Source organism: Pseudophryne corroboree, chromosome 4, assembly GCF_028390025.1.
Source record: "Pseudophryne corroboree isolate aPseCor3 chromosome 4, aPseCor3.hap2, whole genome shotgun sequence".
Taxonomy (NCBI): domain Eukaryota; kingdom Metazoa; phylum Chordata; class Amphibia; order Anura; family Myobatrachidae; genus Pseudophryne; species Pseudophryne corroboree.
The window spans coordinates 168,123,509-168,195,597 of NC_086447.1; the positions used below are offsets into that span (position 1 = coordinate 168,123,509).

Below are 72,089 nucleotides of genomic sequence, written 5' to 3' on the forward strand. Positions count from 1 at the left end.
AATGTTAAAAACACATATTTTTATTAAAATATAAATGACATATTCAAAAATACGTCTCTACCATAGTTCTGAGGAACGGGCAGCAAGGAAGGACAGCAATGGTCGAATGCAGGAGCGGGGCTTAAGGTGAGTATTGTGTTTAATTTTGTTTGTGTGTGTAAGTAGCGCTACTAGAGGGGGCATATCTACTGGGGGGATATCTACTGGGTGCATATCTACTGGCGGCATAACTACAGGGAACATAACTCCGGGGGCATATCTACAGGGGCATAACTACTTGGGGCATAACTACAGGGGGCATATCTATGGGGGGCATTACTACTGGAGGCAATACTACTCAGGGGCATTACCACTGGGGGCATTACTACTGGGGGCCCTACGAATAAGGACATTGCATAGGGGGAACTTCATAAGGGTCATCACTTCTGGGAACATAGGGGGCACTACTACTGGGGGCACTGCATAAGGGGCACTACCACTACAGTGGGCATTGCATAAGGGGCACTAGTACTGTTAGCATTGTATAAGGGCACTACTGCTGTGGGCATTATGTGTATTTGGGGTGCTACTACTGTGGATTTTGTGTATAGGGGGCACTAATATGTGTGATAACATGAATAAGGGACACTACTATGTGATGTAATGTGAATAAGATTGTGCTACTGTATGGCATAATTTGAATTGGGATTACTACTAGGTGACAACACCCCTTTCTGTTTGAGGCCATGCCCCTTTGTGTGGGGGTGAAGATGAGTTCCACCACTTCTCTAGGACCACTTTAAGCACTGCCTCCCAGCATCCTCTGTGGTGCACACATTATTATTCACATGCGCAGAAAGACTACCCGGTCAAAAACAGGAAGTCTTTGTATCGCAAAGGACAAGTCTTATTGGGAGAGCTGTCCTTTGCAATTTTCTAGGTACATACAGTACTACATTATTAACCTGATAAGTGGTGGGCTCTATCACAGTCACAATGTGATGCATAGTACATCCTGCACTATATGTTTGTAGCAACAGAAAATTGTACCGTGTTGCAGTAGGTACTGTACATAATACACCCACCGTAACATATAAAAAAAAGTCTATTCAGACATTGTCCTTGTCACGGTAGTTTGCAATATCTGGCCATAACAATAATATGCTTGTCTGAAGTTCTTTTCAATTTTAAGCATTTTTATGGTAACGACTTTCATGTTTTCCCCTAATTCTTTAAGGCGGTCATGTAACTGCGTCATTTTCTCCTCAATGCTACTTTCAACGCTGGAACTTTTTGGTGTGTTATTATTTAATGAGGTGTACTATGGCACGTTAGTAGTATCACAGACTGCAGTGGATATTGCTCTATTTATTCATGCTTTATTATTTTTTTTCTATACAGTACATCTCTAATTTGAGATCCACACCTCATAGGCACATGACCCGAGCCAGCATGGTAATGCATTTAATGACTCGGCAGACAATTTCAATGTTGCTAATATACTGCAATCTCATATATTTGATAGTGTTAGGTTTCATTGAAATAAGGGCCCTCATTCCGAGTTGTTCGCTCGTTAATTTTCTTCGCATCGCAGCGATTTTACGCAAACTGCGCATGTGCAATGTTCGCACTGCGGCTGCGCCAAGTAAATTTGCTAAGAAGTTAGGTATTTTACTCACGGCATTACGAGGTTTGTTCTTCGTTCTGGTGATCGTAGTGTGATTGACAGGAAGTGGGTGTTTCTGGGCGGAAACTGACCGTTTTATGGGTGTGTGTGAAAAAACGCAGCCGTTTCTGGGAAAAACGCGGGAGTAGCTGGAGAAACGGGGGAGTGTCTGGGCGAACGCTGGGTGTGTTTGTGACGTCAAACCAGGAACGAAACTGACTGAACTGATCGCAGTGGCAGAGTAAGTGTCGAGCTACTCAGAAACTGCTTAGAAATTTCTATTCGCAATTTTGAGAATCTTTCGTTCGCAATTCTGCTAAGCTAAGATTCACTCCCAGTAGGCGGCGGCTTAGCGTGTGCAATGCTGCTAAAAGCAGCTTGCGAGCGAACAACTCGGAATGAGGGCCAAGGTACATTAAAGTGGCATTGGCCAATATTTTTTTAAGATTGGAAACCTCATAATTTCAACATTTATAATTCCCTAGAACTATAATTCCTTTAATTGTATAAGAACTAAAAACATGATATTTCTTTATCAACATTTAGATTCTATTGCATGTGTGGAATGTAGAATAAATAATGCATTTAATACAGAAGACATTTCTCAAGTGATTGCCTTCCCTGTCTATCACACAAAGACAGCAATGGTGTCTCTGCAATCTGGCTGTTGAACCATTCAAAGTAAAGGGGTTAAATGAGAGATCTGGAGTACATTAACACCCAGAACCAGGTGATTATCTGCGAAACGAGAGAATATACCTTCAGTGTGAAGTGATTTCATTTGTCTGTAACAGGCATATCCTTCTAAAGAATTGGAAAGACAATAGGGAGGTTTATCACACTGAGAGATCACGGGAATCAGGAATATTACATTTACTGAAACAGAATATCCCAATATTGTGATTTCAGCGTTCTCTGAAAATGCAATTAAAATGTTTCTATGGTTTAATATTTTTTTTCCTGTTATTACGGAAAATATAGAACTTTTTTTCTTGTTTCGTGAAAACCAGTTTTCCTTATCTTTGCTTTTGGCAGTATTCATTCTTTGTAAATGCAATAAGTATTCCTATAGAGCATAGCAACCATTCATATTTTAGTTGAAATTACATTGCATGAATTAGACTCCTTAACCACTTAACTGACGATTTATTTTGCCGAAAACCGCTCCAAAATTGTCGGGTTTTTTATGAGTGAATTAGGTGAAAAACATGACTTTAACCCTCTCCCAAATGATTTTAGTTAAAAAAAGGAAAAAAAAATATTTATTTTCATTTTTCCCCCAAACATCGAAACATCGGGACCATCGCGGCTTTCATTTTGAAATCTGGGACAGCCTGCAGGTATACAAGGGGAGTCTGGAGGTGGCTTGGGAGGGTTCATTTACTCTCCCCAGCGGCTGCCATTGTCTGCAGCCGCTGGAGGGGGGGATCCTGCTGTGCTGACAGATCAGCAGTGATCGGCAGCACTGCAGACACAGGGGGAGAGTGCAGGGAGGCAGAGGGACAGCAGCAGCGGAGGGAAGTTTATCTTCCCTGCCGCTGCTAACACTTTCTATCTGACTGGTGGCATCCTGTGCGACCAGGTCAGATAGAGCACTTGCAGGCATGGTCGCATCTGATGCGACCATGCCAGGCAAGAGGTTAAAGCAGGTGTCTAATTGACTTACATTAATTATTGCACAGTATTGCTCATTGGGATTGCTATGTGATCCCAACAGATGGGATGTCAGCTGTCTTAACACCAACACCCGCATCCCAATGTTAACGATCATGACAGGGGTGAGGTAAGGATTCTACCTTCCCCCCTAACCAACAATTACTGCAGCCTAACCCTAACGCCCCACCTTATTGCCTAACCCTAACCTCCCCCTTAGTGCCTAAACTTAACCTCCATTCTGCAGCCTAACCCTAACCCAGTGGTTCCCAAACTGTGTGCCTAGGCTCCCTGGGGTGCTTCGGGACACTTGCAGGGGTGCCTTGGATTGGTGGTCCAGGACGAATTCAAATTATTTATGGTCAATATAATAGGCAAAACTAGTGCTAGTAGATGTCAGTCATAAAATATGGGGACAAACAGAAGCAAATCTTGTCCCTCACCACACAATTGAGCCTAGTAATGACATATAAACACAATCTACTTAATTTAATATTTCTTTCTAAATTTCTCAATAAGAAATTTTTGACCTAGGGGTGCCGTGAAAAAAATTCTGATACTCTAGGGCGCCGTGATTCCAAAAAGTTTGGAAACCACTGCCCTAACCCCTTAACCCCTTAATGGCTAAACCTAACCCACCCACCCCAGTGGTGCCTAACCCTAGCCCCCCTCCTCACAACCTAACCCTAAGCCCCCTGGGAGCCACCTAAACCTAACACCCCTCCCCCTCTGCAACCATATCCCAACCCTCCCGGCTGTACTTACCTTTGGGATCCTGGCTGGTGGGATCCCGGCGTTGGGATGATGACCTGGTTGGTGTTCTGACATCCGGGATCCTGAATGTATACCTGCTCATTACATCATTCTTTTACATAAACCTAATGACTGTGGATAGCAATTAACGTATAAAACAGTTCAAGCATAATGGACAGAAATTGTATTGTGATTAGACATTTGTAAATATAGTTGTATTAATGGTGTTAAGAAGATACATCCAAGTAAGGTTTTTTCATTTACATGTATTGCCAGTTGCCTCCTAATTCACATCTCCTATGTCAGGCATCGAGGCTTACCTCCGGAGCCAGGTTCCGGGGCTTGACCGTTCGGTTGCTGGAGGTGCTGCACGGCCGTGGAGAGGAGCAGCATAGCTGGCAGTGGTGATGGCGCAGCTGCCGGAGTGTGGGAGACGGGGGACATGGTGGGAATGAAGGCATGCTCCTGTGTGTCTGTAGCACTGGGAGCCTCCATGTTGGAGACCAAGGTTCTCTGTGTCCAGTCGCTGGGCTTTGTGGAATGCTCAGTCCAATGGGAGGCAACTTTCTCTTACAAAAGGGGTCAGCCCACTCTTGCATGCTGCCAGTGCTTTATGTTTCTGCCCTGAGCAGAAGTTCCAGCTCTGAGCTCCCTCAGGAAATCCCTGGGGTTTCCCATGATCCAAAGGGTCACCTTCGTCTGCACCTCTACTGGGGGCTTTTCTGTTCCGCAGTCCACAGCTGTGTGACTGTAGAGTGGCTCCCGGGTCATCCGCAGTGCCTCCTAGCCACATCTATTCAGCATCCATTCCTCAGTCTTCAAAGCATCAATAACCAGTGTTCTTCTTCAGTCACGCCTAAGCAGCATTCATTCTACAACAGTTATACCCAGTGTTCTTCAGACACATCTGCAGCATTCATTCTTCAACAGTTATATCCAGTGTTCTTCAGTCACACCTCTGCCGCAATCATTCTTCAAAAGTTAAATTCACTGTTCTTCAGTCACGCCACCAGTCTCAACATTCATTCTTCAACAGTAATATCCAGTGTTTTTCAGTCACACCACCGCATCATTCATTCTTCAACAGTAATATCCAGTGTACTTCATTCAAGCCTCATCAGCATTCAGTCTCCAGCAGCGGTCTTCTGGGTTTTTCAGCCATGTTTCTTCAGTGAACTTTCTTACAGTTCTTTCCAGAGTATTGTAGCCTAGCCCTTAAGTTCTGTTCTCCAGTTACTCATCCTAGAACCTCGAGTTATATAAGAAGGAACTACATCCGGCCTCCCCAGTTTCTCCCTGCTTCCACAGCCACTCCTCTGAGGAACGCCGAGCCTTCGTATTCTCAACTTCCGCCAGTTGTGACATCCTAAAGCTTATTTCTGCATTAATACAACTTGTAATGCCCATGGATAGAGCTCTCAGGCAAATGTGAGACATAATAGGAGTGCCTCATCAGCCAAAGGAGTAAAATATTTAAAACATAATAGTTGTCTTTTATTTGTTGTTGAGAACATTACGCTTGTCTGTTTAAAAATGCAAAACAATCAAACAATTAGCAGAATGTTTGGGCAATATGGATGGTGTAATGGTTAGTTTTACTGCCTCACAGTACTGAGGTTTTGGGTTGATTCCCACCATGGTTCTGAGTCTGTTTATTCTCCCTGTGCTTGTGCGTATTTCTTCCAGGTGCTCCAGTTCCCTCCCACACTCCATTCATTAACTTTCTCTCCTCTCTCTGCCATGAACAGCTTGAGCACAGGGGTGCATGTTATCTCCACGATTTACATCCACAATTGGAGGGAAGCCTGGCTCAGTCGTGAGTAGCTCATCAGGCTGCTGTTGGATAAGGTAGGTGTCTGCCTGTGTGGACTAGCAAACCATGGCCAAACACATGCAGGTCTCCCACAGAGTTTTCCTTAGTAGACTTTATTAGAACTTATATAGTGCTTAGGACATGGGGTGTGACTGCACTCTTAAGACCCTCTGCCTCTCCCTGTAACCCTCTCCTTGTCACTGTCTGCCTTTCCCTGCCCCACTTCACCTCTTCCCACTACCCCCTGCCTCTCCAGTCATGCACTGCCTCCGCCTTTGCCTCTATCTATCACCCTCTACTTCCACAGTTACCCTCGGCCACCCACTGCCTCTCCCTGTCACCCTCTGCCTCCCCTTGCCAATCACTGTCTCCCCAGTGACCCATTGTCTCCCTGGTTACCCACTGCTTCTCACTGTCACATACCCTCCAACGTTTTACACCTAAACATCAGTACAAATTCTGAAAGGGTGTGTGGTCACGGGTAAAGTTGGCGTAGCCACGTCCCCTTTCCTATACTTTCAATGCAAGTTTGGAGAGCCAAAAATCGGTACAGACCATAAAAAAGGTACTGTACCTTCCAAAAAGGTACAGTTGGAGGGTATGCTGTCATCCTCTGCCACTCCCTGCCTCCTTCTGCCATGCCCTGCCACCCTCTGCCTTTCCCTATCACCCTCTGCATCACCCTGCTACCGTCTGCTACTCACTCTTCCTATCAATGTCTGCCTCTGACTAACCCCTATTTCTCCCTTTGCCTCCCACTGGCTCCCTAGTCACCCTCTGACTCCAAATTTCATGATCTGGGGAACCAGCAACTAAGCTAAGGCACCAGCAGCTGGTGAAAGCTTCAAGAAGTGGTAGGTAGGAGACTATCTGCTAACTGTCTGATTAAAGGGAAAAGTGTGAGGTATGTCCTGATTCATGCTGCTCTATTTACCTAAGAGTGAGTGTTGAGCATAACGTTGGCAGTGTGTTTCAATGGGGAGTGGTAGGATGGCCTAACACTTCCAAAGTGATGGCTTGCCTACACCCCTTGGGTGTTGTTTATTCAAACATCTGACTGCATGGTGGTCACACACCAGTGGCCTGAGTCCTGTTTATTTGACCTAGGCTACTGACAGTTTTGGTCACACCTACCACATGTGGCTACCATCAGAATACAGTATTTTCCAGGACCACTGTAAATGCCAATCTATCCCATCTGGAGCATGTGGGTGTGCTTGCTATCTGCAACACATTGTGTTTATGAAGTGCCCCATTAAGATAAAGGTAAATAAGTTATAACTCAGATCTGGTCGGGACCGGATTTAACGTCAGACACCCTTCCTTCAAACGCTTGGTCTCGTCTGAGTTTTCCCGAACACTCCCTGAAAATGGTCAGTTGCCACCCACAAACAGCCTCTTACTGTCAATCTCCTTGTGAATGCCCGATGCCTATTGCAGCCATGCAACACGCCAGCGCAGTGCAGTGCATACGCATGCGCAGTTCAGATCTGATCACACGCTGTGCGAAAATGCACAGCAACGATAAGATCTAATTTACCCCCATAGGTGGTCACTCCAAGTTGTTCGCTAGCTGCATTCGTTAGCTGTGCAGCAATGAGGCAAAAAAGGCACTTCTGCGCATGCGGTGCAATGCGCATGCGTGGCGTACTATTACAATGAACAATGTAGTTTTACACAGGGTCTAGCGATGCTTTTCAGTCGCACAGGCAGCTGCAGAGTGATTGACAGGAAGAGGGCGTTTCTGGGTGTCAACTGACCGTTTTCAGGGAGTGTTAGGAAAAATGCAGGCGTGCCAGAAAAAATGCAGGCGTGGCTGGGCTGGGCAGGGCGTGTTTGTGACGCCAAAACAGGAACTGAATGGTCTGAAGTGATCGCAAGCGCTGAGTAGGTTTGAAGCTACTCTGAAACTGCACCAAAATTTTTTGTAGCCGCTCTGCTATCCCTTCGTTCGCACTTCTGCTAAGCTAAAATACACTCCCAGTGGGCGGCGGCATAGCATTTGCACGGCTGCAAAAAACTGCTAGCGAGCGATCAACTCGGAATGACCACCATAGTGCGTTAATGTGATACTTGACCTACAGTATGGCAGGCCTACAAATATTGCAAGGTAGTATTCCTACTTTGCAGGTGTACAAATAAACACCTGTTCTCACCAAGGCCAAAATTTACTAATATTCGTGTTTGTGTCGGTTTGTGTAGTGTTTAAACTCGTCTTGTATCGGGTGCATTTTCATGCAACTTTTTGAAACTATATATGCCAAGTTACTAAGCATTCGAGTTTATTGTTTTCGTGTTTTCCGATGTCGATGCCAGTCGGGTTTTTTTGGCACATTTACGGCCGTCATTGTCGTTTGCGTACGTGTGTTTGTTGTTTTTGCTGGGTTTTTTTCTAAGTTAAACGCGGCAGGGTTTTTTTTTCCCGCAGCCACATTTTCACTTTTAGTTTCGTTTTTCATCCCCGTTCGTGATTGGTTGTGTTTCAGATGGTAGGAGTGTCTGTGCGTAACCATATAAATACTAGAGATGAGCGGGTTCGGTTTCTCTGAATCCGAACCCGCCCGAACTTCATGTTTTTTTACACGGGTCCGAGCGACTCGGATCTTCCCGCCTTGCTCGGTTAACCCGAGCGCGCCCGAACGTCATCATCCCGCTGTCGGATTCTCGCGAGGCTCGGATTCTATCGCGAGACTCGGATTCTATATAAGGAGCCGCGCGTCGCGGCCATTTTCACACGTGCATTGAGATTGATAGGGAGAGGACGTGGCTGGCGTCCTCTCCGTTTAGAAATTAAAATAGATAGGAGAGTGAGAGTGAGACACTTCATTTACTTACTGGAGCTTAGGAGGAGTTATACTAGTGACTGATGACCAGTGACCTGACCACCAGTGCAGTTTTATAATTTATTATTATTTAATAATCCGTTCTGTTCTTGTTCTCTGCCTGAAAAAAACGATACACAGTGACTCAGTCACACTCACATACCATATCTGTGCTCAGCCCAGTGTGCTGCATCATCTATGTATAATATCTGACTGTGCTCACACAGCTTAATTGTGGGGGAGACTGGGGAGCAGTTATAGGTTATAGCAGGAGCCAGGAGTACATATTAAACAGTGCACACTTTTGCTGCCAGAGTGCCATTGCCAGTGTGACTGACCACTGACCACTGTGACCAGTGACCTGACCACACTGACCACCAGTATAGTATATTGTGATTGAATGTCTGCCTGAAAAAGTACACTCGTCGTGTGACTTGTGTGGTGTTTTTTTATTCTATAAAAATTAAAAAACTCATTCTGCTGACAGACAGTGTCCAGCAGGTCCGTCATTATATAATATATACCTGTCCGGCTGCAGTAGTGATATATATATATTTTTTATATCATTATTTATCATCCAGTCTATGGCCCTCATTCCGAGTCGTTCGCTCTGTATTTTTCATCGCATCGCAGTGAAATTCCGCTTAGTGCGCATGCGCAATATTCGCACTGCGACTGCGCCAAGTATCTTTGCTATGAAGATAGTATTTTTACTCACGGCTTTTTCATCGCTCCGGCGATCGTAATGTGATTGACAGGAAATGGGTGTTACTGGGCGGAAACAGGCCGTTTTATGGGAGTGTGGCTGAAAACGCTACCGTTTCCGGAAAAAATGCAGGAGTGGCCGGAGAAACGGGGGAGTGGTTGGGCGAACGCTGGGTGTGTTTGTGACGTCAAACCAGGAACGACAAGCACTGAACTGATCGCACAGGCAGAGTAAGTCTGGAGCTACTCTAAAACTGCTAAGTAGTTTGTGAGCGCAATATTGCGAATACATCGGTCGCAATTTTAAGATGCTAAGATACACTCCCAGTAGGCGGCGGCTTAGCGTGTGTAACTCTGCTAAATTCGCCTTGCGACCGATCAACTCGGAATGAGGGCCTATACTAGCAGCAGACACAGTACGGTAGTTCACGGCTGTAGCTACCTCTGTGTCGGCACTCGGCAGTCCATCCATAATTGTATACCACCTACCCGTGGTTTTTTTTTTCTTTCTTCTTTATACATACTACATCTCATTATCATCCAGTCTATATTAGCAGCAGACACAGTACAGTACGATAGTCCACGGCTGTAGCTACCTCTGTGTCGGCACTCGGCAGTCCATCCATAATTGTATACCACCTACCCGTGGTTTTTTTTTTCTTTCTTCTTTATACATACTACATCTCATTATCATCCAGTCTATATTAGCAGCAGACACAGTACAGTACGGTAGTCCACGGCTGTAGCTACCTCTGTGTCGGCACTCGGCAGTCCATCCATAATTGTATACCACCTACCCGTGGTTTTTTTTTTCATTCTTCTTTATACATACTACATCTCATTATCATCCAGTCTATATTAGCAGCAGACACAGTACAGTACGGTAGTCCACGGCTGTAGCTATCTCTGTGTCGGCACTCGGCAGTCCATCCATAATTGTATACCACCTACCCGAGGTTTTTTTTTTCTTTCTTCTTTATACATACTACATCTCATTATCAACCAGTCTATATTAGCAGCAGACACAGTACGGTAGTCCACGGCTGTAGCTACCTCTGTGTCGGCACTCGGCAGTCCATCCATAATTGTATACCACCTACCCGTGGTTTTTTTTTTCTTTCTTCTTTATACATACTACATCTCATTATCAACCAGTCTATATTAGCAGCAGACACAGTACGGTAGTCCACGGCTGTAGCTACCTCTGTGTCGGCACTCGGCAGTCCATTCATAATTGTATACCACCTACCCGTGGTTTTTTTTTTTCTTTCTTCTTTATACATACTACATCTCATTATCAACCAGTCTATATTAGCAGCAGACACAGTACAGTACGGTAGTCCACGGCTGTAGCTACCTCTGTGTCGGCACTCGGCAGTCCATCCATAATTGTATACCACCTACCCGTGTTTTTTTTTTTCTTTCTTTTTTATACATACTACATCTCATTATCATCCAGTCTATATTAGCAGCAGACACAGTACAGTACGGTAGTCCACGGCTGTAGCTACCTCTGTGTCGGCACTCGGCAGTCCATCCATAATTGTATACCACCTACCCGTGGTTTTTTTTTCTTTCTTCTTTATACATACTACATCTCATTATCAACCAGTCTATATTAGCAGCAGACACAGTACAGTACGGTAGTCCACGGCTGTAGCTACCTCTGTGTCGGCACTCGGCAGTCCATCCATAATTGTATACCACCTACCCGTGGTTTTTTTTTTCTTTCTTCTTTATACATACTACATCTCATTATCAACCAGTCTATATTAGCAGCAGACACAGTACGGTAGTTCACAGCTGTAGCTACCTCTGTGTCGGCACTCAGCAGTCCATCCATAATTGTATACCACCTACCCGTGGTTTTTTTTTTCTTTCTTCTTTATACATACTACATCTCATTATCAACCAGTCTATATTAGCAGCAGACACAGTACAGTACGGTAGTCCACGGCTGTAGCTACCTCTGTGTCGGCACTCGGCAGTCCATCCATAATTGTATACCACCTACCCGTGGTTTTTTTTTCTTTCTTCTTTATACATACTACATCTCATTATCATCCAGTCTATATTAGCAGCAGACACAGTACAGTACGGTAGTCCACGGCTGTAGCTATCTTTGTGTCGGCACTCGGCAGTCCATCCATAATTGTATACCACCTACCCGTGTTTTTTTTTTTCTTTCTTCTTTATACATACTACATCTCATTATCAACCAGTCTATATTAGCAGCAGACACAGTACAGTACGGTAGTCCATGGCTGTAGCTACCTCTGTGTCGGCACTCGGCAGTCCATCCATAATTGTATACCACCTACCCGTGGTTTTTTTTTTTCTTTCTTCTTTATACATACTACATCTCATTATCAACCAGTCTATATTAGCAGCAGACACAGTACGGTAGTTCACGGCTGTAGCTACCTCTGTGTCGGCACTCGGCAGTCCATCCATAATTGTATACTAGTATCCATCCATCTCCATTGTTTACCTGAGGTGCCTTTTAGTTGTGCCTATTAAAATATGGAGAACAAAAATGTTGAGGTTCCAAAATTAGGGAAAGATCAAGATCCACTTCCACCTCGTGCTGAAGCTGCTGCCACTAGTCATGGCCGAGACGATGAAATGCCAGCAACGTCGTCTGCCAAGGCCGATGCCCAATGTCATAGTACAGAGCATGTCAAATCCAAAACACCAAATATCAGTAAAAAAAGGACTCCAAAACCTAAAATAAAATTGTCGTCGGAGAAGCGTAAACTTGCCAATATGCCATTTACCACACGGAGTGGCAAGGAACGGCTGAGGCCCTGGCCTATGTTCATGGCTAGTGGTTCAGCTTCACATGAGGATGGAAGCACTCAGCCTCTCGCTAGAAAACTGAAAAGACTCAAGCTGGCAAAAGCACCGCAAAGAACTGTGCGTTCTTCGAAATCCCAAATCCACAAGGAGAGTCCAATTGTGTCGGTTGCGATGCCTGACCTTCCCAACGCTGGACGTGAAGAGCATGCGCCTTCCACCATTTGCACGCCCCCTGCAAGTGCTGGAAGGAGCACCCGCAGTCCAGTTCCTGATAGTCAGATTGAAGATGTCAGTGTTGAAGTACACCAGGATGAGGAGGATATGGGTGTTGCTGGCGCTGGGGAGGAAATTGACCAGGAGGATTCTGATGGTGAGGTGGTTTGTTTAAGTCAGGCACCCGGGGAGACACCTGTTGTCCGTGGGAGGAATATGGCCACTGACATGCCTGGTGAAAATACCCAAAAAATCAGCTCTTCGGTGTGGAAGTATTTCAACAGAAATGCGGACAACAGGTGTCAAGCCGTGTGTTGCCTTTGTCAAGCTGTAATAAGTAGGGGTAAGGACGTTAACCACCTCGGAACATCCTCCCTTATACGTCACCTGCAGCGCATTCATAATAAGTCAGTGACAAGTTCAAAAACTTTGGGCGACAGCGGAAGCAGTCCACTGACCAGTAAATCCCTTCCTCTTGTAACCAAGCTCACGCAAACCACCCCACCAACTCCCTCAGTGTCAATTTCCTCCTTCCCCAGGAATGCCAATAGTCCTGCAGGCCATGTCACTGGCAATTCTGACGAGTCCTCTTCTGCCTGGGATTCCTCCGATGCATCCTTGCGTGTAACGCCTACTGCTGCTGGCGCTGCTGTTGTTGCTGCTGGGAGTCGATGGTCATCCCAGAGGGGAAGTCGTAAGCCCACTTGTACTACTTCCAGTAAGCAATTGACTGTTCAACAGTCCTTTGCGAGGAAGATGAAATATCACAGCAGTCATCCTACTGCAAAGCGGATAACTGAGGCCTTGGCATCCTGGGTGGTGAGAAACGTGGTTCCGGTATCCATCATTACTGCAGAGCCAACTAGAGACTTGTTGGAGGTACTGTGTCCCCGGTACCAAATACCATCTAGGTTCCATTTCTCTAGGCAGGCGATACCGAAAATGTACACAGACCTCAGAAAAAGAGTCACCAGTGTCCTAAAAAATGCAGCTGTACCCAATGTCCACTTAACCACGGACATGTGGACAAGTGGAGCAGGGCAGGGTCAGGACTATATGACTGTGACAGCCCACTGGGTAGATGTATGGACTCCCGCCGCAAGAACAGCAGCGGCGGCACCAGTAGCAGCATCTCGCAAACGCCAACTCTTTCCTAGGCAGGCTACGCTTTGTATCACCGGTTTCCAGAATACGCACACAGCTGAAAACCTCTTACGGCAACTGAGGAAGATCATCGCGGAATGGCTTACCCCAATTGGACTCTCCTGTGGATTTGTGGCATCGGACAACGCCAGCAATATTGTGTGTGCATTAAATATGGGCAAATTCCAGCACGTCCCATGTTTTGCACATACCTTGAATTTGGTGGTGCAGAATTTTTTAAAAAACGACAGGGGCGTGCAAGAGATGCTGTCGGTGGCCAGAAGAATTGCGGGACACTTTCGGCGTACAGGCACCACGTACAGAAGACTGGAGCACCACCAAAAACTACTGAACCTGCCCTGCCATCATCTGAAGCAAGAAGTGGTAACGAGGTGGAATTCAACCCTCTATATGCTTCAGAGGTTGGAGGAGCAGCAAAAGGCCATTCAAGCCTATACAATTGAGCACGATATAGGAGGTGGAATGCACCTGTCTCAAGCGCAGTGGAGAATGATTTCAACGTTGTGCAAGGTTCTGATGCCCTTTGAACTTGCCACACGTGAAGTCAGTTCAGACACTGCCAGCCTGAGTCAGGTCATTCCCCTCATCAGGCTTTTGCAGAAGAAGCTGGAGACATTGAAGGAGGAGCTAACACGGAGCGATTCCGCTAGGCATGTGGGACTTGTGGATGGAGCCCTTCATTCGCTTAACAAGGATTCACGGGTGGTCAATCTGTTGAAATCAGAGCACTACATTTTGGCCACCGTGCTCGATCCTAGATTTAAAGCCTACCTTGGATCTCTCTTTCCGGCAGACACAAGTCTGCTGGGGTTGAAAGACCTGCTGGTGAGAAAATTGTCAAGTCAAGCGGAACGCGACCTGTCAACATCTCCTCCTTCACATTCTCCCGCAACTGGGGGTGCGAGGAAAAGGCTCAGAATTCCGAGCCCACCCGCTGGCGGTGATGCAGGGCAGTCTGGAGCGACTGCTGATGCTGACATCTGGTCCGGACTGAAGGACCTGACAACGATTACGGACATGTCGTCTACTGTCACTGCATATGATTCTCTCAACATTGAAAGAATGGTGGAGGATTATATGAGTGACCGCATCCAAGTAGGCACGTCACACAGTCCGTACTTATACTGGCAGGAAAAAGAGGCAATTTGGAGGCCCTTGCACAAACTGGCTTTATTCTACCTAAGTTGCCCTCCCACAAGTGTGTACTCCGAAAGAGTGTTTAGTGCCGCCGCTCACCTTGTCAGCAATCGGCGTACGAGGTTACATCCAGAAAATGTGGAGAAGATGATGTTCATTAAAATGAATTATAATCAATTCCTCCGCGGAGACATTGACCAGCAGCAATTGCCTCCACAAAGTACACAGGGAGCTGAGATGGTGGATTCCAGTGGGGACGAATTAATAATCTGTGAGGAGGGGGATGTACACGGTGATATATCGGAGGATGATGATGAGGTGGACATCTTGCCTCTGTAGAGCCAGTTTGTGCAAGGAGAGATTAATTGCTTCTTTTTTGGTGGGGGTCCAAACCAACCCGTCATATCAGTCACAGTCGTGTGGCAGACCCTGTCACTGAAATGATGGGTTGGTTAAAGTGTGCATGTCCTGTTTATACAACATAAGGGTGTGTGGGAGGGCCCAAGGACAATTCCATCTTGCACCTCTTTTTTCTTTAATTTTTCTTTGCGTCATGTGCTGTTTGGGGAGTGTTTTTTGGAAGGGCCATCCTGCGTGACACTGCAGTGCCACTCCTAGATGGGCCCGGTGTTTGTGTCGGCCACTAGGGTCGCTTATCTTACTCACACAGCTACCTCATTGCGCCTCTTTTTTTCTTTGCGTCATGTGCTGTTTGGGGAGTGTTTTTTGGAAGGGCCATCCTGCGTGACACTGCAGTGCCACCCCTAGATGGGCCCGGTGTTTGTGTCGGCCACTAGGGTCGCTTATCTTACTCACACAGCTACCTCATTGCGCCTCTTTTTTTCTTTGCGTCATGTGCTGTTTGGGGAGGGTTTTTTGGAAGGGACATCCTGCGTGACACTGCAGTGCCACTCCTAGATGGGCCCGGTGTTTGTGTCTGCCACTAGGGTCGCTTATCTTACTCACACAGCTACCTCATTGCGCCTCTTTTTTTCTTTGCGTCATGTGCTGTTTGGGGAGGGTTTTTTGGAAGGGCCATCCTGCGTGACACTGCAGTGCCACTCCTAGATGAGCCCGGTGTTTGTGTCGGCCACTAGGGTCGCTTATCTTACTCACACAGCTACCTCATTGCGCCTCTTTTATTCTTTGCGTCATGTGCTGTTTGGGAAGGGTTTTTTGGAAGGGACATCCTGCGTGACACTGCAGTGCCACTCCTAGATGGGCCCGGTGTTTGTGTCGGCCACTAGGGTCGCTTATCTTACTCACACAGCTACCTCATTGCGCCTCTTTTTTTCTTTGCGTCATGTGCTGTTTGGGGAGGGTTTTTTGGAAGGGCCATCCTGCGTGACACTGCAGTGCCACTCCTAGATGGGCCCGGTGTTTGTGTCGGCCACTAGGGTCGCTTATCTTACTCACACAGCTACCTCATTGCGCCTCTTTTTTTCTTTGCGTCATGTGCTGTTTGGGGAGGGTTTTTTGGAAGGGACATCCTGCGTGACACTGCAGTGCCACTCCTAGATGGGCCCGGTGTTTGTGTCGGCCACTAGGGTCGCTTATCTTACTCACACAGCTACCTCATTGCGCCTCTTTTTTTCTTTGCGTCATGTGCTGTTTGGGGAGGGTTTTTTGGAAGGGCCATCCTGCGTGACACTGCAGTGCCACTCCTAGATGGGCCCGGTGTTTGTGTCGGCCACTAGGGTCGCTTATCTTACTCACACAGCTACCTCATTGCGCCTCTTTTTTTCTTTGCGTCATGTGCTGTTTGGGGAGGGTTTTTTGGAAGGGACATCCTGCGTGACACTGCAGTGACACTCCTAGATGGGCCCGGTGTTTGTGTCGGCCACTAGGGTCGCTTATCTTACTCACACAGCTACCTCATTGCGCCTCTTTTTTTCTTTGCATCATGTGCTGTTTGGGGAGGGTTTTTTGGAAGGGACATCCTGCGTGACACTGCAGTGACACTCCTAGATGGGCCCGGTGTTTGTGTCGGCCACTAGGGTCGCTTATCTTACTCACACAGCTACCTCGTTGCGCCTCTTTTTTTCTTTGCGTCATGTGCTGTTTGGGGAGGGTTTTTTGGAAGGGACATCCTGCGTGACACTGCAGTGACACTCCTAGATGGGCCCGGTGTTTGTGTCAGCCACTAGGGTCGCTTATCTTACTCACACAGCTACCTCATTGCGCCTCTTTTTTTCTTTGCGTCATGTGCTGTTTGGGGAGGGTTTTTTGGAAGGGACATCCTGCGTGACACTGCAGTGACACTCCTAGATGGGCCCGGTGTTTGTGTTGGCCACTAGGGTCGCTTATCTTACTCACACAGCTACCTCATTGCGCCTCTTTTTTTCTTTGCGTCATGTGCTGTTTGGGGAGGGTTTTTTGGAATGGACATCCTGCGTGACACTGCAGTGACACTCCTAGATGGGCCCGGTGTTTGTGTCGGCCACTAGGGTCGCTTATCTTACTCACACATCTACCTCATTGCGCCTCTTTTTTTCTTTGCGTCATGTGCTGTTTGGGGAGGGTTTTTTGGAAGGGACATCCTGCGTGACACTGCAGTGACACTCCTAGATGGGCCCGGTGTTTGTGTCGGCCACTAGGGTCGCTTATCTTACTCACACAGCTACCTCATTGCGCCTCTTTTTTTCTTTGCGTCATGTGCTGTTTGGGGAGGGTTTTTTGGAAGGGACATCCTGTGTGACACTGCAGTGCCACTCCTAGATGGGCCAGGTGTTTGTGTCGGCCACTAGGGTCGCTTAGCTTAGTCATCCAGCGACCTCGGTGCAAATTTTAGGACTAAAAATAATATTGTGAGGTGTGAGGTATTCAGAATAGACTGAAAATGAGTGGAAATGATGGTTTTTGAGGTTAATAATACTTTGGGATCAAAATGACCCCCAAATTCTATGATTTAAGCTGTTTTTTAGGTTTTTTGGAAAAAAACACCCGAATCCAAAACACACCCGAATCCGACAAAAAAAATTCGGTTAGGTTTTGCCAAAACGCGGTCGAACCCAAAACACGGCCGCGGAACCGAACCCAAAACCAAAACACAAAACCCGAAAAATTTCCGGCGCTCATCTCTAATAAATACGCCCCAAACCGTCCGCACCTCGTGGGTTTAGTTAGTGGTGAGGAGGGAGGTTGTGCTGTGGAGGTTGGTGAGTAGTTGGTTTGGTGAGGAGTTTTTTGGGCGATTTCTGAGTGTAGTATTGTGTTTGAAAGTAGTCTTGTCATTCTTGTAGTCTTGTTTTTTGTGGTTTTGTCTCATTTTTGGTCCAAGTATTTTTTATTTATAGTCCCTTGTCAGTGTGTGTGTGTGTGTGTGTGTGTGTGTGTGTGTTTGATTTGTGCAGTGGTAGTGGAGGATTGTGTTGTTTGTCTTTTTATTTTTCTGTGTTAAGTGTTTAGACACACAATTATGTGTTACTCAGAGGTGGGTGAGGTGGAGGGTGTGAGTGAGGGGGAGGAGGTCGGTCAGGTGGAGGAGGTGAGTTTGAGTGAGGTTAGTGAGGTGGAGGAGGTGGGTGAGGTTGCTGCAGCAGCCTCAATTGACAGTGACAGTCAGAGTGCTCCGCAGCCACGCACCACTACTAAGACTGGGCGGAGTATCAAGTTTAGTTATGCAGAAAATGTGGCATTGGTGTGGGAGCTGATGAAGTATCAGCGGCAGCTATTTGGTCCTGAGTCCGCCAAGGTGCCAACATGGAAGAAGACGGTGTTGTGGGCGAAAGTTGTTGCTGCTGTCAATAGTGAGTGGGTGGTCAAGCGGAAGGAGGACATGTGCCGCAAACGGTACTATGACATAAAGCGACGTGTCAAGTCCAAAATGGCCAAGGAGGTGAAGTTGGCTCGAAAAACCGGTGGTGGCCAGCCCTATATTGCAAGATATCTGGAGTATGAGGAGCCCATGCGGAGTGTAATACCTCCTGAAGTAGTCTCTGCAACCCATGTCCAGGATTCAGATAGGCCCAGGAAGAATGGCAAACATGTGTATTTGCATTAACAATCTATGTTTTTTTTATATATTTTTTTCAAATGTGTGTCATGTGACGTTGCATATTACTCCCATCTTCAAGTGTGTGTCAGCAAATACATTTTTTTGGTAATGTTTTCTACAAAAGCCAATGTAACATCTGACTTTATTGTATGTCATGTGTTTTTTTACGCTATATTTTCCATGTGTAGTTTGGACTTGGTGTGTCATTGAATTGTCCAGCAATAATGTGTTCCTTTTGCACATTTTTAAGTTTTTAATTTGGACTATGTTTTAGATTTAGGTTATCCATGTGAAATGTTGCTAAAACAGTGGTTGTCATGTTAGAGGCTGGAGTAGTGGAAAGTGGTTTGGAAACCACTTACATGTGTAATATCATTATTACTGAATGTATTCATTTTTATTTAAAAAAAAACACTATTTGTTTGTTCAGTTTGAGTCTGTATTTGTACCCTGACACAACACTCTAGTCTCATTTTTTATTTTTTATTTTGTGGTTTTATTTTTGGTTGCCTCATATAGTGGTAATGTGTGTTTGGAGTGCCACATCACTGAGCAATTTCTATATTGCATATGTAATATTTTTCCTTTCATTACAAAATTAAGATGTGTGTGTTTTTGGTTGTTAGTGTATGTATTTTGACTTGTGTCCTATGTCTGTGTCCTGTACATGCTTTCCTGTGTTGCACTTTCCATAGTGCATATGGCTATTGGACAATCTTTATTGTTTTATGTAGTGGTTTTTTGGTTTACGATCCTTATGTTTGTTTTAACTAAAAAACAAGCGTTTTTTAATTAATTAATGTTTATAAGCATAATGGGTGGATGTATCAACAATAGCATGATTACATGATTTCTTATTTTGGTTTTACAGTGTTGGAAAAAAGCAGTACTGGTCGTCCTACAGTAACTCCCATGACAACTGATGATGATGACGCTGCGGAAGCAGGTAAAGTGTCCATTGTAGTATAGGGTATGTTTGTAAAGGAATGGCCATAACAAAATTTAACTTTCAATAATAGGTCCATCAAAAGAAGTATGGAGCAGCAGAAGTGGGACTTCTGTAACACACCACCAAAAAAAACATGTGGCAGCAAAGAAAGCAAGGTCTGATGTCCAGGGCCAAACACAGCAGGCTACCCCGCCACGAAGATTATCGACAGTATGTTCGGTCCCCCCGCTCCAAATTTTGGACACACCTCCAAGACGAGAACCACACTCCCCTCATCTTGATTGTGAGTATCAAACAAAAAACAAAAAAAATTCAGATCGTAATAAAATTTTCACTTAAACGCATTAAGTCAAAACACATCAAAATATGATATACTTACCGAAGTCACTAAAACATGAAATTGAGTCCTAGCAAAATGGCCTTGTCCACATCCTGTAAATATATGTATGTCCACTTCAGCCATACAGTAGAACATTGGGGTATATTTACTAAGCTCCCGATTTTGGCCGAGATGGTGTTTTTTCTTCAAAGTGTCATCTCGGTAATTTACTAAACTAAATTCACAGCAGTGATGAGGGCATTCGTATTTTTATTACGGCTGTGTAGTAAAAATACGAATGAATACACCATCGGTCAAATGCGGCTGTTTAGGTATTGAACACGGTCATTTACTAACCATTCGTATTTGAAATCTCTTGCGTGAAAATGCATGTGCGGCCGTGAAAAAATACTAATCGTACAAAAAGCCTAAAAAAAAGTAAACCTGCTTTTGAGAAGCGTGTTTACATGTGTTGCCAATTCTACATTAGTCACACCTGACTTTTTGGACCTTTAAAAGGTCACATTTTTCACCACTCTCAATCTGAAATGGCTGCTACTGTGTGTAGTACTGCTGTCTTGTTTGCTGGGGGATACCTGACACTGCTCCATGAGGCTACAATAAACCCAGGCCAGGAAAATCAACATGGTCAGCAGGTTGTACATGTTCCGCGTAGGCTGGCCATGGCTTGTTGTTTTAGTGGGCGTTTAAACTTTAACAGATTGTCTGATGACCAGGTTATACAGATGGTCCGACTAAATGTAAATAAAATTTTCCCTCTGTATGACCTTGTCAAACTGAACCTAGACCCTGAGACAGCACGTTCTCGCTCTGTTTCAGGCCTGCACATACTCCTGCCTGTGTTGCACTTTATGGCTACTGGCAGCTTCCAGCCTGTGACTAGCGATGTTATTAGTATCTCACAGGCCACCTTTTACAAATATGTAATTCAGGTGAGTTAAAACATACATACACGTCCATGTCTAAGTGGTGCTTCTGTAATGTAATAGAACACAGTATTGTATTGATTACAGGTCATGACACTCACCTTTAATTTTGGAATGTCCACTCAGGTTTTGGATGTCTTGGATGGCCACATAGATGCCTCTCTCTGCTTCCCTACCCTGGAGTCGCAGTGGCATGCAGTCAGGGTAGCTTTTATGTGATCTTGCGGCCATGGGCAATGTGCTGGGTGCCATAGATTAGACACACGTTGAGCTGAGGACACCTAGGGGCAGGCAATATATTTATACCAATACACATCTGGCCCAAGACACTAATGTGGAGGTGGTTTGTGGAGCGAATTAAACAATACACATATTCCGTTCCGTGTTAACAATTTATTTTTTTTAACACACGAATTTATGGGAGAAAAAAAAAAAAATTTAATGGTCACCATATTCTGTGCACGCATTATTATTTGGTTTTTTTTTGTGTGCTGGGTGCCGAGGATTGTGCTGGCTCGTTGGTGCGGGTTCGACTTGAGCGTCGAACTTGGGATTGAACTGGGGTGTGGCTTGGTGTAGTTGTCCCCGAGCTCGATGTCACATGGTGTGATGCCAACACACTTAGGCTTTGACTTAGATTGTTCAAGCTTGCTGTGAGCTGCGTATTAGCGGCAGTGTTGTTTGCTATAATTCGTGATAGGTTCTCATTTATAATTTGGTTATGTTGGATGATCTGTATGAGTGATTGTTGCTGTCGCTGTTGTTCATCCAAGATGCGTTGGAGGTTTGATTGCATTTGGCTGTTGTCTGCCCTCATCTGCTCCATGGAGTTTGCGATTCTGCCCACCTGCACTATAAGTCTGCCTGAGTTGCGACTCAGTCTAGGCAGATGATGGGGCAGACTTGACATGTATTGGCTGTGGGTGTTGAGGCTTGCGCAGTATTGCGCCTGTTGTGTGGACCAACGGGTCCAAAACTCAGGGCCCATTTGTGTGTCCACTTGTGTTGTGGTCAATTGGGGGCTGTGTGATGTTTGGGGTGGTTGGGGTATGTCCTGCGGCGTGGTTGGCTGGGTCGGATCGATGGCCTGCAGGTGGAGTGTGAAGGTCTCCTGGTCACGTTCCTGCTGGGCATCCTCGGTGATGATGGGTGGGTCTGTATGGGGTTGAAGACAGCCACTATTTAGTAAATATGTAGCATTGGTCTTACTATAGCTTTACGTCAACATGCATTACTTCTTAATATTAATGTTGTAATTGCTAAATAGATTGTGGCCTCAACTTAACTATGTTGTTCACCTTTTTTAAAAAATATGTGGCTTCTAACGTTCACTACTCATGTGTTTAAAGTTTGTGGGAATAGTTGAATTCTGAGCCATAATTAATGTTTGAACACGAAGAACTCTAACAAATACAAATTACTACATTTACATATTGGGTATGAAGCTTCCTTTGGAACAACACACACAATACAATAAATGTGTTGACCAATACACTCATACATTGTTCAAGGCAGTCAGTGGTCTGCCCAAAACGTTAACAAATATAGTGGTCTAAAATGTACACATTAACAATGGGTGAAAAAGTGTTAAGGTGCCCTATGTTTAGAACTGGTGATGTTGGCCATGCCAAACAATTGGATGAGACTTACCATTTATGTCGGGTTTTTTCGCAAAAATTTATGTCAAACAAATGTGTTGATATGGTCAACATCACATCTGACAATTAACCATCTAAAAATACCTTAACACCATGTGCTTGCTGTTGTTGATTATTGCAAGGATGACTGGTCATTTGTGTAATATTTTTTGCTCTGCACTAACAGTGGTGCAGATGTATAAACCTGGAGAAGGCATAAGGAAGTGAAAAACCAGTGATATGTGCAAGGTGATAAAGGCACAAGGCAAACAGCTCCAATATGTAAATTAACATTTGTGTTTATGTTGTACTGCTGCCTTTATCACCTTGCACATATCAGTGTTTTTTCACTTCCTTATGCCTTCTCCAGGTTAATAAATCTACCCCACTGTTTTTGAACTTATTTACACGTAATATTTATGTTTACTCACCAGACAACTGAGGGGATTGTGGATCCTCACTTTGTGGGCTGGCCAATAGAGCTAGTGGTGGCAGGGCTGACACTGCGAGATGCGCCGTTGGGGTGGTGATGCTGGTGCTGGAGCTTCTGCCTCAAGACGGAGTCTCTTGGGTGGCCTCGTAGCCACAGTAACCGAGCCCTGTGATGGGTGCCTTAGTGGAGGGGGATTTGCCGAAGAAGAACCTATGTGATAAGATAAACATTAACATTTTGTGTTTCTATGTGTTTACAGTAAAATCTTACCTGTATTGGCACCATCTGCATCTCTTGGCAGTGTGGGATGTGGCCTGGCTGTGCTGCTTCTCTTGCGTACTGTAGAAATATGAAGAATGTACTTATGAACATACTATTTTGTTGATATGTTTATGCAAATTCCTTATTGTGATGTAAACATATGTGGTACCTGATGAGAAGTAAACTAAACGATGCTTATGCTTTTCTGCCTGACTTCATTGGGTGTGTATCATTTAAATTAGAAAAAAATTTGCTAAATAATCCATACACAAACGCAAGTAATTAAAAAAATTTTACTACTTAAAACCAAAACGTCGTAGCTTGACACAACCACAATATTGCACGCTAAGGTCCCCATTTTTGATGCTAACAATAAAACACTAGCCACAAATATCTGCGAAAACTTGGAAACATCACAACCAAATATGCATGAAAAATCACATGAAGCACACAAAGGACAACCCAGAACAACACACAATAAACATAAATGCTATGAAATGTATTAAAAAAATAAAATAAATATTCATCACACTTCTTTAAAATACACCTACAAACCTTTACTTTTGGCATAAAACAACCAGAAAAAGGACAAGGCAACCACAAAAAATCAACTATACAAAGGTTAAAAAAATACATAATTGAGAATAACACTACATCAGGCCTGGCCAACCTGTGGCTCTCCAGATGTAGTGAAACTACACATCCCAGCATGCCCTGCCACAGTTTTAGCATTCCCTAATAGCAAAACTGTGGCAAGGCATGATGTGACTTGTAGTTTTACAACAGCTGGAGAGCCACAGGTTGGCCAGGCCTGCACTGCATTATTAACACATTAGAATAATGAACAAACTGACAACCACAATTAGCTAGAAGACATTTCAGACAACTAAGGACAAAGCACAGATGTTTAAATAAAAAAATAATAATAATAATAATAATAATAACTCACCGTCCTGCCTTGGCTGATCCGAATCCCGGACATAAGTGGCACCAACCACTTCTGGCGGAATGAGTGCACGCACAGGCTCCTCCCAATCACAGTAAGATGCACGGAAGGGGTGTCCACCCCCGGTTTGGCGGGCTGATTTAGCCTCCTTGGCCATCTTCGCCTTGACACGGCGCTTTATGTCGTAGAAACGCTTACGACACGTGTCCTCGGTCCGCCTCACCACACCCTCACTATTAACAGCCGCAACGACCTTCCCCCACAGAACACTCTTTCTGCGTGACGACACCTTTTCAGCATCATGGCCAAACAACTGCTGATGATACCTCATCAGCTCCCGCACCAAAGCCATATTTTCAGCGTAGCTGAATTTTACATTGTGGCCAGCCTTTGTAGTGGTGCGTGGCTGCGGAGCCACAACACCATCACTATCACTGGAGGCCGCAGCAACAACCTCCCCCTCCTCCTCCCTCACCTCCTCCACCTCACTAACCTCCTCCACCTCCCTCACCTCCTCCACCTCACTCCCCTCCTCCCTCTCACTCACCTCCTCCACCTCACTCACCTCCTCAACCTCACTCACCTCCTCCCTCTCACTCACCTCCTCCACCACACTCACCTCCTCCACTACACTCACCTCCTCCACCACACTCACCTCTGACTGGGACATAATCAGGACAAACAACAAATAACACTGAGAAAAAAAAACAGTAAACACACTCCTCCACTACCACTACACACCACACACCAAACACACACACACTCACTCACTCACAAACAATGACAATAGACGTGAAATAAAAAACAATGACAAAAAACTAGACAGACTTTTAAATAACTACACAACAAGTATGACAAGACTACTTACACACACAGTACAGCACTCAACAATCACAAAGAACCTCCTCAAAACTGCCAAAAACTCCAAACAACTCACCAACTCCTAACACACCTTCCTCTCACCTCTCCACTAGCTATACCCACGAGGTTCGGACGGTTTGGGGCGTTTTTATAGTAATGTGCACAGACACTCCTCCATCACGAATCAAACCAATCACGGACGAGTGACAAAAACGAAACTTAGGAAAAAAACGCGTCCGTGAACGGACAAACACTGCCGTAACCAAAATGTGACGCAGTCGTAAAAAACCTCATAACACGGCCGCAAAATCACTAAATCGGCCGCATTCTACCTTACAAAACCACGAATGACATCGACATCGGAAAACACGAAAAATACAAATACGACAGCATAGTAAATGAGGCGTAAAATTTTCAAAAAGTTGCAAATACACACATTCGATGTCATTCGTGATGAATCTCCCTCCAAATCGGTACTATTGCGAATTTTAGTAAATATACCCCATTGTGTGTAAGATGCTGCAACAGAAACTCATGTGTAATTTTGTGAAATAGTAAGGTTGTCTCACAAATTTTAACATGTGTGTTTGATCTAACATTGCCAAATACATATAAACACATTCCTATGTTTGTTTATGAAAAACTATAAGGTAACACATTATGGATTACAATGAGTTTTTATGGTGGAGTATGTCTGATCTACAATAAAAATAATGTGTTTGCTTTCACAATGAAGTAACCAGACACGTTAGCCACAAACAGGCATATGTATGTTTTCACGTTATGAGTGATGATGTTGCTAGGCAGGATATCTGAAAGCAACAGTCAATGACATGTGTTCCATGTTTAGTGATTTTTTCAAATTTTTCAAACATATGGATAACTAACGGATATTTTTTTACAATTACAGCTTCTGGTCCTGGTAACAGCATCCCTCCGCAACAACAGCAACACATTGACATGGATGAGACAATCATGTTAGAAATGCAGCCATTAAGCCAAGGAATCAGCCCCCCAGCACCTGTGAGTACACCACCACAGCAAAGCACACCACCACCACAACACACCCCAACAACACCAGTAACACAAGGCCCTGATCACGTATTTTGGAACATTTGGGCTAGACAGCAGGCCACTAATGAAGATTGCCTGCGTAGGCAGACACAAATGTTTGCAAGCCTACCATGTCACCTCAGAAGATTAAACAGAAATATGAGTAGACAAAATGAACAAACCACGAGAATTGGCAATACCATGGAACTCATGCATGCAGACATTACACAGGTCATGGGCAACTTACAGCGCATAATGGAAGAACAGCACAGACAACAGCAAAGCTATATGAACATTTTTCAAAACAATCAAAAGATAAATTAAACTTTATTCCGAATTGTAGACAATCAAAATGCTGCTACACGTGAACTCAATGCCACCCTCACTAACCTCAATGAAACACTCAGATCCATGCACCAACAGCAAACAAGCAGCAGTTCAGGTACGACTACTCCAAATATCACGCCAGTGTCATCACCACCAAGACGCTCCACCAGAGCATGCCAACATGACAGTGCTAAAGGCAAAGGGCAGGACAAGCAGCCACCCACAAAAAAATAACAAATAAACCTCACATTTTAAATTTCAGAGAAGTAAATCAAAATACTTAGTAAGTGTATGTTTGTAAAAATAGATATAACACTTAGCTCCTTGACAATTTGTACAACATCATTAATTATAAGTGGTACAAACAACAACAGGAAATTTGTACGCACATTTATTCTTTACCATCTTTGAATGTTTTTTGAGGAGGGAAATGTTTGAGCTGCACATAGATGTTAGCAGGAAGTAAACAGACCACTTGATTCTTTTCTAATCATTACTCTTTCTAGATTCCAATCAATCTCAGATCCTGCAGACACAATAATTGGCAGCCAGCCAGAATGTCTTTAGCAGGAAGTAAACGGACCACTTGATTTTTTTCTAATCATTACTCTTTCTAGATTCAAATCACTCTCAGATCCTGCAGACACAATAATTGGCAGCCAGGCATAATCATCCATGACCAATGCAACTTGCAATGTGAATTAAAACTGGTTTACATTTCTTCTGTAGACGACTTTACAAGAAAAAACACAATAGAGTTGTGTAAAAGTGTCCTAATATGTTTGTGTAAATTTTTACATTTTAATGACCAAAATGAATGACATTATTGTTGCGGCATGTTTGTGTGTGTGTAAAAAATGAGTAATCATATTTAAAAACCTGAGGCACAACCCACAAAATGAAAAAATATTTTAACTTTTAACACAAATGTGTGTAATAATGGATATATGTTGAAAAATGTATATTGACTTTTAAAACTCCAAATTTACTCCAAACATAAGCCAATAAATTATTTTGGATGAGACAAGTTTGTGTCCCTTTTATAGGCATGATAAGTCAGGTGTGAATGATTTGTAAGTGTCAACACATGTAAACACGGCTGAAAAAAGCAGGTCTATTTTTTTGCTGATTTTTTTAATGATTCGCAAAAAAATACGACCGCAATTGAGCACTCAGAGACTAACACCCAAATACGAATGAATAGTGAATACCCGTGTTGTAGGAAATAACAGCCGCATTTGACCGATGGTCTATTCATTCATATTTCTGAAGTTTGTCATTCAAACCATTACGAATAGTCCAAACACTGCCGAGATTGGTGCTTAGTGAATTCCCGTGTTGGGACTTAGAAAAAAAAAACACAAATCGGACAAACACGATTTTTTAGTAAATATTGGCCCAAGAATCAGAAAGCCCAAAGGTCTTTCTACTCGTGCACAATTCTAATTTTAGTTCCCGCTTCCTCCTTTCTATTAATGTATACAGTGCAATAGATTAATCTTTCATTTGTTTTATATTTAAATAAAAAAAAACAGAAAAAAATTAGCCTTTTGCAGCCTACCATCTACTATTTAGCTCTTGCAGCTATGGAAATTGTATGTAAAACTCTGCTTTGATTTGCTTTTTTGAAAGATTAAAGTCAGCTCACAGTTCACACAATGAATTCCTTTTTGTGCTTTTTGTCAGTCTGCTCAGCTACAGTTAAACCAATTTCTACCTCACAAAGGGAGAGATATTAAAAAAAAATGACATCCGCGTCAAGTTTTCATTACACTTCTACTTGACTTTCACCTTCTGAAAGAAAAGAGCATTTTAAATCATAATTCAGTCGGGGCTATGAAACTTTACAAAGGTATGAGAAACTAAGAGGAACATGGACTTCACATAAGCACTTCAGGGCATATGTACTAAGGGAAAAGCGCACAGCAAAAAAACAGCAACTGTAATACAGAAAGTATGATAGTGTAAAAGTATATTTAATATCGACCATTTTAGATATACATATTTGTCACAGACTTCATAGTTGTACAATATGGTCAAGCAAGTTCATTCATTGAATATGTTAAATGAATAGAAAATTAAGTGAACCAGTCTGTATATGTATGAATATATTGTAGATGAATATGTGTTTAGGATGTGTCTGTTTAGCTCTGATAAACAGATTGTCTATGAATACACTAGCAGGTATGCACATGTAGAGTAGGAATGCAAGGTAGAATAATTACTGTATTTTAATCAGAACTAGAGATGAGCGGGTTCAGATCTCAGAGATCCGAACCCCCTTGAACTTCACAATCCAAGCCAGGAACCGAGTCCGGCTCGGGACTTCCCCCCAGACTCGGATCCCAGAACTAGGCAAAATGTCATCATCCTGCTGTCAGATTTTTGTGGGTTTTGGATTCCATATAAGGAGCCGCACTTCACAGCCTTTTCACTCCAGACTTTGAGAGTGAGGGAGACAGACCTCTGTCTTTCTGTGGGTGGTGGCGTCGGGTGGGGGGGTCAGTGTGTACTCTGTAGGGGTGCTGTTCTGTGTGTTGTTAGGGGTGCTGTCCTGTCATTGTGGTGTCCTGTGCTGTGAGGGGTGCTGTAAAGGGGCACTGTCCTGTATGCTGTAAAAAATACAAGGGTGGTGTAAAGGTACACTGGCCCAGTCTTCTATGCTGTAAAATTGCATGGGTGTTGTGAAAATAAATGTACACTGGCCCTGTCTTGTATGCTGTAAAAATACAGGGGTGCTGTGAAAAAAATGTACACTGGCCCAGTCCTCTATGCTGTAAAAATACAGGGGTGCTGTTGTTAAAAAAAGGTACACTGACTCTGTCTTGTATGCTGCAAAAATACAGGGGTGCTGTAAAAATACAGCGGTGCTGTGAAAATAAATGTACACTGGCCCTGTCTTGTATGCTGTAAAAATACAGGGGTGCTGTGAAAATAAATCTACACTGGCCTTGTCCTGTATACTGTAAAAATACAGGTGTGCTTTCAAAATTAAAGGTGTATGGTGGACACTTTTTGTGTTTTAGTTTTGGATCTGGATCTCCGCTCGTGTTTTTGATCTGGTTTTGGATCTGGGTGTTTTTTGAAAAAAAAACATAAAGACAGCTAAAATCACAAAATTTGGGGGGAAATTTGGATCCTACGATATTATTAACCTCAATAACATTCATTTCCACTCATTTCCAGTCTATTCTGAACACCTAACACTTCACAATTTTGTTTTTAGGCCAAAAGGTTGCACCAAGGTAGCTGGATGACTAAGCTACACAAGTGGGCGGCACAAGCACCTGGCCCATCTAGGAGTGGCAGACAGGATGGCAGTTTTAAAAAATAGACCCCAAAGAACACATCATGCAAAGAAAAAAAATAGGCGCAAGATGGAATTGTCCTTGGGACTTCCCTCCCACCCTTATGTTGTTTAAATAGGACATGCACAGTTTAATAAACCCATCATTTCAGCGACAGTTGGTCCCCTGGAAAAAACTGTCATCCTGTCTGCCACTGCAGTGCTACTCCTAGATGGGCCACGTGTTTGTGCCGCCCACTTGTGTCGCTTAGCTTAGTCATCCAGTGCCTCGGTGCAACCTTTTGGCCTAAAAACAATATTGTGAGTTGTGTGGTGTTCAGAATAGACTGGCAATGAGTGGAAATGAATGTTGTTGGGGTTAATAATACTGTAGGATCAAAAATTACCCCCAGGTTTTGTGATTTTAGCTGTTTTTATGTTTTTAAAAAAAAATTCTAGATCCAAAACCAAAACCCGAAAGGGTGGTTTTGGCAAAACCAATCCAGATCCAAAACACGAATGGAGATCCAGATCCAAAACCAAAACACAAAACTTTGAAAGTGTCTGGCGCACATCTCTAATCAGAACTGGTTGACATTTGTTCTACACTGAGGGTCAGACAATGGACCATTTGTTGACAACAAGATGCTAACTTTGATTGTTATCTAGATTTGTGGAAGTGAAATAAGTTCAAAAGACATCTGGAAAGACCTCATTGCACTACAAAGATATGAGGACTATAATCATAGAGCCTTGATCCAATCTACATTAGGGTTCCCTGTAGCCAGGATTGGACTGTCCCACAGGGGATACAGGGGAAACCCCCGGTGGGCCCCAGAGCCCGAGGGCCCACCACCTTTTCTAAGTATCAGGTTCCAGCCTGTGCACTTGAATGATACATTATACATATGTTACATTATACTACACAGGACTATGGTGTACTTTCTACAGTGCTTTGCTGTTATTAATCTGGTACATTATCACAAATGCACAAGCAGTGTTTACTATATACTGTATATGTTTTTATATATATATATATATATATATATATACAGTATATATATCAAAGGGCCAAGACAATGCCCTCTCTAATGGTTATCCAAACCTCTAAGCATGGGCCCCTACCTCAGCATTTCCCCCCGGTGGATCCTTCATACCCCAGTCCGACACTGCCTGTAGTAATGACCAGATGCCAGTTTGGGTATTTTACAAGACTCTCAATAGCCAGAGTATCCTGGTTATAGTATTTCTGGATCTCAACACACTAAGAAAAAGCCAGCTAGTTATATATGCTAGGAGATATTAATATGAGGCTGTTCTATGCAGTTTTGTTAGGTGAGTAGTAATGAATGCAGGGTGAAGATGGAGGAGGCTCAAAAGGCAGTGGAGATGGCAGTGAGAGGGACTCGCAGGATGGAAAATATGTATCATATGTATCCATTATATTAGTGATTTTAAACCTTTCCAACCTTTCGCGGCACACCAAATAAGATTTTAAAATTCCCAAGGCACACCATCCGTCACCAATGGGGGAAAAACACATACATTTTCCCCCACAGGAAAAAAAAAACAATCAAACTGTCCCCCATAGAAAACAATAAAACAATTGACCCCCAGATTAAAAATTACTAAAACACATTTTACCCTACCTGTCAGTAGCTCAGTCGTCCCTGAACCCTTTTCAACTTCTCTTCAGCTGCGGGAGTTGCTGCAGCCAATGGAGTAGCACTTCCAACAGCCAGGACTTGGAGCCTTAGGGGAGAGGAGTACTATGCATTTAAAAGAGTGAAGAAGTGAACCAGTGGAGAAGTTGCCTATGGCAACTAATCAGCTGCTCCTTATAATTTTATAGTATTCAAATTATAAATGTTAATTCAATGCTGATTGGTTGCCATAGGCAACTTCTCCACTGGCTCACTTCTCTACTCTTTTTACTGCTTAGTACATCTCCCACTAAGTCACGGCACTGTGCAGGCTGATAACGTGGCGTGTGACCTATAGTATGATATCAGGCACCCACATCTGCATAGGTCAGGGCTACCAGAAAGAGACCGGTGCTACCCAAAATGAATAGTTGAACTGGTGGCAGTGGCTGTACACTGGCACAGGCATCTCTGGCTCCGGCGGCACACTTGAGAACCACTCACTGCACACTAGTGTGCCACCGCACAGTGGTTGAAAAAGGCTGCTTTATATAGTGTTTAATCCTTACTGTAGTAGTTATGTAAATGCATGTAATAAGTATCTACTCTCTCTGTTTTCTCTCTCTCTCTTTCTCTTCTCTCTCTCTTTTCGCGCACACACACACACACACACACACACACACACAAATATACATAATCCAAAATCTATATTCCCCTTAGATGTTAGCTGTTGTGCAAATGGAATAGACAACAGGTGGACATTATAGGCAATTAGCAAGACACCCCCAATAAAGGAGTTGTTCTGCAGGTGGTGACCACAGACCACTTTTCAGCTCCTATGCTTTCTGGCTGATGTTTTGGTCACTTTTGAAAGCTGGCGGTGCTTTCACTCTAGTGGTAGCATGAGACGGAGTCTACAACCCACACAAGTGGCTCAGGTAGTGCAGCTCATCCAAGATGGCACATCAATGCGAGCTGTGGCAAGAAGGTTTGCTGTGTCTGTCAGCGTAGTGTCCAGAGCATTGAGGCGCTACCAGGAGACAGGCCAGTACATCAGGAGATGTGGAGGAGGCCGTAGGAGGGCAACAACCCAGCAGCAGGACCGCTACCTCCTCCTTTGTGCAAGGAGGAACAGGAGGAGCACTGCCAGAGCCCTGCAAAATGACCTCCAGCAAGCCACAAATGTGCATGTGTCTACTCAAATGATCAGAAACAGACTCCATGAGGGTGGTATGAGGGCCCGACGTCCACAGGTAGGGGTTGTGCTTACAGCCCAACACCATGCAGGACGTTTGGCATTTGCCAGAGAACACCACGATTGGCAAATTCGCCACTGGCACCCTGTGCTCTTCACAGATGAAAGCAGGTTCTCACTGAGCACATGTTACAAATGTGACGGAGTCTGGAGTCGCCAAGGAGAACGTTCTGCTGCCTGCAACATCCCCCAGCATGACCGGTGTGGCAGTGGGTCAGTAATGGTGTGGGGTGCTCGCCAGAGGTAGCCTGACTGCCATTAGGTACCGAGATGAGATCCTCAGACCCCTTGTGAGACCATATGCTGGTGCAGTTGGCCCTGGGTTCCTCCTAATGCAAGACAATGCTAGACCTCATGTGGCTGGAGTGTGTCAGCAGTTCCTGCAAGACGAAGGCATTGATGCTATGGACTGGCCCGCCCGTTCCCCAGATCTGATTCCAATTGAGCACATCTGGGACATCATGTCTCGCTCCATCCACCAACGCCACGTTGCACCACAGACTGTCCAGGAGTTGGCGGATGCTTTAGTCCAGGTCTGGGAGGAGATCCCTCAGGAGACCATCTGCCACCTCATCAGGAGCATGCCCAAGCATTGAAGGGAGGTAATACAGGCACGTGGAGGCCACACACACTACTGAGCCTCATTTTGACTTGTTTTAAGGATATTACATCAAAGTTGGATCAGCCTGTAGTGTGTTTTTCCACTTTCATTTTGAGTGTGACTCCAAATCCAGACCTCCATGGGTTAATAAATTTGATTTCCATTGATAATTTTTGTGTGATTTTGTTGTCAGCACATTCAACTATGTAAAGAACAAAGCATTTAATACGAATATTTCATTCATTCAGATCTAGGATGTGTTAATTTAGTGTTCCCTTTATTTTTTTGAGCAGTGTATATATATATATATATATATATATATATATATATATACACACACGCACATACATACACTTCTCACACTCATCTTTCATACTTTCATGCATTGCTTTCTTATATAGTTTAAACTTATAAAAATATTGTATGATGATTTACAATGTGCAAACACTGTTTTTATGATATATGTGAACTTTATGAGTATCAATTGTAATGAAAATACATTCTTTCTAAATCATGTGTCCAAATCTTTCTTTAATAGAATTATTCTGATGATAAATTATAGGTAACCTTACAAATACATTATTAAAAGTTATATAAGTAGTGATTCATTATTATACAGTAAGTCAATAAATGGTATAAAAGAGTATATTTGCTTTAGGAGTATGAGGTTAATATGAGGAGGAAAAATAAACTCTCCTTTTTCAGATAGCTTAGTAAAGGGATTCCAAAATTATGCTGGGAGAAGTTTTGTATTCACTGAGCACCACCATGCATACAGGGCTGAATTCTTATTTGTTCCCTACGGCCAATGTTTACTCATGTAAGCAATTATTGGTAGACTGCACATGTGCATCAAAGTGTCATTGCAATCCTGCTTGCAATAAAGATTTCATGAGAAAGAAGGGTGGGAGTGCCTTACATATTAGATATGGCAACTTACACTCAGGGCCGGACTTCTGGGAATGGTCTGGTGGGCCGGTCCGGTCACATAGAGAGCCAGGAAGGTAGCAAACAGCGCATCTTCCAGCTCTCTGTTTGGCTCTGTTCCCTGCCTGAAGTGCCTGTTTCAAAGATATATGGGGTGTGCCACTAGTCCACACCCCCTGTCTCGCGACATGCCCATGTGAGCAATCTTTCACATTCGTGCATGCACAAAATGCCAGGGCCGAAAAGTGCTCCAAATCTGTCCCTGCTTGCAACAGTGCCTTATTAGGGCCCCATCTGTGCCCAGTACTATTTTTCTGGAAAAATAGGTTCAGGACCTATGGGTCTGGGGGAAGAGCTATTAAAAAAACTTTATATATTGTAACATGGATATTGTAAATAAGAACTCACAGGCAGGATTTCCAGTTATATCCACAGTGTCTTTACTGGCATCAGACAATGTAACACAGCATACACAGACTTGGGCCTGGTCACACAGGTACATGCAGAAAAATTAAACAAACAAATATAAAAGGTCCTAGTACTTCCCGTGCTCACAAGTCATTCTGCTGCAGTGGCTTGCAGCTATACATGCCATGCTCTCCTGGCACGGCCGATGTCCACAGTCCCTGACGCTATAAACTCAGCCCTGCTCACTGGCCTCTAACAGGCATCAGTGCCATGCATTGTGGGTAAATGGGATTTTTAAACCCCTCTCCTGCATCTGACTTCCTGCTGTCTCTGGGTGAGTTGGAAGACCTAGGCCTCTGTGTCTCCAGCAACAGCTGTGCAGAATGTGCAGACCTTGTTTTCTTCTCCCTTGGAGGGAGGTGATTCTACCAGAATGTGGGCAATTGTGGTGAAACACAAGCCTGCTCACCACAATATATACTGAATATATAGGTAGGTAAGTAATCCATAGGCAAATATCAAGAATAGATTTTATATATATATATATATATATATATATATATATATGTGTAATTTGCAAAACAGTCGGCACTCTCAGACTCTTAGAAACACCTTGCTCCGTGCCAGTTCAAAAGATCATTGTAGAAGTCCAGGAAAGAACGGCACTGGAGACAGTCACATGCGGTGAAAAAAATGTATTAACAGGCTACAGCTGTTTCAGGGCTACTGCCCTTTCCTCAGGCCATATACATAGAAAGACAAACATACATAGAACACTTACCCAGCTAAATACCCCCTGGAGCACACACGCCGCCGCATCTCGTCCACGTCGTCCTGCTTCCGGGTATGAAGCCGCCAAGTCATTTCCGCCCCGCACGTAGCCTGTCGCCATGGTAACCCGGCGCTTGCTGGTCACTCAGGCGCAGCTACTCAGACACGGACAACCACAGAACGCCCCCCCTCGTAGTCAGGTGCTGGATAGTAGCGGACTGCACGGGTGCCCCCTAAGTTAAAAAGTACATACAGAAACAATTAAACCAAAGTGAAAAAAATCAGAAAAAAAATACATTATATACGTGGCACTTTCTAAGATTTAAAAATCCAATAATACAAAAATCACATTGATGTTGGCTGATCCACATAAAACACAAGAACACCAATCACACCCATCACCCAGGGAACACTCTGGGTGGTGGTGAGAAATAATGCAATGACTCAGGGACACCCCCGGGTCGTGAAAGGATTAAAAAATCAAAGGGTTAATGCATCACAGAAGGTATGGGGAACACTAAAGGACCCCCCCCATAGAGACGTATTTTAAATAAATACGTTCCAATTGACTTTTTCATTGAGGCCCCGTGGCCAAAAGGTATCCAACCTCATGATCCAACGGGTCTCTTTCTCCAACAGGATTTTGGCCCTATCTCCACCTCTCAGTGTCGGAGGAACATGTTCTCTGCCAAAATATTTTAAAGAATTGATGGTATGCTGAGCTGATAGAAAATGTCGGGCCACCGGTTGGTCTACCGGTTTGCCCTCTAGAATCAGTTTAATTGCTGAACGATGAGCCGCCATACGTTCACTGAGTTTCCTTATGGTCTGCCCAATGTAGAACATGCCACATGGCCAGACAATGGCATAGACAACATATGATGTGCTACATGTAATCACCTGTCTGATGTTGAACGTTACGTTACGCGTTGGATGTTTGAATTCCTTACAAGCAATCATGTGTTTACATGTAGCACATTTGGGACACCGATAGCAGCCAGGAGTTTTTTTTTGTGGATGACTACTTCATCCACCCTCTTCATACCTGAAATGTCTGTTCTTACAACAAGATCACGGAGGTTAGCCCCCCTCATAAAGGCTGTCGTGGGTTTTAGCCCTTTGAACGATGGCAAATCCGGGTCTGACGCCACAATTGGCCAGAGGGCATGTGTAGCACTGCGGACAATTGGGCTGGCAGTTGAAAAATCACACGGCCACGGCAACAGGTTTCTAGATGCTTTTGGTTTTGGATGTAACAAATCATTCCTGGACATTTGGAGTACCCTATCCTTCTGTTCCTTTAACAAAGACCCATTGTAACCCCTGGCAAGAAATTTCAAAATCATGTTATCTAATAATTCCGGGACTTTGTCCCTGTCACTCGTGATGCATGCCGCCCGCATCATTTGCGACAGTGGGAGCCCCTTCTTCAGGGATTCTGGGTGATTACTGGAGGCCATCAGCAATGTGTTCCGGTCCGTGGGTTTGGAAAAGATCTCCGTGGAAATCACCCCATCATTCACCATGATTTTCACATCAAGGAACGTAACCTCCTTTTCACTACATGTGTAGGTGAATTTGATCGGTGATGGCAAGGCGTTAATCTCCGCCATTAATTCCAGGAAGGCTTCTCGCCCACCACCCCACATCAGGAAAACATTGTCGATGTACCTACAGTACATTAGGATATTTGAGGATACCCCCTGGTCCAGGAAGAACATTTTATGTTCTTCCGCAAACATAAACACATTAGCATACAAGGGTGCTACTGATGATCCCATCGCGCACCCTCGTAGCTGTAAATAGAATTCCCTGTCGAACAGGAAATAATTCCTGTACAATGTGAGTTCCAAAAGAGTCAAAAACAAACTGTGATCAAATATAGTTGTGACTAAGTGTTTCTCAAGAAAACCCTGCATGGCCCTCATCCCCTCAGCATGGGGAATAGAGGTGTAAAGGCTGCGGACATCTAGACAGCACAAAAGGGTGCCTGGGGCCACATTCCGTATTTCTAGTAATTTGAGAATGAACGAGTTGGTTTCCTTAAGGAATGTTCTCTGTGCAGGTAACAACGGCTGAAGAATACTGTCCAAAAGTTGTGACACTGGCTGATACAAAGAGTCTCTAGCCGAAATAATCGGCCTCCCTGGGGGGCTGGTTTGACTTTTATGGAGCTTAGGTATTGTGTATAACAACGGGCTTTTTGGGTGCATCACACAAAGGGCCTTATGGACTTTAGTTGGTAGTAGTCCCTCATCTCTAGCTTTGTCCAGAATGGAAAAAAGTTCCTGTTGCTATTCCAACACTGGATTGCCCCGTAGTTTACAATAAACTCCTTCCTCCCCCAGTTGTGTCAGAGCCTCTTGTCGATAATATTCAATATCTAAGATAACGATGGCCCTGCCCTTATCGTTCAACTTGAGCATATCAAAATGATTATTATTCTCTGGATTTATTCCTTGAAATGATCTATTATGAAGTTTGTATCTGTTGCCAGTCACTGTTTCATTTACTCTCTTTCAGGTTGTATTGCGCTAATATGTGATATCTGGAGTACCCATACTTGTTGTGTCTTTTTAAATTCCTTTTTTAAATTCGTTATTATATGATAGCTACCAGGTAGAGATATGATGTTGATATATAGTAGCGGTTTATAAATAATGGTATATGAATAGATATTTGTAAAAGTTTTTTGGAGAAATTGCACTGTATATAAATCTCTTAAAAGCATGTGATCTTGATATCTATATATGTGTATAGAATGTGTCAGCTCAAATGCTTCCAATCCTTGTAGATTGCACAGGTTCATAGGATAATGATGTACAGGTGTTTTTTGTGGTATAAATGAAGTGTGAGATAGTTCATAGCCACACCCCCTGACGAAGTCCATTGACGAAATGCGTTGGGAGTGGCCTGTGGAGCTGGTGACAGACTGTCATACCCTGGTCTTGTTCTCGGTGAAAGAAGGATTAACTGCCCGTGATTCCTAACAGAGAGACGGAGGATCGGTTGTGGGAGAGAGCGGCTCCGGGGCTTGATTGCTATGAAGGACGGAACGCACCATTTTTAAACTGAGATGTATGTGAGCATTTGCTTTTAATAAATGGAATTGTAAACCTTTTACTTACACCTGCGCCCTCCACTCTTCTTTCGTTACATGTGCATTGGAATTAGTGGCTCTAATTCCTAAACGGAGGAAGCGGCAGCATACATCGTATATAAAAAACGGGACACAGGACTTTCTAAAAATCTACTGGATACGTGAAAAAGGAAAGTGTGTCTGATGCGCAGCTTTTTTATTGACATATATATATATATATATATATATATATATAGATACCCACAGCGCCGGCACTCGGACTGCCCCTTGGGCTAGCTTGCTCGGGTGCCCTCCACTGGGTTGTTACCCCAATATCCAGAAGTCAAAAATAGAGGTGGCACTCAGAGTCTTTGCAATCATCCAAAGGTGACTTTAGTGCATAAAAGTGCTACATCAACGTTTCGGGGTACTGGATGAAGGGGTCCAGTACCCCGAAACATTGATGTAGCACTTTTATGCACTAAAGTCACCTTTGGATGATTGCAAAGACTCTGAGTGCCGCCTCTTTTTTTGACTTTATATATATATATATATATATATATATATATAGAACAACAACACCGAGTGTGTTTAATGATTACAACTGGTTAAAAATTGATCAATTCCAGATTCAAGGCGGGGCTTCTCTTGAGTTCTTTTTCCCTTAGGGAATTCCTGATTGAGGCCTATAGAGAAACCCTCTCACCAAAGAAATCACCCGACAAAAAATTCACAGTTTAATTACAGGAGTTATTTATATAAAATAGACTTTAGTCCATAATCATAAAATTAACATGATACAAAACATCATTAGACCACAATTATTTGGACATGCACAAAAATGCTTTTAGATGTTACAAGGTAAACCTCCTCACCTTAACGGTGTGAGCTCTTGGAGGAATACTTAGAGCAAAGGGATAGTGTACAATAATTGATAAACCCTACGCGTTTCCTCCACTCAGACTTCTTCAGGGGTAAAATATGTCCAAAATAATGATGTATTGAAATCTGCACAGAATGATTAGTGATGCAGATTTGATCTACTGGAATCCAGTGTGTCACATATGGAATTGAACCCAAGAGTGTAGAATATAATAAATTCCACTAGAGGTGTAATACAGACATAGTCTGCTGGAGTTCCATGTGTGTCACAGAAATATTTTTGATCCGAAAAGTGAATAAAATTCACATTTGAGACACTGGCAACATTGGCTGATTGCAACCCTGGGGTTAAAAAAATGGACCATGCGCCACCATTCAAATGCATAGAAGATCCATAATGGCTGGCAGCAACCAGGACCAAAGGATTAAAACCGAAGAAATAAAGTCTGGAGCCTCTTCCTGACATGTCTTGATAAGCTGAATTATATATAGGACCAGTGGTATATAATAACAATCCAGCGATTAACACTTGGATATAGTATATAATTCAGCACACCGACTGAGTCTGTGTTCACAGCATCCATATATATATATATATATATATATGACAAAAACAAAAATACCCTTCCTGCGCTGAGGCTGAGCAGCACCCCTGAAAGGTCCCCTGTTAGTGGGATCTTGGAAATAGATACAAACAATAAATACAGAGTGCGCTGAGGCAGTGCGACTGGCCGATAATTAATCACTTCCAGATTCAAGGAATAAACTTCTCTTGAGTTCTTTATTCTCTTAAACAGCTCCTGATTGAAGCCTAAAGAGAAACCCTCTCACCAGGGAAAATCACCCGACAAAAATATACAGTTTAATAAAAGAAAATACTTTGTGTAAAATATTCTTTAATCAATACTCAAAAATATTTTTTTGACAATATAAAACATTAAAATACAATGTTTGGTACACACACCAAAATTGCTTATGATGTTATAATGACAGTCCTCCTCACCTTACGGTGTGAGCTCTTGGAGGTTTAGTCACAGCAAAGGGATAGTGTACAATAATTAATAAACCCTACGCGTTTCATCCAATCGGACTTCTTCAGGGGTATAATTTGTCTGGGTGAAAAATGAGAATGACTTAGGAAATGACGAGAATATAAAAGTACCAAAGAGGGAAATATAACCTATAGTGGGTACCTACCTAAAAATATATGATGTATTCCATTCCACTAGAATTATCTCTATCTTGGAAACTTTCTTTTTCAAGGTGACTTAGAATCCAATATATCACCAGCAGAATGGAAACTAATTAAGAAATAGTGCATTTAGAAACTTGATTTGTGAAGGACCGTTACTGGAAACCTATATTAACTGATACTGACCTGAAAACCAGCCTAAAGGCAATTTGAAGGTTGATTTAACTGAAAGCCTTAAAGAGTAGTCGAAACCATAAAGGACGGTGAAAACGATTTGCCACCTATAATAGGTTAAAAAAGGGGGAAAATGCTCCTTAATTGTGGAACATCTATGTAAGGAAAGAAAGGAGAAATTAAAATGTAATCCTACCGTTTATGGAAATCTTTAATGATTGACGACTACCTTATTTTGATCTTTCTCTGTTACAAGATGATTTGATTGAATTTCAATATATTGCAGGTAGAATAGGCTCTAATTAGGAAATTGTGCATTAGATACTTAATTTATAAAGAAAATAGTGCATTAGGCACTTAATTCATAAAGGATCGTATCTATAAAACTTTTTATTAATACTGACCTAAAAAGCAGCATTAGAGTAATATGAAGATACCATCAAGATGGAAACCATAAAGGGCGATGAATACGGGTTGCCACCTGTAATAGGTTACAAAAAGGAAAATGTTCCTTAAATTATAGGATATGTATGTATAAAAGGGGGGGGGGGGAATTGGAATTAGCCATACCATTTATGGATTTATGGAAATGGATCTCTAATGATTGGTGACAACCAAACGGTAAAATCTAGGGCCTCTTCCTGACTGTAACAAAGGAATGGTTGCGTAAGGTTTATCAATATATTATAAACCAATGTAAATATAACACAAAAATATGTACATACCACGGTTTAATAAGCCAATTTGCACACAGGATCAGTGGTATAAGGTATAATGCAAACAGGACCAGTGGTATATAGTGACGCTCCAATGGTTAGCACCTTAAATAAAGAGATTGTTCATATATCTATCAAATACACCATATTGACAAAAAGTACCAAAACATAATATCAATATGACTTAAAGAACAATCATAATAAAATCATATGAAAATACTGCTTGCTGTCAGCTCATGAGACTGCACATTAATAAGTATATATAACATAAAACTGTATACATGCCGCGGTCTGATAAATTGATTTGCATACAAGGTTAATAGTGCATGCAAGACCAATGGTGTATAGTAACAATCCAGTGGTAAGCACCTTAATTGTGTCTATCAGATACATCATAATGACAAAAAATTACCAAATGCAATATACATATGAATAGTATTAGGATACATTCATATAATAAAATCATATGTGATCACTGTTCATTAACAGTTCATGAAATAACACATTAGTTATTGTCCAAATGGACTAACTCTATGTAATTATATGGTTTAACCAAATTGGTTTGTACATATATAAACATAACTGAGTATGAGATACAAAGTAATAAATTTAACCATAAACGAGATTGAACAGGTCTCAAGATATACAAGGAACTTACTTAAATGGGTTCCAACACACCAGCTGAATATGTGTTCACAGCAATCAGGAAGGGAGATAAGGTCTGGGAATACAGGTTGCTCCTTATATCAGTCCCAGGCCATTACATCACTTCCTGTTTAATTAGAAAGATTTCCTTCCATTTATGGAAGAAATAAAAGTTTCTAATGTACTCCAATTAGTATATAAGAAAGAGGAGCATCTATTACCTCTTGGTAGTGGGGAGTGAGGGAGAAAAAATGCATGCAATCACTGATTATGCAATTACCCATAATGCCCTTCTTTTAGTATAAGCTCTTAATAGTATATGTCCAGCCTTTATAAATCCTAATGATTAATTAAACACTGCCTCCCAATTCCTCTATAAATATACCTGTCATGGTGGATCTGTGACAAGTGGACCATTATCATTTTAAACTAGAGTGGACAACTGGAGCACGGACTTGTGCTTCCTGTTTGCGTTCCAACAGTAACCAGTGGAACGCTCACGTCATAAAGGGGAACTGTCCCTATCGCCCTCATTGAGAAGATCTATTGGTTCCAACTCCCAGACCAAAAAAAGAGTTTGGGAGCAGACCTTTCATTACACAGTACAACAAGAAAAATATGAAGATAAAAAGAGCCATCGAGCGACATTGGAACATCTTACTGAAGGATCCAGTTTTGGGCCCTAATTTACCCAAAAAACCTCAGATAGTTTTCAAAAAGGCTAACAATTTTAAGAGCATACTGGCTCCCAGTAGATTGAAGCCAAAACAGGAAAAAAGGGATTCTACTACAGTTGAAACCTTTTTGCCTCCCAGAATTGGCTGCCGCCCATGTAACAAATGTGTTTGTTGTAAGCATCTAGAGAAAACCCCGTTTGTGTGCACTCTCGATAATGGCTATACCTATCGATTAAAAGATAGTGTAAACTGCAATTCAACCTTTGTAATTTATAGAATTACTTGTGTTTGTAAACTTTCATACGTCGGAAAAACAAAAAGGGTTATTAAGTTGCGCATACAGGAGCATTTACGTAATATTAAAAATAAGATTAAAACCCACAGTCTGCCCAGACACTTTGCGGAGTGCCATAATTCAGAAACAAAAGACTCAATTCACTATTGTTGAACATATCAAACCGAATTATAGGGGAGAAGACAGAGAATTAGCACTTTCAATGAGGGAATCCTTTTGGATTTTTACCCTTGATACCCTTTCACCTAAAGGTCTAAATGAGAGTATCGATATTGTTTCTTTTCTTTGAACATCAAATACTTTTTCTGTAAAATGTATGTTTATGAGTATTGTGTATATTAATTTCACCTGCACTCGATTTGTTCAATGTTACTTTTATCTGTGAAATTATAAACGAGATTGAATGTTTCTGCTAAATTCTTTTATTCCATTTTTTCACACATAAGGGGTAAACTTAATGACCCCTCTGTGAGATAAATATCTTTTGCAACACTTTCTAATATGGATAGGTACACTTTATAAAGTATAGAAGGATATATTTAATAAAGTCAAATATAAGATTAATTAAAACAACTAATAAAGCAGATTATATGATTAAAATAAAACAAATCACATTAAAATGGTTTTTGTTTTTTCTTCCTCATTAAAAATATTTTTTTAGGGTGAAGGTCATCCCTAATCACTTAGTTCACGAGCCAGTGGTTGTTTAGCAACTGAGCAGTTGCTTACACTCACTTCTACAGTGCCAATATAAAGTTAATATGCACTTCAGTATATTTGCAGTATTTAAATCTATGAGCTAGGCCAATAGTAAATTAATACATTCACCTTTTATTTTTTAATAATGCACATGGTATTATCCATTAGGGAGTATATATATTGTATTTCATAATTTTATTTAATTTGTGAGTCACGTTAGTAATAAGCTAGTAACACAATCACTTATTTCCCGTTGAGATACAAGGGTGATGCGACAGTGAAGGCGGGGCTAACAGTTGCTTGGCAATGCGACATGCTCGCTTCCCTCACCGATACTCGTAGGGACAGAAATGGTGCGCACACACATTACGCACTCATGCTGTATGGAGTTGCCTAGCAACATGGCACTCCTGTTTCCCTCATCAATGCATAATGCAGGGACAATGAGGGCGCGCATACACCCGGTCACGTGTGCGCTCCATCAAGGCGCGCATGCGTAGATGGCCGGTGAGACCGAAGGGATAGTTCCCCTTTATGACGTGAGCGTTCCACTGGTTACTGTTGGAACTCAAACAGGAAGCACAAGTCCGTGCTCGAGTTGTCCACTCTAGTTTAAAATGCTAATGGGCCACTTGTCACAGATCCACCATGACAGGCATATTTATAGAGGAATTGGGAGGCAGTGTTTAATTAATCATTAGGATTTATAAAGGCTGGGCATATACTATTAAGAGCTTAAACTAAAAGAAGGGCATTATGGGTAATTGCATAATCAGTGACTGCGTGCATTTTTTCTCCTTCATTCCCCGCTGCCAAGAGGTAATAGATGCTCCTCTTTCTTATATACTAATTGAAGTACATTAGAAACTTTTATTTATTCCATAAATGGAAGGAAATCTTTCTAATTAAACAGGAAGTGATGTAATGGCCTGGGACTGATATAAGGAGCAACCTGTATTCCAAGATCTTTTCTCCCTTCCTGATTGCTGTGAACACATATTCAGCTGGCGTGTTGGAACCCATTTAAGTAAGTTCCTTGTATATCTTGAGACCTGTTCAATCTCGTTTATGGTTAAATTTATTACTTTGTATCTCATACTCAGTTATGTTTATATATGTACAAACCAATTTGGTTAAACCATATAATTACATAGAGTTAGTCCATTTGGACAATAACTAAAGTATTGTTTCATGAACTGTTAATGAACAGTGATCACATATGATTTTATTATATGATTGTATCCTAATACTATTCATATGTATATTGCATTTGGTAATTTTTTGTCATTATGATGTATCTGATAGACACAATTAAGGTGCTTACCACTGGATTGTTACTATACACCATTGGTCTTGTATGCACTATTAACCTTGTATGCAAATAAATTTGAAAAGGGGGGGGTTTTGGGTTTGGGAATGCCGCACAGGATCAAAAAGAGAGATTATGATGAAAACAATAAATGAAATATTCGCTCCGAGGAAAACTGACAAATTAGACGATAGTCTAAGATAGATCACCTTCTACCATCACAATAAATATCTATGGGCAGAAAAAATGGTGATTGTCAGCGGTGCTCCCAAAGGTCCAACCGTATTTGAAATTAAAAAGAGAAGAAAAAATGACCTTGGTTGGGAGCACTCATTCCCGGAGAGTTACTTGCAGATATGATGTCTGTGTGAATAATAATGTGATAATGAAGTAATTAAAACATAACTTTTAATAGTTTATATGTAATAAAAGGCTAGGTACACTAATTGAAATTACTAAGAAAAAATAATAAATAAAAAAACCACAAGATACCCAATTTAATGATGAGATGGCTTTAAACTTTCTAAGCCATACATAAAGTAAAATCTGCGAATATATTTGATGGATTATTACTGTGATAATTCACTGTCTAGCAAGCAAATGCCCATCCCTCCGTGGGTTCAAATGCAATCACCAATTAAATAACACTGTAGACCTACAACACCTGGTATTCCTAAGTGGTCTCCCACTAAAGTACTGACCAGGCCCAACACTGTATTGCCTCCAAGATCAAAACGGGGTTGGGCATACCCAGTGTGGTATGGTAGTAGGTAACGTGTGGAAAAGGGCAGTGAGTGTAGCTTTTATATATGGGATGTGTGTTGTTGTGCCTGTTTAGCCACATGCATTTCTCCTTATTAGATAATTTTGTTGACCGTCATTGCACCAGTTTAGCGACCCAGACACATGGGTATGCAGAGGTTAAATCATATGGTCAACAAAGGTTGATAACATAAGCCTCTGTTATTCCTGTTCGTGGCGTGAGGCAGAGCAAAAAGAATAGCCTATTATAATTTAAGGCATGTGTGAAGAGCAAACACAAAATTCTAATGAACCAAGTGTCTGTTAATGCAGATTGAATCTGCCCGTCAGGAAAACATTATTGAATGATATTTTCTGATACACCAACATTAATAAAGAAATCATCCATACTTAATTGTTGGGTATGATACTTAATTTGTATCGAAGGTGGAAAGATTGGCTAAAAATGGCACACAGATAAATAAATAAATGTGGTTCAAGGAGATATATATTTGCTGCAATTAGTTAGACAATGCAACCAAAAACACTCACATACCAGCAGCTGATATAACAGAATACAATTGTTGCCATGGATTTGACATAAGCTGATACTTAGAAGCCAAAGGTAATTTTTGAAGAAGAAAAAACACACATCGTTGCAACTACCTCTGCCCTGCACTGTGTTATAAGTATATACTTAACTTACATCTTTTGAGCATACAAAACAGCCTAAATAATTTACAGGCAAAAATTGATGGCTAAATGCCACAGATAATAGTGCAGTTAGTCATAGATAGCACCTATGGTGAATTATTATGTGCTTCACAAAGCAAATTGCTGCTAACTTACGTGTATAAAACATGAAAAGCAGCTTAGGTGATTATCAAACAAAAAATTAGCGGCTAAATACCACGGGTGGCGGTGTGAATGGAAATACACAACACCTGCAGTTGATAATTCTAGGCATATACTTGCTCCTCAAAACCAGCGAGACGACATTTGCCCAAATGAGCGTATGACTTTACAGTAATGATGGGGACAGTGAGCAGGGGTGAAGGGGGAGAAAGGATACTTATTTGGCTGTGTGCCTCCCCGTCCCATCAATTGCCGCCGAGCCGCCTAAGTCTGTGCGGTATGCAGACTGGCCGTCTCGCCCGATCTCCTGTCCACCATCGCTGATCTGAGACCGGTCACGTGAGAGCGCTCTCTGTGACCCTCAAACACGTACCCAATGTACGTTTCGCAGACTGCCAAACGTACGTTGGGTACGTGTTTGAGGGTCACGGAGAGCGCTCTCACGTGACCGGTCTCAGACCAGCGACGGTGGACAGGAGATAGGGCGACACGGCCAGTCTGCATACCGCACGGACTTAGGCGGCTCTCTGGCAATTGATGGGACGGGGAGGCGCACAGCCAAATAAGTATCCTTTCTCCCCCTTCCCCCCTGCTCACTGTCCCCATCATTACTGTAAAGTCAAACGCTCATTTGGGCAAATGTCGTCTCGCTGGTTTTGAGGAGCAAGTATATGCCTAGAATTATCAACTGCAGGTGTTGTGTATTTCCATTCACACCGCCACCCGTGGTATTTAGCTGCTATTTTTTTGTTTGATAATCACCTAAGCTGCTTTTAATGTTTTATACACGTAAGTTAGCAGCAATTTGCTTTGTGAAGCACATAATAATTCACCATTGGTGCTATCTATGACTAACTGCACTATTATCTGTGGCATTTAGCCATCAATTTTTGCCTGTAAATTATTTAGGCTGTTTTGTATGCTCAAAAGATGTAAGTTAAGTATATACTTATAACACCGTGCAGGGCAGAGGTAGTTGCAACGATGTGTGTTTTTTCTTCTTCAAAAATTACCTTTGGCTTCTAAGTATCAGCTTATGTCAAATCCATGGCAACAATTGTATTCTGTTATATCAGCTGCTGGTATGTGAGTGTTTTTGGTTGCATTGTCTAACTAATTGCAGCAAATATATATCTCCTTGAAGCACATTTATTTATTTGTGTGCCATTTTTAGCCAATCTTTCCACCATCGATACAAATGAAGTATCATACCCAACAATTAAGTATGGATGATTTCTTTATTAATGTTGGTGTATCAGAAAATATCATTCAATAATGTTTTCCTGACGGGCAGATTCAATCTGCATTAACAGACACTTGGTTCATTAGAATTTTGTGTATGCTCTTCACACATGCCTTAAATTATAATAGGCTATTCTTTTTGCTCTGCCTCACGCCACGAACAGGAATAACAGAGGCTTATGTTATCAACCTTTGTTGACCATATGATTTAACCTCTGCATACCCATGTGTCTGGGTCGCTAAACTGGTGCAATGACGGTCAACAAAATTATCTAATAAGGAGAAATGCATGTGGCTAAACAGGCACAACAACACACATCCCATATATAAAAGCTACACTCACTGCCCTTTTCCACACGTTACCTACTACCATACCACACTGGGTATGCCCAACCCCGTTTTGATCTTGGAGGCAATACAGTGTTGGGCCTGGTCAGTACTTTAGTGGGAGACCACTTAGGAATACCATGTGTTGTAGGTCTACAGTGGTATTTAATTGGTGATTGCATTTGAACCCACGGAGGGATGGGCATTTGCTTGCTAGACACTGAATTATCACAGTAATAATCCATCAAATATATTCGCAGATTTTACTTTATGTATGGCTTAGAAAGTTTAAAGCCATCTCATCATTAAATTGGGTATCTTGTGGTTTTTTTATTTATTATTTTTTCTTAGTAATTTCAATTAGTGTACCTAGCCTTTTATTACATATAAACTATTAATAGTTATGTTTTAATTACTTCATTATCACATTATTATTCACACAGACATCATATCTACATGCAAATCAATTTATCAGACCGCGGCATGTATATAGTTTTATGTTATATATACTTATTAATGTGCAGTCTCATGAGCTGACAACAAGCAGTATTTCCATATGATTTTATTATGATTGTTCTTTAAGTCATATTAATAAAAAGTTTTATAGATACGATCCTTTATGAATTAAGTGCCTAATGCACTATTTTCTTTATAAATTAAGTATCTAATGCACAATTTCCTAATTAGTGCCCCTTCTACCTGCGATATATTGAAATTCAATCAAATCTTGTAACAGAGAAAGTTCAAAATAGGGTAGTCGTCAACCATTAAAGATTTCCATAAACGGTAGGATTAAATTTTAATTTCTCCTTTCTTTCCTTACATAGATGTTCCACAATTAAGGAGCATTTTCCCCCTTTTTTAACCTATTATAGGTGGCAAATCGTTTTCACCGTCCTTTATGGTTTCGACTACTCTTTAAGGCTTTCAGTTAAATCAACCTTCATATTGCCTTTAGGCTGGTTTTCGGGTCAGTATCAGTTAATATAGGTTTCCAGTAACAGTCCTTCACAAATCAAGTGTCTAAATGCACTATTTCTTAATTAGTTTCCATTCTGCTGGTGATATATTGGATTCTAAGTCATCTTGAAAAAGAAAGTTTCCAAGATAGAGATATTTCTAGTGGAATGGAATACATCATATATTTTTATGTAGGTACCCACTATAGGTTATATTTCCCTCTTTGGTACTTTTATATTTGCGTCATTTTCTAAGTCATTCTCATTTTTCACCCAGACAAATTATACCTCTGAAGAAGTCCGATTGGATGAAACGCGTAGGGTTTATTAATTATTGTACACTATCCCTTTGCTGTGACTATTCCTCCAAGAGCTCACACTGTAAGGTGAGGAGGACTGTCATTATAACATCATAAGCAATTTTGGTGTGTGTACCAAACATTGTATTTTAATATGTTTTATATTGTCAAAAAAAATATTTTTGAGTATTGATTAAAGAATATTTTACACAAAGTATTTTCTTTTATTAAACTGTATATTTTTGCCGGGTGATTTTCTCTGGTGAGAGGGTTTCTCTTTAGGCTTCAATCAGGAGCTGTTTAAGAGAATAAGTAACTCAAGAGAAGTTTATTCCTTGAATCTGGAAGTGATTAATTATCGGCCAGTCGCACTGCCTCAGCGCACTCTGTATTTATTGTTTATATATATATACATATATATATATATATATATATAGGTAAACCCAAGAACGGCACTCACTGGTCTTGTAAAGAAGTTACTGGACACGGTCCTCTTATCAACGTTTCGGGTTTATTTCAACCCGTCATCAGGATACACAACAACATTATTTGAAAATAATCATACCTTATCCAGCCTCAGGTATATTATCATTGACCATGTGCCGGAGAGCCCGAGAGGTGGAGATCGGCACAAGAGGCTTTTGCAGATTGAGACAAAATGGATTCAACTGTTGGATACTGTTAAACCAAGAGGCCTTAATGATCATCTCACTTACAATATGTATTGGTAATCATGGGGTTGTTTCAAAAGTCTTGACTGATGTATGAGGTTTACCTGCATGCTTTTTTCTGACGTAGCACCGTGGCAAGCTATACATATGGGACAGAAGTGAGTGCCAACCTTTGGAAATTATATATATATATATGGGTATTAATTTATAAATTAATAAATATAATACATTATATAATAAATATTTAGAAAAATAAAATATTCATGTAAGTAATTAATGTGAGATTTCGCATACTAAAATACGTATATATATATATATATATTTATATAAATAAAACCAAAGAAATCAGGTGGCACTCACAGACTTGTAGCTTGTAGTGAAAACAACCTTCACTCCGTGAAGAAATTTATTGTGAAACAGGTAACGTTTCGGGGACGTATCCCCTTCCTCAGACAATTCAACAATGCAAAATACAGTGTATAAATACCATAAAATGTCCCCACTTACCCCCACCGTCACGACTCCCAGCTGCGTGGACCACGGCGTGTCTCGGCGTCTCCCGGCCCGCACTTCCGGCTTCGACGTCACCGCCCGACCGGAAGTGACACGTTCAGGCTTCACCGGTCACCATGGCAACGCACTGGGAGCCCTGTGGATACAAACAAAGCATGGCACAAATTCATAAATATACAAACACTAAACATGTGTAAACAAATGACACACTTCTCAACGGCGCTCACTTGGAGCTAGAGTGTCAATAAAAACGTGCATCACATAGTTAAACATAATACAAAAAGACATAGACATATAAAATCCTACATAATCATTTAAAACCCACTTAATAGAACCAGTCTGGTGCAGATGGACCAGGTATATAAACTATGCTCGCATGTGACAAATGTCACTGGGTAACACGGGACATGGATGGCTCAATTAATGGGGGAACCATAATATCTATCAATAGGCTGTTCTCTTGAACATTACCCCACCGAGTGTGATAACTGTACAAAAACCATGTACTAAGACTGTGCAAAACATGCTCACTCTAAGACATTGCTAATTAGCAGGGACTGATTTCTTGTAAAGAACATTTTACTAAGAAGATGTAAACATAAGTATATGGACTCACATGGATCTAAATGACCTAGAGGAAATTAATTAGTCCTAAGGACTCATTTAGTCCTCTGGGGGCTAGACAATCCAGGCGAAAAATCCACCTGGATTCTAGCTGTAACAATTTTTTCCCCCGGTCACCACCCCTTATGGACGCTGGAACGTGATCTATGGCCCTATATCTTAAACTTGCCAACGTGTGGTGCTGTATGGCAAAATGCCTAGCCACAGGTTGGTCACTAGTCCCTGATACTAGGGCTGCCCGTATAGCGGACCTATGTTGGGTTAGTCTAATCTTCAATTGGCATTCCGTTTTGCCCACATAATAGAGCCCACACGGGCACACTGTTATGTAGATCACGAATCGGGAAGTGCAGGTAAGTGGCCACCTAATTTTCAGTCGTTGGCCCGTATGGGGATGAGGAAAGGATTCGCCCACTAAGAAAAATGAGCATGTCGTACACCCCAGACATTTAAAGCATCCGTTTTCCTTACTTAAAAAATGCTTGGGTGCACTCTTGGCGTCAAAGCCCGTAATGTCGGTCTTGACAACCAAGTCCTTCAAATTTTTCCCTCTCGCAAAGCTCGCCATGAGTCTGCTGTTTTGAAAACATTTTAAATCAGGGTCTGTGGTGACCATTTGCCACATGCACCTGACTTGCTTAACCAGAGCGGGACTGTTGGCGTTATACTCAGTCACCCATGGAATGGTCTCCCTGGGCAGTGTTTTGTGGCGCTGTTTGGTGCGTTTCTGAAAATTATTCAGAGCTCTAACTCGTGCTTTTTTGAGTTCTGATAATGCATATCCTCTCTCACTGAATTTCGTTATCATCTCTTCTAGCTGCACCTCACGTGTGGTGGAATTGGTATTATTTCTGCAAACCCTAAGGAGTTGAGAATAGGGCAAACTGCGGATCATTGCTGTGGGGTGGGAGCTCTCTGCCCGGAGAACGGTGTTGTGATCCGTGGGTTTTTTATAAAGGGCTGTCTCAACTCGCCCCTCTACCAGCTGAATCCGAACATCCAGATAACAGATATCTGTTTTGCTCAATGTCCAAGTCAATTTAATAGGACCATTGGTGTTGTTGTGTTTCAAAATGATCGATATTAATTTTTGTATGTCATCATTCCACAGGATCAGGAGGTCGTCGATGTAGCGGAAATAAAGTAAAATTTTACTTGAAATATTCGCGTCTACAAAGAACAAATCCCGCTCCACCTCCCACATAAAACAATTGGCAAACGATGGGGCCACCGGGGACCCCATCGAGCAGCCCGTTAGTTGTCTGTAAAACTTCCCATTAAATAGAAAGAAATTATGCGTCAATGTGAAAGTAAGCAGTTCAATAAACAAATCAATATCAGGACCCACATAGTGGCCATTGCCCGTGATCAGCCGTCTAACCACCTCCAACCCAGCCTCATGGGGGATACATGTATAGAGGCTGGTCACGTCCAAAATTAATATCGATCATTTTGAAACACAACAACACCAATGGTCCTATTAAATTGACTTGGACATTGAGCAAAACAGATATCTGTTATCTGGATGTTCGGATTCAGCTGGTAGAGGGGCGAGTTGAGACAGCCCTTTATAAAAAACCCACGGATCACAACACCGTTCTCCGGGCAGAGAGCTCCCACCCCAAAGCAATGATCCGCAGTTTGCCCTATTCTCAACTCCTTAGGGTTTGCAGAAATAATACTAATTCCACCACACATGAGGTGCAGCTAGAAGAGATGATAACGAAATTCAGTGAGAGAGGATATGCATTATCAGAACTCAAAAAAGCACGAGTTAAAGCTCTGAATAATTTTCAGAAACGCACCAAACAGCGCCACAAAACACTGCCCAGGGAGACCATTCCATGGGTGACTGAGTATAACGCCAACAGTCCCGCTCTGGTTAAGCAAGTCAGGTGCATGTGGCAAATGGTCACCACAGACCCTGATTTAAAATGTTTTCAAAACAGCAGACTCATGGCGAGCTTTGAGAGAGGGAAAAATTTGAAGGACTTGGTTGTCAAGACCGACATTACGGGCTTTGACGCCAAGAGTGCACCCAAGCATTTTTTAAGTAAGAAAAACGGATGCTTTAAATGTCTGGGGTGTACGACATGCTCATTTTTCTTAGTGGGCGAAACCTTTCCTCATCCCCATACGGGCCAACGACTGAAAATTAGGTGGCCACTTACCTGCACTTCCCGATTCGTGATCTACATAATAGTGTGCCCGTGTGGGCTCTATTATGTGGGCAAAACGGAATGCCAATTTAAGGTTAGACTTACCCAACATAGGTCCGCTATACGGGCAGCCCTAGTATCAGGGACTAGTGACCAACCTGTGGCCAGGCATTTTGCCATACAGCACCACACGTTGGCAAGTTTAAGATATAGGGCCATAGATCACGTTCCAGCGTCCATAAGTGGTGGTGACCGGGGGAAAAAATTGTTACAGCTAGAATCCAGGTGGATTTTTCGCCTGGATTGTCTAGCCCCCAGAGGACTAAATGAGTCCTTAGGACTAATTAATTTCCTCTAGGTCATTTAGATCCATGTGAGTCCATATACTTATGTTTACATCTTCTTAGTAAAATGTTCTTTACAAGACATCAGTCCCTGCTAATTAACAATGTCTTAGAGTGAGCATGTTTTGCACAGTCTTAGTACATGGTTTTTGTACAGTTATCACACTCGGTGGGGTAATGTTCAAGAGAACAGCCTATTGATAGATATTATGGTTCCCCCATTAATTGAGCCATCCATGTCCCGTGTTACCCAGTGACATTTGTCACATGCGAGCATAGTTTATATACCAGGTCCATCTGCACCAGACTGGTTCTATTAAGTGGGTTTTAAATGATTATGTAGGATTTTATATGTCTATGTCTTTTTGTGTTATGTTTAACTATGTGATGCACGTTTTTATTGACACTCTAGCTCCAAGTGAGCGCCGTTGAGAAGTGTGTCATTTGTTTACACGTTTAGTGTTTGTATATTTATGAATTTGTGCCATGCTTTGTTTGTATCCACAGGGCTCCCAGCGCGTTGCCATGGTGACCGGCGAAGCCTGAACGTGTCACTTCCGGTCTGGCAGTGACGTCGAAGCCGGAAGTGCGGGCCGGGAGACACCGAGACACGCCGTGGTCCACGCAGCTGGGAGTCGTGACGGTGGGGGTAAGTGGGGTCATTTTATGGTATTTATACACTGTATTTTGCATTGTTGAATTGTCTGAGGAAGGGGATACGTCCCCGAAATGTTACCTGTTTCACAATAAATTTCTTCACGGAGTGAAGGTTGTTTTCACTACAAGCTACTAGTCTGTGAGTGCCACCTGATTTCTTTGGTTTTACATTGGTGGGCCTGCCGGTCCTCAAGGAAGGGCACCACAGCCAGCTGCTTTGGAGGAGTGATGGGGCAATTCTTGGATATATATATATATATATATATATATATAGTACATTAGGTACAATAATAAAATGCACGAGATAAGTACTCAGCTGACATAACAGACTTATAGTTGAAGTCTGTCAGAGGTCCCCGCACGCCGCTTCAAAGCCCAGTGAGATAGCCTGCAGGGCGGCAAAAAGGGTGTCCTCGAGCGGCATTAGCATCCTCGCGCCGCAGAAGAGACGGTCTGCCGGGCGGGAATAGCGGCTCCCTCGCACCGCTGATCATGCCACCCGCGAGCCGCTGGAGTAAGGCTAAGTGATTGGCGGTGGGGACGGCAAGGACCCAGTGAGAGGCTGCTGATCAGCGTGAGCATATATGTTTAGACATATAAAAAGGGCTGCTTTGCGCTGATCGGCAGCCTGGAGATACCCTGGTGAGAGCGCAGTCCTCGAATGACTCCCCGCCACTTAAGAGCTGTAAAGGTCAGAGGATAATTCTGGGGCTGTTGCTGGCGCCAAGCAACAGCAGCTTATAGTGCAGTGGCGCATAGCAAGCATTGCCTCCAAAGTCCCTTCTGCTGTCGCTCACCCGCTGTAAACATTAGGTGAGCAGATAGGTGACTGGCGGTGTAGTCATCTATGCATGCCAAGGGAATAAGTGCTTCACTCGCTTCACCTGCTGCCGCTCACATCTGGCTTTAAACAGTGAGCAGGTAGTGGGAGGCTGAGGACGCTACCCTGATGCATTTAATATAGCTGGGCACATTTAGGATGCTCTGAGACCTCCTGCAGATGCAAGCTATACATATAGGGCAGGAAAACAGGGCACCATAGGGTGTTAATGCCACTATAACTGAAGGTTTATCGCAGAGTCTGACGCAGTGTAAGAGGACATCAGGAGCTCAAGTCAGTCTTCCCTACAGAGTCTGAGTGTAGTCAGACGAGGTGCCAATAGGGAGCAGGAGGTCGAGGGAGAGAATGATCCAGCACTACCCAGAGCAGCATATGGAGAGCCAGTCTGAGAGAGAGTGCAGCTGAACGTGGATTGGTGAGAGCTGAAGCTGCACTCACCTACATCATCTATAGACATTTTACTTTATACAGCTAACTAGACTCCAAGGGACATCATTGACATTGACACCTATTAGCTGCAGCTTAATATATACCTTGGAATCTGGACAATTAAATTTAGTACACTACCAGGGAGATATCAGTAAATGCTGCCAGACAAGTAACATAGACTTTGAGACTTTGGCAACATACAGTATTTGGATACAAAATATACAGTCTGGTTAGACAAAGTACCTATTAGACAACCTAGCGGCATTGGATACAACAGGAAAGACACAAAATTGTAACAAGTTCTGTCTACTGAAGCAAAGTACTGTGTCTTGAGGAGACTCCTAAATTGCAGGTTGCACAATTCAACACATAAAATAAGTTTGATGCAAATATACAGGATATACGGATTCATGAGTTAACATACAGTTCAGCAAATGTAGACAAACATTTAAAGAGGACATTTACTGGGTGTCTACAGCGTCCACAATCAGAATGATATATATAGTAAGGTGTATACTTACCTACCTTTTGAGTCCAGATTTTACATAATGTATGTTATTAAAGGTGGTCATGCATGACATTTAATTTGCAGCCCAGGTGTACACCTAGGAATATATTTTTTATTTGCCTATGCAAATTCTGGTAGCTACCAAAAGGTAATTTTTGTATTGCATTAGTGATGAGCGGGTTCGGTTTCCGAGAAACCGAACCCACCCGAGCTTTACCTTTTTTTGCACGGGTCCGAGCAGACTCGGATCCTCCCGCCTTGCTCGGCTAACCAGAGCGATCCCGAACGTCATCATCCCGCTGTCGGATTCTCGCGAGATTCGGATTCTATAAGCAGACACGCGTCGCCGCCATTTTCACACGTACATTGAGATTGATAGGGAGAGGACGTGGCTGGCGTCCTCTCCGTTTATACGAGACACTACAGTTGATCTGATTGCTTTGCTTGTTTATTTTACTATTGTGGGGAGGATTGGGGAGCAGCTGTTAGGAGGAGCACAGTGCAGAGTTTTGCTGATAGTGACCACCAGTTTTTTATCCGTTCTCTTCTCTGCCTGAAAAAAACGCTCCATACCATATCTGTGCTCAGTGTGCTGCATGATATATCTGTGCTGAGTGCTCACACTGCTTAATTGTGGGGACTGGGGAGCAGCTATAGCAGGAGTACAGTGCAGAGTTTTGCTGACAGTGACCACCAGTATACGTTTGTCTGCCTGAAAAACACTCCTGTGGCTTTTTTTTTATACTAGTAGTTTAGCAGTTTGCTGACAGTGTCCACCAGGTCCATTATACTGTATATAGCAGTACGGTAGGCCACTGCTGTACCTACCTCTGTGTCGTCACTCGTCATCCATAAAGTATACTATCCATCCATCTACATTGTATACCTGTGGTGGCTTTTTTTTTATACTAGTAGTTTAGCAGTCTGCTGACACTGTGTCCACCAGGTCCATTATACTGTATATAGCAGTACGGTAGGCCACTGCTGTACCTACCTCTGTGTCGTCACTCGTCATCCATAAAGTAATAGTATACTATCCATCCATCTACATTGTATATCTGTGGTGGCTTTTTTTTTATACTAGTAGTTTAGCAGTCTGCTGACAGTGTCCACCAGGTACATTATACTGTATATAGCAGTACGGTAGTCCACTGCTGTACCTACCTCTGTGTCGTCACTCATCATCCATAAAGTATACTATCCATCCATCTACATTGTATGCCTGTGGTGGCTTTTTTTTTTTAGACTAGTAGTTTAGCAGTCTGCTGACAGTGTCCACCAGGTCCATTATACTGTATATAGCAGTACGGTAGGCCACTGCTGTACCTACCTCTGTGTCGTCACTCGTCATCCATTAAGTATACTATCCATCCATCTACATTGTATACCTGTGGTGGCTTTTTTTTTATACTAGTAGTTTAGCAGTCTGCTGACAGTATCCACCAGGTCCATTATACTGTATATAGCAATACGGTAGGCCACTGCTGTACCTACCTCTGTGTCGTCACTCGTCATCCATAAAGTATACTATCCATCCATCTACATTGTATACCTGTGGTGGCTTTTTTTTTATACTAGTAGTTTAGCAGTCTGCTGACAGTGTCCACCAGGTCCATTATACTGTATATAGCAGTACGGTAGGCCACTGCTGTACCTACCTCTGTGTCGTCACTCGTCATCCATAAAGTAAATGTATACTATCCATCCATCTACATTGTATACCTGTGGTGGCTTTTTTTTTATACTAGTAGTTTAGCAGTCTGCTGACAGTGTCCATCAGGTCCATCATACTGTATATAGCAGTACGGTAGGCCACTGCTGTACCTACCTCTGTGTCATCACTCGTCATCCATAAAGTATACTATCCATCCATCTACATTGTATACCTGTGGTGGCTTTGTTTTTTTATACTAGTAGTTTAGCAGTCTGCTGACAGTGTCCACCAGGTCCATTATACTGTATATAGCAGTACGGTAGGCCACTGCTGTACCTACCTCTGTGTCGTCACTCGTCATCCATAAAGTATACTATCCATCCATCTACATTGTATACCTGTGGTGTCTTTTTTTTTATACTAGTTTAGCAGTTTGCTGACAGTGTCCACCAGGTCCATTATACTGTATATAGCAGTACGGTAGGCCACTGCTGTACCTACCTCTGTGTCATCACTCGTCATCCATTAAGTATACTATCCATCCATCCACATTGTATACCTGTGGTGGCTTTTTTTTTTATTCTAGTAGTTTAGCAGTCTGCTGACAGTGTCCACCAGGTCCATTATACTGTATATAGCAGTACGGTAGGCCACTGCTGTACCTACCTCTGTGTCGTCACTCGTCATCCATAAAGTATACTATCCATCCATCTACATTGTATACCTGTGGTGGCTTTTTTTTTATACTAGTAGTTTAGCAGTCTGCTGACAGTGTCCACCAGGTCCATTATACTGTATATAGCAGTACGGTAGGCCACTGCTGTACCTACCTCTGTGTCGTCACTCATCATCCATAAAGTAATAGTATACTATCCATCCATCTACATTGTATACCTGTGGTTGCTTTTTTTTTATACTAGTAGTTTAGCAGTCTGCTGACAGTGTCCATCAGGTCCATTATACTGTATATAGCAGTACGGTAGGCCACTGCTGTACCTACCTCTGTGTCGTCACTCGTCATCCATAAAGTATACTATCCATCCATCTACATTGTATACCTGTGGTGGCTTTTTTTTATTTACTAGTAGTTTAGCAGTCTGCTGACAGTGTCCACCAGGTCCATTATACTGTATATAGCAGTACGGTAGGCCACTGCTGTACCTACCTCGGTGTCGTCACTCGTCATCCATAAAGTATACTATCCATCCATCTACATTGTATACCTATGGTGGCTTTTAGTTGTGCGCATTAAAATATGGAGAACAAAAATGTGGAGGTTAAAAAAATAGGAAAAGATCAAGATCCACTTCCACCTCGTGCTGAAGCTGCTGCCACTAGTCATGGCCGAGACGATGAAATGCCATCAACGTCGTCTGCCAAGGCCGATGCCTAATGTCATAGTACAGAGCATGTAAAATCCAAAACACAAAAGATCAGTAAAATGCCTCAAAAATCAAAATTAAATGCGTCTGAGGAGAAGCGTAAACTTGCCAATATGCCATTTACGACACGGAGTGGCAAGGAACGGCTGAGGCCCTGGCCTATGTTCATGGCTAGTGGTTCAGCTTCACATGAGGAAGGAAGCACTCATCCTCTCGCTAGAAAAAAGAAAAGACTTAAGCTGGCAAAAGCACAGCAAAGAACTGTGCGTTCTTCAAAATCACAAATCCACAAGGAGAGTCCAATTGTGTCGGTTGCGATGCCTGACCTTCCCGACACTGGATGGGAAGAGCTTGCGCCTTCCACCAATTGCACGCACCCTGCAAGTGCTGGAAGGAGCACCCGCAGTCCAGTTCCTGATAGTCAAATTGACGATGTCACTGTTGAAGTACACCAGGATGAGGATATGGGTGTTGCTGGCGCTGGGGAGGAAATTGACAAGGAGGATTCTGATGGTGAGGTGGTTTGTTTAAGTCAGGCACCCGGGGAGACACCTGTTGTCCGTGGGAGGAATATGGCCCTTGACATGCCTGGTCAAAATACAAAAAAATCAGCTCTTCGGTGTGGAATTATTTCAACACAAATGCGGACAACAGGTGTCAAGCCGTGTGTTGCCTTTGTCAAGCTGTAATAAGTAGGGGTAAGGACGTTAACCACCTCGGAACATCCTCCCTTATACGTCACCTGCAGCGCATTCATCATAAGTCAGTGACAAGTTCAAAAACTTTGGGTGACAGCGGAAGCAGTCCACTGACCACTAAATCCCTTCCTCTTGTAACCAAGCTCCTACAAACCACACCACCAACTCCCTCAGTGTCAATTTCCTCCTTACCCAGGAAAGCCAATAGTCCTGCAGGCTATGTCACTGACAAGTCTGACGAGTCCTCTCCTGCCTGGGATTCCTCCGATGTATCCTTGAGTGTAACGCCTACTGCTGCTGGCGCTGCTGTTGTTGCTGCTGGGAGTCGATCGTCATCCCAGAGGGGAAGTCGGAAGACCTCTTGTACTACTTCCAGTAAGCAATTGACTGTCCAACAGTCCTTTGCGAGGAAGATGAAATATCACAGCAGTCATCCTGCTGCAAAGCAGATAACTGAGGCCTTGGCAGCCTGGGCACTGAGAAATGTGGTTCCGGTATCCATCGTTAATTCAGAGCCAACTAGAGACTTGATTGAGGTACTGTGTCCCCGGTACCAAATACCATCTAGGTTCCATTTCTCTAGGCAGGCGATACCGAAAATGTACACAGACCTCAGAAAAAGACTCACCAGTGTCCTAAAAAATGCAGTTGTACCCAATGTCCACTTAACCACGGACATGTGGACAAGTGGAGCAGGGCAGACTCAGGACTATATGACTGTGACAGCCCACTGGGTAGATGTATTGCCTCCCGCAGCAAGAACAGCAGCGGTGGCACCAGTAGCAGCATCTCGCAAACGCCAACTCGTTCCTAGGCAGGCTACGCTTTGTATCACTGCTTTCCAGAATACGCACACAGCTGAAAACCTCTTACGGCAACTGAGGAAGATCATCGCAGAATGGCTTACCCTAATTGGACTCTCCTGGGGATTTGTGACATCGGACAACGCCAGCAATATTGTGCGTGCATTACATCTGGGCAAATTCCAGCACGTCCCATGTTTTGCACATACCTTGAATTTGGTGGTGCAGAAGTATTTAAAAAACGACAGGGGCGTGCAAGAGATGCTGTCGGTGGCCCCGAAGAATTGCGGGCCACTTTCAGCGTTCAGGCACCGCGTACAGAAGACTGGAGCACCACCAAAAATACCTGAACCTGCCCTGCCATCATCTGAAGCAAGAGGTGGTAACGAGGTGGAATTCAACCCTCTATATGCTTCAGAGGATGGAGGAGCAGCAAAAGGCCATTCAAGCCTATACATCTGGCCATGATATAGGCAAAGGAGGTGGAATGCACCTGTCTCAAGCGCAGTGGAGAATGATTTCAACGTTGTGCAAGGTTCTGCAACCCTTTGAACTTGCCACACATGAAGTCAGTTCAGACACTGCCAGCCTGAGTCAGGTCATTCCCCTCATCAGGCTTTTGCAGAAGAAGCTGGAGACATTGAAGGAGGAGCTAAAACAAAACGATTCCGCTAGGCATGTGGGACTTGTGGATGGAGCCCTTCATTCGCTTAACCAGGATTCACGGGTGGTCAATCTGTTGAAATCAGAGCACTACATTTTGGCCACCGTGCTCGATCCTAGATTTAAAACCTACATTGTATCTCTCTTTCCGGCAGACACAAGTCTGCAGATGTTCAAAGACCTGCTGGCCAGACACTTGTCAAGTCAAGCGGAACGTGACCCGCCAACAGCTCGTCCTTCATTTTCTCCTACCACTGGAGCTGCCAGGAAAAGGATCAGATTTTCAAAACCACCCGCTCGCGGTGATGCAGGGCAGTCAGGAGCAAGTGCTGACATCTGGTCCGGACTGAAGGACCTGCCAACGATTACTGACATGTCGTCTGCTGTCACTGCATATGATTCTCTCACCATTGAAAGAATGGTGGAGGATTATATGAGTGACCGCATCCAAGTAGGCATGTCAGACAGTCCGTACGTACAGTATACTGGCAGGAAAAAGAGGCAATTTGGAGGCCCTTGCAGAAACTGGCTTTATTCTACCTAAGTTGCCCTCCCTCCAGTATGTACGTCGAAAGAGTGTTTAGTGCAGCCGCTCACTTTGTCAGCAATCGGCGTACGAGGTTACTACCAGAAAATGTGGAGAAGATGATGTTCATTAAAATTAATTATAATCAATTCCTCCGTGGAGACATTCACCAGCAGCAATTGCCTCCAGAAAGTACATGGGCACCTGAGATGGTGGATTCCAGTGGGGACGAATTAATAATCTGTGAGGAGGGGGATGTACACAGTGAAAGGGGTGATGAATCGGACGATGATGATGAGGTGGACATCTTGCCTCTGTAGAGCCAGTTTGTGCAAGTAGAGATTGATTGCTTCTTTTTTGGTGGGGGCCCAAACCAACCAGTCATTTCAGTCACAGTCGTGTGGCAGACCCTGTCGCTGAAATGATGGGTTCGTTAAAGTGTGCATGTCCTGTTTATACAACATAAGGGTGGGTGGGAGGGCCCAAGGACAATTCCATCTTGCACCTCTTTTTTCTTTCATTTTTCTTTGCATCATGTGCTGTTTGGGGAGTATTTTTTTTAAATTCAATAAATTTTTATTGGTTTTTACATTGATTTAACATTTAAGTATTGCCAAAGGCAATACAAAACAAACATAAAATACACACTAAAACAAATAAAACAAATATAAAGCAATAAATCAACAACAGGCTTACAGTTGTATATAAAGAGCATAGCGGGACGTGTGGATACTTATCCCAATCAAAGTCATATTTCAACAGAGCAGTGGTGATCTAGTGGCATTATACATTTTACTCATAGCGCACTTCACGTTGCCACGGCATTATCACTCATTTGAACCCGGCTGGCCACGAGCCGCACACCCCAGATAACTCCCACAGAAGCACTCGTAACAAGTATCTAAATACTTCTAGGACTCAGCAACACTCATCCGTGAAGTGAAATGGCGAGAGCTCATCCACTTCCCCCAAATAGCAATAAACTTTTTTTCCGCATTCCTGGCCAGGTATACAAATTTTTCACGTGTAACAGAGGTGTTAACTAGAGAAATCCAGGATTGTGGGGCTGGGGCTTCATTAGCCAACCACAGTCTGGCTATGCAAACCTTGGCCAAAGCACAAAGGTTCACAATGTAGCGTCGACTGGGTGGATCCAGAACCTCCTCATCCATAGCCGCTAATATACAAGAGATGGGTGTAAGTACGGAAGAGGGGATACCTGTATCAACTATAGCACGTATAACCTCCTCCCAAAAGACCGACACCAAGGGACATAGCCAGATCATATGCCAAAAGTCTGCTCCCAGATTACCGCATTTGGGACATTTTGAGCTATGGGATCCCCCTATATGTGACAGCCTCATTGGGGTCATATATACCCTATGTATCACGAACAACTGAATTTGCTGATATCGGACAGATGATGTTGAAAGCCGGCTCGATCCCAGAGCACCCTCCCATATGTCATCCGATAATGGACCTAGATCAGACTCCCACTTAGTCCTGAGGGAGATAAGAGGGTCTATATGATGTATTTGAAGTAATCGGCCGTATATTTTCGAGACTATATGTCCAGATCCCACCATCTGCAACAGCAATTTGACTGGGGAATCAGTAAGCGCCGGCGGGCCATCAGGAAATTGGGCAAACATAGCGTGCCTCAATTGGAGGAAGCGAAAAAAATATGCAGAGGGGACATTAAATTCATGTTGAAGCTGCTGAAAGGATCTAAAAATCCCGTCAGTGTATAGTTGTCCCAATGAAATCACTCCCCATGGTTCCCATACTTCCCTGATTTGAAGCTGACACAACTCCGGCAATCCATATTTATTGTCCAGGGGAGTGTCAGGGTCAATGCCCTGTCCTTGCAATATAAGGTGCACCAGCCTCCAAACAGTAATATATTGTTTTATGAGTGGTAGTGCCGACATTTTGACGCTTCCACAAAGAAGCAGTCTCAATGGGGAACCACCTGGGTATTCTTGCATTACCACCTGTGAGTGCAGACTCGAAATGTCAGAATCATTAACCCATTCCCAGAGATGTGCTAATTGTGCTGCAAAGTAATAAAGACGAAAGTTGGGAAGAGCCAAACCCCCTGATGTTTTTGACCGGGTCAGAGTATTAAGTTTCAACCGTGCCCGTTTATTAGCCCAAACCAAAGAAGATAGCAAACCATCAATTTGTTTAAAAATCTTCTGAGGGATGTATACTGGGGACTGTTGTAGAATATACAGGAGTTTGGGTTGAAAGACCATTTTCACCATATTAACCCTCCCTGTAACTGTCAGGGGCAATTTCCCCCAAACCTTGACTTTATTGCGAAGATAAGATATCTGTGGTGTGACATTGAGGGAGGTAAATTTGTGAGGGTCGTTGGATACCCAAATGCCCAGATATTTAAAGGAATTCACCCATCTTAATGGGAGAGCAACCAATGGGGAGGCAGGGACCTCACCCTGAAGCGGGATAATGGAGGATTTCTCCCAATTAATCAGGAGCCCAGAATAACACCCAAATTCATTGATAATTTCTAAAATCTTAGGCATAGACTCAGCATAGCGATCCACAAATAGCAGAATATCATCGGCATACAAAGCTATTTTCTCCTCCCTGGTGCCCACTTTATAACCAAAAATCTCAGAGTTCGCCCGCAAAAGACATGCAAGGGGTTCAATGGCCATAGCAAACAGGGTAGGGGACAATGGGCACCCCTGACGTGTACCTCTAGACAAAGGGAAGGAATGTGATACAAAACCATTCACCGCCACTCTGGCCAGGGGAGAGGAATACATCAACCGAACAAATTTAATAAAGTTAGGGCCTATACCAAATTTGCGCATGATGCTCCACAAATACTCCCACTCTACGGAATCAAAGGCCTTGGCGGCATCCAATGATACAACTATGGATGAGGGTGACTCACGGGGGACCTGGAGATGGGTAAATAAACGTCTGAGATTAATGGATGTTGATTTATGGGGCATAAACCCCGTCTGATCGGGGTGTATAAGCTGCGTAATGACTTGATTCAGTCTACATGCCAGGACCTTGGCCAGGATTTTAACGTCGGTCGGCAGAAGGGAGATAGGTCTATAAGAATCAACCTTCCTATGATCCTTGTCAGGCTTTGGAAGGACTACAATTAATGCCTCCGCCATAGATATTGGGAGGGATTCCTGTGTAAATATCTGATTATATAACTCAAGTAATTGGGGGACTAAAAAATCTAAATGACGTTTATAGAGCTCAGACGGTATGCCGTCTAGCCCCGAAGCCTTCCCATTGGGAGCAGCATTGATAGCAGCCACGATCTCCTCTGGCGAAATAGGTGCCTCGAGGAAATCCTGCGCCTCACAAGTCAGCAAAGGGACCTGTATAGTCTGTAAATATTCATCCAATTGCCCAGAGGTACAGTTTAATTTAGAGCTATATAATCGCCTATAATAGGCCACAAATTCCGATGTAATCTGTGGGGTTTGCAATAAAGTGGTACCATCTGAGGCCTCAATTTCAACCACGGTGTTAGAGGATCTCTCACCCAGTGCCAGGGAGGCTAAATACGATCCCGGCCTATCCCCAGATGCATAAAAGGCATGAGAGGAGAAGAGGAGTCTATGCTGAGTCTTTTCCATGAGATATTCCCTCCACTCCCCCTGAGCCGACAACCATGTAGATTTGGAGATATCTAAACAATCCTGTAAATATTGTGCTTCTGCAGTAACACTTAGGGTCTCCAGTTCGGACTTCCGGTGCCTAAAAAAGGATTTTAAATTAGCCACTCGTTTAATTAAGGTTCCCCGCAAAAAGGCCTTAAACGCATCCCATAAATTAGAGATAGACTGCCCAGCCTTGTTTATCTCAAAAAATTCCCGCCATGCAGCCACCAAATCGGAGCCAGCGCCCATATGTACAAGCCAGAATGGATTAAACTTCCACACAGCCTGGCCTCTAGAGCAATTAAAATCCAAGACCAATGTTAAAGGGGAGTGGTCTGATATACCTCTAGTCTCATATTTGCTATCCCGAACCCTAGGAACCAGATCGCTCGAGAGAAGGGCCAGGTCAATCCTAGAGAACGAGGAGTGGGAATGTGAGAAACATGAATATTGTTTAATTGATGGATGTCTCAGTCTCCAGGGATCGACCAGACCCAACCCCGACACACATCAGCAAAACCATTCCGTCCAGAATGTGGACCAGAGGGAGTAGTAGAGAATCTATCCATCGCTATATCTAGCACATTGTTGAAATCCCCCAGACAAACCACAGGTGTTCCCGGTGACAAGGCCATAAACCCTGCAGCTTTTTTCAGGACATCGGAGGAGTACGGGGGAGGCACATATATGGACAATAAAAGTAGAGGGTTACAATGAATTTCACACTTTAAAAATACATATCTCCCCCATGGGTCCGACTGTACTGAGTCCAGCACAAAGGGAACAGTCCTCTTTACCAGGACAGAGACCCCCCGAGAGGCAGAAGTGTGTGTAGAATGGAATGCCCAACCTACCCAAGGTCTCTTAATGGCGAGGGTCCTACTGCCCACCAGGTAAGTCTCCATAAGACATACCACATCAGCGGCATACTGTTTGATTTGTCTAAGCACCAGAGATCGCTTAATCTTATCGTTAAGCCCCCGCACATTCCATGATAACATCTTAAGTCCAACCATGGGGAGTCATTAAAATAATAATAGGGGCCACAGCCCGCAGCCAGCCAGATCCACCCTCGCGGCACGCAATTGCAAGGCACCACTGCTCAATAAATAGAATCGTAAACCATACATACCCAACCTCTAGACATACATACAAAAAATAACCATAGCCTTTAACTTCCCCTCTCCCCCCGCCCTGTACACTACTCCCAACCTGCAGCATACTTAGATCCCCAAACAGAACACTGACTCAAACCCAAAGCACACAACGAGCTATATTCTGGGTGGAGCCAAGAATATAATGGCCCTGAGAAAAGAGAAAACTAAACACAAACAAAACACTCCCAGCCATTAAACTAGATCACCCCTAAAAGGTAGAAAAAAGGGGGGCGAAACATAAAAAAGTTTCCCCCCGGGACTTAGGAACAAAATATTATCGGATATAATTGGACCACAAATATACCCTCCCCCCCCCCCCCCCCCAGCCCCCTCAACCCCCACAACCCGGCAACAGAAATATGATTGGCTAATATGAAATAAAAAAAAAATTCAGGCAACAGTTATCCCTCCCTCCACCCCCACATCCTCAAGGAGCACCACATAGATAATTAAGCATTTCCCTTATCTTGCAGCCCCCCTGTAGATATACATATAATCATATCCTGCACAGGAAATCTCTTGCAACTAGAGTCACAGGAATTAATCAAGGATCAGCAAGAGCCCGTCCCGCTGGGAAGCGTCTATCCAGTCAGATCATCGCCTCTCGAGGAGTTGCAAAAATTTTTGTTTCCAATGGAAAGAGCATAGCGTATGGCAGGTCGAGTTCCCGGAGTCTTCTCTTAACGGGTAGGAATTGAGCCCTATCTTTCTGCACCTCCACCGCGAAATCTGGGAAGACCGATATTGGCGCCCCGTTCCATTTTAGAGGGCCTTTCGTGCGAGCAAGTCTCAGGACAGTGTCACGGTCACGGAAGTGGAGGAACTTGGCGATGAAGGTACGGGGCGGAGCCCCCGGAGGTAATGGGCGCATCGGAACTCTATGAGCTCGTTCAATTGTGAAATGAGGCGAGAATTCTTCGGACCCAAATGCATTCAGAAGCCATTTTTCTAGAAATTCTTCAGGTGATGAGCCTTCCTCCTTCTCAGGCAAACCGAGGAAACGGACATTATTGCGACGTAGGCGTCCCTCCATATCCGTTAGTTTTTTGCGCACGTCAGTCATCTGGGACTCCAAAGTATCAGTACGCCGTCCCAGCGGGGTGATAGTATCCTCGACATTGGAGATACGGGTTTCGGCCTCTCCCACCCTCTCTCTCACCCGTTGAAGGTCTTGATGGATAATGGAGAGGTCAGACTGCACCTGCCCAATTTTATCAGCCAAACGGGCCTCACTAGCAGTCACGGCATCCAACACTCTCTGTAATGCAGCATCGGGCGGTTCAGACGAAGCAGAGCTGTTTGCAGGGGATGGGGGCGACGTCTCGGACTATGTAGTCTCCCTCCTCTGCTGTTGAGGACCGGGATTGCGGACAAATCTCTCCATTGCGCCCGCCGCCGCGTTCTGTTGGCAGCCTTTAACCATTTTGGACAACACAATGCCGCAGCACTCACCCAGTTATATATCAAAGCAATACAGGCAGAGAGAGGAGGCGTAGGCACCAGCACACTGTGAGAGGGCCAAGAGGTGTAGGAAGAATATATATATATATATATAGAAGGATCAGTGGTCTTGGTTGTATTGCGGAGTGTCGGCACAGTGGATTTGAGAGCTGTGGGCTGAAGCAGGGAGTTAGGCAGTTTCCCACCTGCACAGACGCTATCTCTTTAAGGCACAGCAGAGGAAGTCCTTCAATAATCCTGGGCCTGGCAGGAGAGCTCAGATCCTGTATTTATATTAATATACAGAGTATATATTTACAGCATCCAGGATAGAAGAGGGGGGAGAGAGGGTGACAGTCCCAGCAGCAGCTCCCAGCAAAGGCACCCTCCACAGCAGGACAAGCTCTGTGGCGTGGGCAGCTTCTATACATACAGCAGCAGAGGCCGGGGAGCGGTCCGCGTGTCAGTGAGGTCGGGCACCGCAGGCTGGGCAGAGCACCGTTCAGAGGATGCTCCAGGCGCCCTCACAGCTGAACGGAGCGGTGTGCTGTGTGTCCGCGCTCCGTACACCCGCCCGCAGCGGCCGAGGCAGGCGGCGGTCAAAGGGAAAGGAGCCGAACTTCCGGGTGGGGAGGGAGCGCGAGTCCGCGGTGTCACATGCGGCTCCAGCGCTCACCAGGCCTCACACCGGATGGCTTCCAAACGGGCAGGAAGGCAGCAGCAGTCGGTCTTGGACACTCCAGGGGGGGCACCAGACATTCACCCAGCCGTAGTCCGCAGGCCAGTCCCAGGGGGAATCACAGGATGGGATTATAGGATTTATTGGCTGGAGAGTTGCACAATGTGTGTGCTACTCCATGCCCGTCCTGGCCACGCCCCCCCGGGGAGTATTTTTTTGAAGGGCCATCCTGCCTGACACTGCAGTTTCACTCCTAGATGGGCCAGGTGTTTGTGTCGGCCACTTGGGTCGCTTAGCTTAGTCACACAGCTACCTCATTGCGCCTCTTTTTTTCTTTGCATCATGTGCTGTTTGGGGAGTGTTTTTTTGAAGGGCCATCCTGCCTGACACTGCTTTGCCACTCCTAGATGGGCCAGGTCTTTGTGTCGGCCACTTGTGTCGCTTAGCTTAGTCACACAGCCACCTTGGTGCGCCTCTTTTTTTCTTTGCATCATGTGCTGTTTGGGGACGATTTTTTTCAAGTGCCATCCTGCCTGACACTGCAGTGCCACTCCTAGATGGGCCAGGTGTTTGTGTCGGCCACTTGTGTCGCTTAGCTTAGCCATCCAGCGACCTCGGTGCAAATTTTAGGACTAAAAATAATATTGTGAGGTGTGAGGTGTTCAGAATAGACTGAAAATGAGTGGAAATTATGGTTATTGAGGTTAATAATACTATGGGATCAAAATGACCCCCAAATTCTATGATTTAAGCTGTTTTTTAGTGTTTTTTGAAAAAAACACCCAAATCCAAAACACACCCGAATCCGACAAATAATTTGCGGTGAGGTTTTGCCAAAACGCGTCCGAACCCAAAACACGGCCGCGGAACCGAACCCAAAACCAAAACACAAAACCCGAAAAATTTCCGGTGCACATCACTATATTGCATGCAGGTTAACTGTATAGGCCTTGAGGGTAAGATTAGAAGGGGAGGTGTAACCTACAACTTATATTCTACTATTATTTAACTATCCATGTGGTAATATATTACTATATTCTAATTAAACACTATCACATTTAATCAAAGCACTAGTAAATGGAGTGAGAATATTTTATTTAGCATAAGGAATAAATAGAATCCTTTGGCTGTCCCAAGCCAGCTCTGTAAAGTATAGAAAACTAGGATATTATATTGAGCCTGGGTGGAGGCACAGTGTACTGGAAGTATAGTAGTGCATAGCACACCTTAATATACGTAACCGTAGGTTACATAGATATATAGTATTTAGAAAAGGAGACACTCAAAAGGGACTTTAAAATCAAACTTATCTTATGGAAAGTACATTTTGGCCCAGGACAGGTTCAGAAACCCAGTTTCTGATTATGTCATATTTAATTAGGGGTTCTGGAACTGAGTTTGTGCTTGTTCCTGCTGAAAAATAGCACTGTCTATGCCATGTGCCAAATCCTGCCCCCAGCGCATGACATCACAGAAGAGGGAAGCAGGAACAGGAAGCTGGATGTGACATAAGAGTGCACTGGCTCTAATTCAGGTATTAAAGTGCATATATGCTATGCACCCTGGGTAGATACAAATGTTGCACCACCACCTAAATTACCCTGGCTCATAGTAAAACAAACAATAAAAAAAATCTATGTAGGCAATTATTTATTTTAGCTTAATTGCTGTGTAATAAAGGAACTTATGGGCATTATTTGGGTATGGATGATATCTCAGTGGGTGATGTTGCTTTAGCAATTGACAAGAAGCAGCTTATGAGTCCTCCATAAAGATTGTATGCAGTCCACTAAAGTCTTGTAGCAGCACTTTCAAGCAGGGGAAATAAATAAAAATAATTTTACATGTTTGGTCAAACTAAAATTGTGCTCAGACGTGTCAAACAAAAAGAACTCACTTCAGAAAGTAATTGTTAACAAAATGTCAGGTTCAAGCTGAAGAGAGGGTCATTAGTTCATTTAATTGGTTGTCCCCTTTTTACGGGTTTCTCCCTGTAATCAGAAAACAATTCATAACCTAACTCACATACGGCAAATACATTTCCACTTATTCCTTTTCAGTAGAGCTCTGTAAAAGAATGAACCACTTGTAGCTCTTGTTCATTCGCTACTGTGTCTGTATAGTGAAAATGAGTAGGCTGCCGCAGTGATATACCACAGGGACGGATTAAAGCAGGGGCAAAAGGGGCGATCGTCCCTGGGTCTCCTCATATTTAGGGCCCCCACACACAATGGATTGAATCAGAGGATTCTCCGGCAGCTCAGCTGTCCAGTAACAGCAGCCACCAGGAGCTCCTCCACATATGGTGTATCGTGTGTGTTTCCGTACATCTCTGTGAGGCTCAGTACCGCGTATGGGGGAGGAAGGAGGTCACTTGCTGTTGTCATCGGGGGGAGAATATGGGGGCAGCGTCGACAAAGCACCAGCAGCATCAGAGGCACCAGGGAAGGAGACAGAGCTGCAGGTCAGGACACTGGTGGGAGGTGTATGGAGGAAGGGGGAGATGATAGAGGTAGATAGAGGAGACTGGGGTAAAGTACAGGAGGGGGAAAAGAGAGGACTGTGGGAGTAAGTACAGAAGGGGGTAGAGAGGATTGTGGCGGTATGTGCAGACAGGAAGGAGTAAATAGAGTATTGTAGGGGTAAATAGAAGATGGTAGGGGGTAGACAGAAGTAGTTCAGGCTAGATGGAGTTGGTAGGGTATAGATGGAAGGAGGAGGGGTGTGTGTGTGGATGGGGTGGGGTGTGTGTGAGGGGTGCACTCAGACATAGTAGTGGGGGCCCCCACAGCTTTTTTGCCCCTGGGCCCCCACAACCCTTAGTCTGGCCCTGTCACTGCTGTTTGGTCCTGACGACGGGTTTTGGAACCCCGAAACGTTGACCGATGGCATTATACTTTTTTTTTTACTATATTGCTGTCTCTGGGTGCCATTTTCTTTATGGACATTCATTATCCATTTATTCTGGCACCTGATCAAGTTGTTTGTGTAATGTGAGTGCGGCTGCTGCTGGATGTATATATATATATATATATATATATATATACAATGTGCTGCCAGCCAACCCTCCAGATTGCCTTATAGTCACCGTGCTCCAGGGCACTCCCAATTCTGAACTCCGGTTGGAGCATAGCTTCATGTTGATACAGTAAGGCACACTCCGGACAACTTAGAACTAATGACTCTTGGTCCTGTTAATGTCAAAGCTTCAGAACCTTTTACTTATGTTATTTCATTAGGAAAGTTTATAGTTACAATGATTTATA

General features: G+C 43.3%; 2 pseudogenes; one reads left to right on the top strand and one right to left on the bottom strand.

Moving 5' to 3' along the window:
* Nucleotides 1-45,645: 45,645 nt before the first annotated feature.
* LOC134912195 (5S ribosomal RNA) lies at nt 45,646-45,765 on the bottom strand (annotated as a pseudogene).
* Nucleotides 45,766-48,192: 2,427 nt separating this feature from the next.
* LOC134912802 (5S ribosomal RNA) lies at nt 48,193-48,312 on the top strand (annotated as a pseudogene).
* The last annotated feature ends 23,777 nt before the right edge of the window (nt 48,313-72,089 follow it).